Raw genomic sequence first — 72,089 nt, forward strand, 5'->3', positions numbered from 1 at the left:
TGAGATAATGTTAGTGCGGGAAGTGCTAATGAAACTATTGAAAGCCAAACTCTATACTAAATTAAGAACAATGGTGGTTAGAATGCAGTACTACAGGCTAACTCACTGTTCACTCCAGAAGTTCAGTTCTGAGCGACTCAAGGTTCACTCAGCCTTTCATTCTTCTGAGGTTGATAAAATGAGGAGTCAAATTGTTAGGGGCAATATGCTGATTCTGTAAACTGGTTGTCAACACTGAACTTAACCTGGCAGAAGTCATTCTCTGGATCAACATTTACATATTACGGAAAGGGGGAGGAAGTTGGAATATATTGCTAGACACAAACCGAGCTTTTTCACAAGAAGCAAGGTCATCATCTGGGCAACGGACGAAGGAGACAAATGCAGGAGAAGCCCACCAATTAATCTAATTGGCCAATGTGATTAATGACATGGGGTGGTGGTATCATTATTGGTTGTCTATCCAAATGTGACTTCCACAAAGCCAGTTTGGATTACTTGGGGTAGCACATATCCAGTGAGGGGATGGAGATGGACTCTGAAAAGGTGAAAGCCATACTACAGAAGGAAGCCCCCCCCCCCCCCAGACCAGAAGGCAACTACAGAATTTCTTGAGTTTTGCCAACCTCTACCATCAATTTATCCCCTCATCCTTACAGGTCTATCACTGAAAAAATGGGCAGGGAGGTTGAAACATTAGAAACATGTTCCTGGGCTACAGTGGGGCTTCTCCCCCATGGTAGTGGTTGCACCTCTTCTAAATGAAGCACTGGCATCACTCATGCATTTGGTGGGGTTAGTTCTTATGCAGTGGTGAAATCTAAAAATTTTCCCTACTGGTTTTGTGGGTGTGGCTTAGTGGGTTTGGCTTGGTGGTCATGGTCATGTGACTGGGTGAGCTCAAAAACCAACTTTTACACTTCACACACAAACAACATAAAAGCCACACAACTAACTCACACACAATGCAAAAGTACACAAAATCGCCTCTGCAACAACAAGCAGGAACCATAAAGAGCTCAAAAACCAACTTTCACACTTCACACACAAACAACACAAAAACCACACAACTAACTCACATACAATGCAGAAGCAGTTGGACTTTGCAGAAAAAGACTCTGCAACAAGCAGGAACCTCACAGAGTCACAGTTAGGGCTAATAGGCAGTAAATGCTTTAAAAAAAGAAAAAGGTTCTGACATCCCCCAGCACAGCTGATTGTTAAACAGCTGATAGTCGCAACTTTTTTTTTTTTTACATTTTAAAGCATTTTTAACTACCAGTTGGGCTAATAGGTAGTAAAAAATGCTTTTAAAAAGGTTTTTAAAAAAGGTTCATCAGCTGTGACCATCAACTGTGCCATGCAATCGTGGGAACCTTTTTTTTTTTACTTTTTAAAAGCAGTTTTTACTACCAGTTCAGGGAAATGGAAGCATTTGTTACTATCGATTCCAGTGAACCAGTCAGAACCGGTAGCATTTAACCCCTGTTCTTATGTACAACATGCTCCCAGTACTCCATCAGGTTGAGCTCCACATTTGTGGCTAACTGGTACTACACTCGAAGGTCATGGGGCGCCTCCCGGGACAGGCAGTTGTGATACAACTTTTTGTTCAGGCCCTCCTGAATAAAAGACTAGCAGGTAGACCACCACACACTTGGGCCAATCTCTCAGGTGAGCCACCAGGCTATGAAAATCTTGGATGTACTCTGTCACCATGTGCTTGCCCTGCTGCATGAAGCAGATACAGGTTTCTGCATGCCAGGATGCTGTGGGGTCTTCAAATCTGTCTCGCAACATCTGCATGAAAGCATCCAGGTTTTGCAGCTTTGGAGTCCCCTCATCATGAAGAAATACCAGCCATTCTTCTGCATCCCCATCCAGGTTTGATGTACAAGTATTGACTCAGGCATACTCATCTGGATGCATTGCTCCATGGTGTTCCATGTAGTTCCAGACTTGGATCAGGAAGTAAGCCAAGTTATTGGGTTGCCCATTGAACTGGATTGCTAAGGCAGATGGCAGTCTTCTCGCACTAAGACATATCCAGGCAGCAACCCCACTACAACCTGGGATGTTTGAATAAGAATACTGGTTGTCCCTGGGGCTATGTGTGCTGGTACCTGCCGCCAAATGGGGTGGCAGCTGGGATGGGACCTCCTATCCCTTGGTAGGGGGGGGACTCCCACTTGCCTGGGTGGGATTGGTACCTCCAGGCAACTGAACTTTTCCCTTAGTTGCTCCAGCCACAGACTGCAAACTGCGACTGGGAATATCCACTCAGTTGGGACATCCCATTTGGCTGCTCATCTAGCTTTCCACTTGCTCCTCTGGGTCACCATGACTCCAGGGAGATCAGTTGATCCTCTACTTCTGCCTTCTTCCCCACATGGTTAGCCCACTGGCTCTTATTTCCAGTGATGTGGCAGTAGGGGTAGTTTTATTCCAGAGAAACAAAAAGGAAAAGTTCCCACCATGTGCTACATGTTTCAAAGTTGTCTGATACTGAGAAGTAGTAGACCATCTGGAAGCTTACTCAGTCCAATAAGGTCTTCTCTTCTGGAGGCAGTTCTCAGAGGGAAGTAAGAGTTCATTTGAAGCATAGATGGACCACAAGAACCTGAAGACATTAAAGGCCCTGAGGAAGCTATCGCCTAAGCAGGTCCAATGGGTTTAATCTTTTAACCGCTTCAATTTTACCTTTGCTACTGGCCAGGTGGTAAGAATTTCTTAGCTGATGTCCTTTCTCTTATGCCCCAGTACAGAAGTACCTGAGAGTAGGTTTTTAACTACATCATCCCATCCATGCAACTTGCAGCGCCAGGGCTCACAAGGCAGCAGAGAACAGTCTCCACGCAGCTGGCTGGGGTCATAGTGATGAAACTGCTAAAAGATGCTTTGGAAATGGATGAATGGTTCCAGAGACATAAAGATGACTTGTTGAAGAAGGGTTTGGCATGGAAGGTGAGTAAAATGTATGTCACAGCCAGCCAAAGAATCTTGGCCCTGCAGAGGAGCCACAATGCAAAATCTGCAAAGTTCCTTCCACTTGGGTCTTAGCCAAGATGTTTGTGATCTTGCACTACAGTACTTTAGGCTTCTGTTCTAAGTGAACCAAGGCCTGCACCAGATCCTACTGAAGAGCGTTTATTTATTTAGATTTATGTTGCAGCCTATGGCAACTCAAAGTGGCTTACAAAAATATAAAAACATCATATAAAAACAATAAAACTAATAAAAGAATTATATATAATAAAATAAAATCACCCCCCAGCTCCTGCCCCGGCGACAGCACCTCATACTAGCCATTTAATAGGCTCCATCCCGCTCTGGGTTCACCAGGCCCACTGGCCGGACCAGGTCTTCAGCGCCTTCTGGAAGAGTGCTAGAGTGGGGGTCATTCTAATCTCTGTGGGGATGATGTTCCAGAGACAGGGGGCCACCATGGAGAAGGCCCTTCTTCTGGGTCTTTAAAGGTGACAACCAGCACCTTGAATTGCACCCGGAAGCAAATAGGCAGCCAATGTAGCTCCCGCAGGAGGTGATGCATGTGGACATCATGGTCTGCACAAAACCACGTGGGTCACTGCATTTTGCAGCAACTGGAGTTTCCAGATGCTCTTCAAGGGCAGACCCATGTATAGCACATTGCAGTAGTTAAAGTGGGAAGTGACTTAAGGCAGTTATGGCTAACCTTTTTGTTGTTGGGGCCAAAAATGTGAGCATGTGTGTGATGGTGTATGTACGTGCCTGCACCCATAATACAAAGTGCGCCCCCACATGCGCATGTGTGTACAAACGCTCCCCCCACATGCATCACACTGCTCACCTCCAAGCTGGGCTTGGTATTTCCTCTGGGGGTCTGGAGCCTGAGGAGGGTAAAAAACAGGCCCAACAGACCTACCAGAGCCTGGGGAGGGCAAAAATGGCCTCCCGCAGCCCCCCGGAGGTCCTCCAGAAATGATAATTTCTGAACTTCCAGTAGTCCCATTGGGCCTGTTTTCACCCTCCCCAGGCTATGGAGGCTTTCCTGAAGCCAGGAGAGGGTGAAAACAGTCTCCCCTGGCCCTCTGGAAAGCTGAAAATCAGCTGGCTGGCACGCATGCCTGCTGGAGCTGACAGCTTGCATGCCGGCAGATATGGCTCCATGTGCCACCTGTGGCATAGGTTGTCCGTCATGAGACTAGGGTATGAGTGACTGTAAATAGGGATTGTTGGTCCAGGAAAGGGCCTATCTGGCTCACAATCCACAGTTGCACAAAGATCCTGCTGGCCATGACCACAAACATGCTCTTTGAGCAGGAGTTGCAAGTGCAGGGTAACTTCCAGATTACGTACAGGGTTTGTTTGGGGTAGTGCCACCCCATCCAAGACCAAAGGTGGCAATTCTCTCTGAGGCAACAAACCCCAAACCCAAAGCCACTTGGTCTTGCCAGGGTTTAGTTTCAACCCATTGCTCCCCATCCAGCTCCGAACAGCCCCCAGGCACTGTGAGAGGGAGGACATGGCATTGCTTAACTTACCATGAGCCAAGACATATAGCTCAGTATCAGCAGCATATTATACCACCTCTGTCCATGGTGACAAATGATCTCACCCAGCAGCTTCATATAAATGTTGAACAGGAGCGGAGAGAGTACCGAGCCTTGTGCTATCCTGGTGCACTTCCTTCCTCTGCAGCCACTCTCAGTCAGTATTGATAGGAGGCGATAGATCCAGCCCTTACCCATTGGATCTCTCATCTCCTATCAATACTGACTGAGAATGGCCGAAGAGGAAGGAAGTGCACCAGGATAGCACAAGGCTTCTTACTCATCTCCTAAAGCCGCTCCAGAAGAATATCATGGTCAATGGTATTGAAAGCATTATTGTTGGATGATCAGAAAAAAGCTATGGAAGGCTATAATCAATTAATTGAAATATTAATTGATTACTGCAATGAGATTATTATATGCACAAATATGGAAAGATTCAGCACTACTCACTATGGAGAAAGGGCTGGTGAAATTGACACAACTTGCTGAGTTGGACAAACTAACTTCTTTGATCAGAAAAGGGATATCTGCATTTATTGGAGCCTGAAAACTCTGTGGAGTTTTTTTTCTCTTAAAAATGAAAAAAAAATGACATTGTTTTGAGCAGGTGTTCCCGCCCTTGGTCTATGCACTGGTACTGGCCCACAACCCATTGAGTACCAAGCCATGCAAGCTGCAAGCAAGTGCACGAAATTTCATTTGCACACATAGCACTTGCAAAACTATCTCCTCCCCTCCATCAACACCAGTCCATGGAACCAGAAAGGTTGGGCCTGCTGGTTTTGAGGATTAGAAAGGATGAGTCATGAGTCAATAAGAGAGTCATGATGTAAATTCAAAGAGAGAAGTTAAAATATAATTGTATATATATTGTAATTGCTGTGAAGATTATTGGAAGCTACTTCTTTATACATTTATATATTGCTTTATATATATTCTCTTTTTTCCTCTTATTTTATTGTGCTTTTAGCTTTTTCGGTTATTCGCTTTCATTTTCATTTTCTCTACCTAATTTAATGTTTATCAGCTGTTATTGCTTTTAAAACTTTTGGAAAATATTATATGTATATTAAAAATTACACTTGATTCTACAAGTAGTCCTCAACTTACAACCACAGTTGAACCCAAAATGTATATTGCTAAGTGAGAAATTTGCCTGATTTATGACTTTTCTTGCCACGTCAGTTATTAAATTAGTACGTCAGTTATTAAATTAGTAAGACACTGCAACCATCATAAATGTGAGTCAGTTGTCAAGCATACAAATGAAATTTGTGACCATTGGGATGCTGCAACAATCACAAGTGTGAAAAATGGTCATAAGTCATTTTTTCAGTGCTGTTGTAACTTTGAATGGTCACTAAGTGAACTGTTGTAAGTTGAGGACTACCTTTACTTCAAACACATTCATAAATATATTTGAACAGATTTTTAAAAATATTTTAAAGATGACGAAAAAGTAAAAAAAAATCCCATCCAAGAATGCACAATAAGATTTCAAATTAAACATAGGTAGGCATTGTTTTATGAAATATTGTATAATAATTTCAATACTGAATCTATTGTATCTCTAGCATATGAGAAATTGTAGCTCTGTATCAATAATATGTGTAAAAATCATGATCCATATTTGAAATTCATCTTTTGGTATTCACCTTTTGATATTCACATAAGAAGAGAAAATGTGTTATTGAAATCTGCATTAAAATAATGCAATATTTTCAATAATCTATTAATATAAAAATATTTAATAACATAATGAACATACCCTTCACAATTAATCTTTTTCATATCACTAATTGCAATAACATTTATCATTTAGACATTTTTTACACAAATGTTCTTTTATTATTATTAATTATCATTGTTTGACTTAGGAGACAGATTATTCATTGTTTTCTTTAACTGATCGTAGTTGCAATGTAGCTGCTCCACCTCAGCTTTATGTTTTAAATGCATTTCATTTAATTGTTTTAAGAGATGCTCATTGGTAGAAATCAATATTCTGCAAAAAATAAAAACAACAAGTTTGCTTCAACTGACATATTCCATTAGAAAATAAATTCAAGGCATGAAACCCACTGGGAAGAACAAGTCTTTGCAATTAAAATTTTGCAATAAACTTACTGTAGATCATAGAATTGTAGTGATATAAGGGCCTGTGAAGATATTTCAGTCTAACCACCTGTGCCGGACAGAAATCCTCAAATTTTCTTACACAAATGGCTGTTCAATTATTTTCAAAAACCTCCAGTGAGGGTGCATCACTGCTTCAGGAACCAAATTGTTCCACAGTTTCATAGTTCTACTATTAGGAAGTTCAAGTTTAAAATTTCTACTCATTGGTTCTTGTTCTATCTTCTGGCATTATAGAGAACAAATCCACACCATTCCTATGTGATGGTCCTGCAAGTATTGGAACGCTACTACTAAGCTTTCATTCTTAGACATAGAATCAAAGAATCATAGGGCTGGAAGAAACCTTGACAGTCTTCAAGTCCAACCCCCTGCCCAAGGCAGAAATCCTTATACCACCTCAGACAAATGGTTGTCCGCTCTTTTCTTGAAAGCCTCCAGCAATGGAGCATCTACAACTCCAGGACACAAACTGTTTGAATTATCCCAAGGTGCTTTTTCAAAAGGCAACTGGACTTTCTTTGTTTTTCCTTGAAGACATTTTCCTTCTTATGCAAGTTTGCAAGCCTTTGGCACATGACTTGAATGACTGAGATCTCCATTGACATGAGCTGCATGGATTCTGATTGAAATCACTAACAAGTTTGCATACAACATTAGCAAACCAAATGAATCAGGTTCTAAAAGCACCAGAAAGTGAAAAATGGCTAACAACCTTTTTGATTAGGAAGGATATAGAAAATTATGCCAACAACATACAAATTAATTACAGGCATTTTGCAAACCAAATTTATGGATATCTACAAAACAGCGATTTACTACCTGTACAGAAAGTTTGCTGCAGAAATTCAAGAGGAACTAAAGATCAACTGATGATTGATAAACTGGTTTTGAAGAATTAAAAGAAAAGATAAATAAATTTGTTCACTTCTTGGATAGATTATAAGAAAGCATTTGATTCTGTTCCACACAGCTGGGTTGAGAAATGCTTAGACATTTTTGGAATTAGCAGCAAATCCAGAAATTGCTGAAGATTTCTATGAAGCTACAGCAAACTAAGTTGATGGCCTGTGGAGAAGAACTTGGTGAAGTTGTAATCAAATGAGGAATCTTCCAAGGCAACTCCTTGTCACCTCTGTTATTTGTACTTTTGATAGCACCATCAACAAGCATTTTGAATCGATGTTCCAATATTTTTTAAAGATACGATACAATGGTTCCAGTGGTGGGTAGGATTCAAATAAGTTAACAACTGACTCTCTGCCCTAATGATCAGCTGGGAGGATGTGCCCATGGTGGCCATGGCCAGGGGGTGTGACAGGCAGCACTTAGCCTTCTGCCGCCCTGAGAGAAAAAACAGGGCCTGGGGGATCCATGCTGCACCCGCTCCCGCACACCATTTTGGGCCTAGTAGGCCTCCCTGTACTTACCTGGGAGCCAAAACGGGGCACCTGGGGACTCCTGGAAGGGGCAGGGCAGTTAGGGGAAGGGCCAGCCAGCAATTTAAAAACCAGTTCGCCCGAACCAGCCCAAACCAGCTAAATCCCACCACTGATGAGATGACATCTGCCAGCTCCTTTAGAACTCTGACATGTAATTCATCAGGTCCCAGTGATTTATATTAATCAAAGTCAGACAGGTGTTCTCTTGCCATTTTGTTTATTTTAATTTTTATTTATAGTCTGTCTTTCATAGTTATGTTTTTGGTAGATTGGGCTTTTTGTGTGAAGACTGATGCAAAGAATGAGTTAAGCAACTCTGCTTTCTCTCTAGTGTCTGTTACTTCCTTGCCATCTTCTCTCTTTAGTGTACCAACTGTTTCCTTGACTTTTTTCTTGTTATTTATATGTTGAAATAAAATTTGTTTTTATTATCTTTTCCTTTTGTTGCAAGTCTTTGTTCATTCTGAATCTTTGCTTTCCTGACTTCATCTTTGCAGATTCCGGCTGTTGATACTCTGCCATAGTTATGTGTCCCTCTTTCCATTTTTGTCACTTATCCTTTTTGTCTTTCAGTTTATCAGATCCTGGTTCTTCTTGGATTTCTTGTTTTTCTTTTTCAGCAGTATTGTGTTGGACTGGGTTTTTATGATCATATTTTTCAGTGTTTCCCACACTTTTGACTTGTTTTCCCCTTTAGGATTTTTATGCTTGTTTTCCCCTTTAGGATTTTTATGCATGAAATTTTGCTTAGACTCTGAGTTTGTTAAAATAAGCTATTTTAAAGTTTAAGGTACTGGTTGGATTATATTCTGCTTCTTGTGTTTACATTATATTGAATTCCAGTATGACCTGGTCACTGTTGTTCAAGATTCTGGCAACTTCTATCACTTCTTCTCTATTAGTAAGAATTAGAGCCATTGTACTTTTTCCTCTAGTTCCCTCCTCTATCTTTTGAATGACAAAGTTGTCAGCTCAGTTGGTTATGAATCTGTTCGATCTCGCACTTGCTGCAGAGTTTGTCTCCCAGTTAATATCAGAGTAGTTAAAGTCTCCCATTACTACTTGGTATGTTTCCTGCATACATTTGTTAATTGATTCCTCTATTTCTTCTGCTTGGTTGGTAGCATATGCCTATAGCAATGTCATTTTCCTCCCTTTTATATTGACCATATGGATTCTAGGTGGTTTTCATCCTTGATTTTGTATATTTCTGTAGAGATATAGCGATCTTTTATATATACTGCAACTCCACCTTCTCTTTTGTTAAGTCTGTTTGTTTTGAATAGTTTGTATCCTTCCATCAGTACATTCCAGTCATGTGTTTTATCCCACCAAGTTTCAGTAATGATTACTATATCATATCTGCTTTCATGTACTAATACTTCAAGTTAACCCTGTTTGTTCCCTAAACTTTGAGTGTAAGTATATGGGCATTTGAATTATTTATGGGTCTTGGGTATGTTTCTTATATTTCTCTGTAACTGGAATTTCCATTCTTTCCATCACTCTCTACTTCATTATGTTTTTCTTTTTTTACTTCTTTTTTCTCTTTACTCCCTTCCTCCTTATGTGATTGGTAAGCTAGTGGTTTTTGCTTGGAATTAGGTTCTCAAGGTCATGAAGACTGGCCCCTTCCCTCATTTTAGTTTAAAGCCCTTTTGATAAGATGAGCCAATTGTTTTCCAAATATATTCTTTCCAGTTCTTGTGAGATTCACTCCATCCCTTGACGGTAGTCCTTTGTGTAGACCATGGTCTAGGAAGCTGAAATTCTATTGACAATACACTTTTTAAGTCAGTGGTTTGTTTCTAAAACCCTTTGCTCCCTCATTGTATGTTGGCCTTTTGTTGGAAGTATAGATGAAAACGCCACTTGTGCTTCTAGTTATTTAACTTTCTTCCCCAGCTGTTCATAATCTCTTGTTATTGTTTTTAAATTCATTGTTGGGTCATTGGTCCTCACGTGTAGAAGAAAGGGGCAGTAATCCATGGGGTTTATTGTTTCAATAAGGTACTCAATTACATCTTTCATTTTTTGCTCCAAGGATTCTGTGATGCCACTCCATTTTTGGCAGTGCTTGTCTTCAAAGCTGATGTTTGAATATAGAGGTACTCCTAACTGAATGGAATAGGAACAGGTAAGAATAGAAAGAGTGGATTTTTCAGCTTCTTTATTGTTATATTATATATTTATCCATTTGACTGCATTGTGATGCTTTCCTTTTAAGCTATGAAAAGTTCAAAGTCAATTGGAAATGACTGACAGTTAAGTTGAATAAAGTAAATTTTGGCTAGATGGAACTGAAGATTTCTGGGATGTAAAATTACTGTTAAATATTAGCATGTAAGAGCAAAATTTGGGATTCTTTACCTATGGTTTTCCTGTAACATCTCTGTCATTTCTCGCATCTTGTTAAAATTTTGGAGATGTTTCTTCATACTAGCATTCTCGTCAATTAAAAGTTGATGGTGGTCTTCAAAATCTAATGCAAGAGTAAAAAAAAAAAGAACTAGAGTTACAAACACACAAATACCACACATGGAATAATTGGAAACTATAAAGGAAAAGAAACATGAGAAAGATTATGAGTTTGTTTATGAATTTCCAGTTTTTATTTTTCTCCAAATCATTTTACACAGGTAGCCATTTGAGTTTGTACAAGACTAGCTAGTGGTATATCTGACCTTTATTAGAATCAACTGTATCATATAAGATAGTACCTTTTTCACAGATCATTTATTTTGATCTTGACAGAATTAAATTCTGGTCACCAGAATAAAAAAAATTGAGACCATAGAAAGAGTGCAGAGAAGAACAACACATATCATAAGTGGTCTGGAAGTTAAACCATATGATCAACAATTGAGAGAAATAGATTCCTCTAGCCTAAAAAGGGAAGGACTATGAGTTATATCATAACACATAGTCCTGTCCAGTACTTCAGGGCCTGACAGAGAGAAGAGAAGGGTCAACTTATTTTCCAAAACATCTGAGGGGAGGACAAGAAGTAATAGATGGAAGTTCATTAAATCTTTTGTGAAGTTATTGAAGGGTACTAGCCCTAAAACAGAACACTGGAGTATTCACTGCTTACTTTCCTCCATGTAGAAGTTGTTCCATTAAGTACTACATGTTGAGTGTCGTTTGTCAGCCAGTTGCAAATACATCTGGTGGTGATGCTTATTGAAATCCAACTATACTATGTCCATTGCATTTCACTGGTCCACTAATTTAGTCACTTTGTCAAAGAATGAAGTAAGATTTGTTTGACATGATCTATTTTGGACAAACTCATGTTGGCTTCTAGTTATAAATCTGCTTACTCACATACCTGCTACTTGATCACTACATGACAAATTTCAATTTAGTTTTTGTTCCTGGGTACAAAGAATGTTTTCCTAACCCTTTGTGCCTAAAATAAATAGAAAATAACCATTGTTCCACAAAACTTTTGCTTATGTGATCAGGGCACTGATATTTTGAAATTTATCTCTTTTCAAGAACATTTTTGATTCACATTCAATGCTGATTAGACTTCTAGAATATTTTTGAACTGTGAGGACTGTCCAGAATGTTCTAGAATTGGCTAGAATGTTCTAGAACTGTGATGGCGAACTTTTTGGCTCGCTTTTGTGCCAAAAGCGGGGGAAGCGCACCCATAATGCTAGGCACACGACCCCAGCGCGCATGCACACAAGACCAGCATTCCCCCTCATTTTTGGCGTGCTTTTTTCACCCTCCCCAGGCTCCAGAGGCTTTATAGGCACCTGCGGAGGGTGAAAAGAGTTTCCCCTGCCCCCACAGAGGCCCTCCAGAGGCTTCAGGAACTTCCCTGAAGCCTCCAGAGAGTGAAAAACTGGCCCTATGGGCAAGCCAGAAGTTTGGGAATGGACTTCCGTTTGCTTGTAGAACTGGTTTTAGTCCTTCGGAGCCTTCAAGGGCTTTCATAAGGCTCCGGAGGGCAAAAAATGACCTTACGAGCAAACCGGAGTGACTCCCGGTTTGTTAGGGTCTTTTTTTTACCCTCCAGAGCCTTCAAAGAAGCCTGCTGAAGGCCTCTGAAACCGTAAGTCTGTTTCTGAACTTCCGGTTTGCCCGTAGGTCCAGTTTTTCGCGCTCCAGAGGCTTCAGGAAAGCCTCTGGAGGGCAAAAAATGGCTTCAAAAGAAAGCCGAAGCTGACAAGGCAATGCATTGTGTGCCATGACAAATGGCTCCGCGTGTCACCTGTGGTACACGTGCCATAAATTCACCATCATGGTTCTAGAATGTTTGGAATTTTCTAGAAGTTTTGAATACTTTCTAGGAGTAGTCATAGAAATATATAAGTACAAGTGTTACACCAACATTTTTATTTGTCTAATTGCTGAGTAACAGAATACTTAATAGTAACATTTGATTTAGATGGCATCAAGAAGTTGCTTGCATCCAGCATTTTGGATTTTGGATTTTGCTATGTATGTGGACAATTTATCAAGACTCTTTGAAAACATCTGGCAAGATGTGTGAGGCCTACAAAGTACATTTTGGTGTGCCTGCCAGGGAATGAGGCACCTCATTTCACATGCAAACACTGCAAAAAAATTTTTTGAAGGTGAAGAATTGCTGTTCTCTAGATTAAATTTCAGTGCTTCATTACTATTTTTAAAAGTTGCAATTAAGACAATTTCCCCTATTTTCAATGTTCTAGGAAAATACAGACTGTGATACATGTTTTTTACCCTATGGTAATATCTTGCACATTAGGTAATGTGTAAAATATCAATTTTAAAAAATTGATATAATTCTGCCATGTTTACAGGCTTCTACAGGGGAAAAAAAGGAGCATGAAGTTTGTTATTTGAAGAATTAGATGGGAACCAACTAATCACTCAAGCAACTAATACTTCTATATGGTGAACCCTTCCAATCATTGAACTGGCAAGTTCCTATCATGTATCCATCCATTGCCCCAGTACCACACTGTCCTGAGCTTCCCAGTACCATCCCTCTAGAGAGGGATCAGTCATACTCAGGAGAAAGAAGCAACTCAGATAGCAAGAAAAATATGGCAGATACAGATTATAATTTCACAGATGCAGCTGAGGAAAGCAAGTCATACTTCCCCAACCAGAAAGGCCTCCACAATTTGATTAGCTTCTGACATCTACGCTCAAGGAGTGGAAGTTATTGGATGAAAGTATGCAAGTCACAGAGAAAGCATCACCAATGTTTTCCCAACATCTTCAGTTGGCAAGATGAGCTATTCTTTTGCAACACTGGCCTATTCGAAGCTATAGGAATTGCCTGTAACCCGAGTGAATGGTGCTATTCATAGAATTCAGGAACCTCAAAACTATTTGGCTTCATACTGGAAACAAGTACCCATCTCTACCCATGGCTCAGTCTGTATACCTCAAAGAGGACTATACCAGTGTCGGAAGAAGGCGGGGCTTAGCAGTGAGAAGACAGAGTTTCAGGCTATTCCTGAAATTCCCCTATTTCGAAGGAATTTTTGGACGGGTCGAAGACCCTAGCTGTCCCATAGAGACAGTGAAAGGTGAGGGGAGATCCAGTGACCTCAGAGACGATCGCAAAGTCTCTGGGGGGGCGTGGAATTAACCCCTCCTGCCAACTCCTTTCTGGATTAGCTGTATGCTAACCGAAACTGCAGGTTGCCCCTAAGAATGGTATGAGTGGATTCAACTGGTAAGCTGATTTTATTACTCAAAGAGAGATGGTCCGCACTAAAATTTAAGCTAATTGGAACCAAAGAACAGAAGAATCTAGCGGCGAATTGTTTTTTTTTTTAATGGATTTATGGCTGGTGGTTACCCTATTTCTTAAACGCTTTAAGGAATTCTTCAACATTTCCCCCTGACTCTTTCTAAGTGGGTTGTAAAACTAACGATCTGACACTTTTATTGCTTGGCTGTGTTGGTCTAAGATCAGATAAGATCGCACAGCTCCCAGCGTGTTTTTACTTGCAAATATATTAGAGTCTCTAACTACGACACAACATGGGCTCATAAACCAAGGGCTCGCTTCATACACTTTTTTCTGCATTTCGAAAACTGTTTGATTCTTATCAAAGATTTGAAAAAAAAAATGGATTATTTGACATTAAAACTTGAAGGAAAAGGTGAGAATGCTGAATGTTTGAATGTTCCTGAAATACAAATGAAAAATGTGAGAAATGACGTCTGTTCTATCTCGGAGAAAGGAAGAAATGCTATGCTGGAAAGGAGGGGAGCTAAAGAAACTACACTTTATGAAACATCATTGGCAGATTCCATAATTCCACCTTCGAGAATTAAAGTCAATTTGAAAAGTTTAACAAGCCTGGGACAACATTATTATCTCATCAGAGACATTCTGAGCAAAAAGGTGTGAAGATATCCCTGTTTGGACTTGCTTATAAAAACATTTGGTAAATCTATTCAACGAATGGCAATAGGACTGAGAAGGTTTTGTTATTGGAGAGACATAGGCTGACAGATGGAAGAATACAACTTAAAATTAGCTAAATCTAATTACTCTTATTTGTAATAGATATAGCTGAATAATAACTGATATTGATAGTAATGTATATAATGTGGAGTTGATATGATAAATAATAATTGGATATGAGAAAGGAAGGTTAGAAATACTTTTGGACTATATATAAAGGTTATTAATTACAATAATTACCACTATTAAAAAATAAAATAAAATATATACAGTCAAATATTAATTAATATGGGGAAAATGTTATGATATATGATATAACTACATAAAAAAGGGAGAATGATAATAAACTATACTGCATGGAAAATGGACTTTTTGGTATTAAATATTATGGATGCTCAGCTAAAATAGAATATGAGGATTTGATGTTAATAGAGGATTTTACAAATAAGTAAATGAAATGTCAGCATGTGGTTATGGACTAAACCTTTGGCATAGTTAAGGTTGAAGGATGTTTGAATAATTGTAGTTAACTAAAAGTGGAGGTATAATGATGTCAATATGGTAAACATTTGAGTTAAGATATTTGAATTAATATGAATTAATGGAAGAGATGCACCAAAACATGTTGTAACCAGCTGATATACTTTTTTAAAATATAATATATACCTGTGGTTTTTTTTTTCTTCCCTGCCTTGTCTTTTGTTCTTTTTGTCTTTTTTGGTTTTTTTTGTTGGTTTTTTTTTCTTTTCCCACTGGTGTGGGCATGTATTGTTTAAGAGTATTATTATTATTAATATTTTAAAATAATAATTACAGTCAAATGAAAATGGATATATGACGATGGTGATATGTATGAATATCTGAGTTAAAATGCTTGAGTTAACATGAGTTATGTTTGTTGACTGTGGAGGAGATGTACGAAAGTTTATTTGTGACCGACTGATACACTTTCTATAGCATGTAAAGAAAGATGTACTTGTTTTAAATTAAAATTTAAAAAAAATTTAATAATATAAAAAAAGAAGACTATACCAGTGTCAAGATGTTACTGAGTGATTTGAAGTATGGTGACTATGGCTGGGAGGTCATTGGAGACTTCAAAATGGTGTCATTCCTGATGAGCCTGCAAGGCAGTTTCAATAAGTTTTCTTGGGTTTCTTTGCCTCTGGGACAGCCAGGTCACTAAAGTGCATTATCACAGAAGGAACTGGCCACAGTGAACCAAGTTCTCCATAGGGAAGAACAGCATAAAGTGGGAGCCACTGATAAACCCTTGGAAGGTGCTGATGCCACAATTGCATATCAAATTAGGTCTCATCAAATAATTTGTCATGTTTCTAAAAACAGAGTCGGCACCTTTCAAGTACCTCCAAGATCTCTTTCCATAGCTGTCAGAGACAAAGGTAAAGCTGGTATCTTTATCAGACCACAGATAAAGAAAGTCATGGAGTGTGATGAATTTGCCAAGAAGCTGAACAGGATGGAGAAAGTGGTTTGGAATAGTTTTGTTGCAGTAGTTCATAATTTTCTGGGCAATCACAAAGCTGAAAACTATAAGTTGTAACCAGTTATAAAGAATTAAGCGAAAATGGGATGCAGAATGTCCCTCAAAGTCTGTATCTTTGATGGTCATCTTCACAAATTCAAGGAGAACATAGGTACTAAGCATAGTATAAAGGAAATGACCATTGGCTTACCTGAAGGGTCATTCTCTATGCGCTGCAGGAGAGTCCAAGCATTGATTAGTCTGGTTGCCCAAGGACTGAGTTCAAATTCTTTAGCCACACCTCCTGTTCCTCCTTAAGGCCAGTTTTTTAACGATTCCTGGAATCAGAAGGTGCGATGAGATGGTGTGGAGATCGTCTGGTGTTCCCAAACCTTGGACCCACACGATATTTGGGTGGGGTTGGACTCTTCCGCAGCACACAGAGAACGACCCTTCAGATAAGCCAATGGTCATTCTCCTCTGCGCTGCTTGGAGAGTCCAAGCATGGGACATACCCAAGTTAATTGTCCCCAGGGCGGGTAGAAGAAGAGGCCAACAGTTCGGCTACAGAATGCACTTGCTGCAGCACCCATCTGCCAAATGAAGCCTCAGCTGTATCCAATTTATAGTTCCGGACAAATGAAGAGGGGGGACAACCACGTCACTGCTCTGCAAATGTCCTCTGTTGTTGCCTGTGTCGCCCAGGCCGTGTCATGGAAGCATTCCTCGTGGAGTGGAGGGTGATGTTGTGTGGAACTGCTCTGGACTGATGTTCATATGCCAGGGCGATGCATGCCCTCAGCCATCAGCCTATAGTGGATGATGTCACCTTGTGCCCCATTGAGCCTGGTTGGAAAGATATGAAAAATGGCTCAGACCTACGGAACTCCATGTTCTCTTCACGTAGCTACGTACAGCTCATCGCACATCCAGTGTATGTGAGGTATGTTCCCTGGGATGTCTGGGTTGCAGGCAAAAGTCCAGTAGAATAACCTCCTGCGACCTGTGAAACCAAGTGTTAATTTTGGGAATGAACGTGGCCCAAATCGAATCATAAATTCTGGTGGTTGAGAGCCTCCTGGCCGCTTGGATCACCTTGTTTGAAAAATTATCCCTCCTCAGGAGGTCCCCCTCAAGTGCCAGACAGACAACTGAAGCCACTGGGAGTCTGGGTGGACAATGGCCCCCTGGCTGAAGGAGACCTGATCCTGAGAGATGAGCCAGGGATTCGCCACTGAAAGATGGATGAGATCGGTATACCAGACCTCCTGGGCCAATGAGGGGGCACCAAGAGAACCTCTGCCCCTTTGGCGATGATCTTATGAACTACTTGTGGAAGCAGAGGCAGAGGTGGGAAGGTGTATAGAAATCTGGGCGGCCACCTGCAGCGGAGGCCATCCATCCCCTCCGCCTGAGGAGAGTGGAAATGGGAGAAGGGGGGAAGCTGTGTGTTCTTCTGGCTGGCAAAAAGGTCAACTGTTGGAACTGCAAACCTCAGTGTTAGCTGGTGAAAGAGGTCCAGATGCAGGCCACTCTGAATTGTCTATGATGGTCCTGCTCAGTCAGCCCACTTAAGTGTTCTCCACTCCTGAGATGTGGTCCAAATTGACTGAAGATGTTGTTCCACCCACTTGCTCAAGGCCTCTGCCTCCGTCATGAGGGACTGGAAGCGTGTCCCCCTTGGCGGCTGATATGGGCCTTGGTGGCCACATTGTCTGTCATAAACAAGATGAGGTTGTGTTGAATATCCCATCTGAAATGGCAAAGGGCGAGTCTCACTGCTCTCAGCTCCAGCCAGTAGATGTTGCGGTCTGATTCTAGAGACCACCTGCCCTGCATCACTTGATTGCCTGGGTGAGTGCCCCAGCTGAATAGGCTGGCATCTGTAGTCACTACCAGCTGTTCTGATTCCTTGAACAGGTGGCCTTTCTTCCTGACCGGAGACAGCCACCATCAGAGGGAGCGCCTCATCTTCAGGGAAAGTCGGACTGATGTCAGGGAACTGCTCTTGTTGGCTTTTTGTAGTGGTAACAAGATCCACTGGAGTGCCCTTGCATGGAGCCTTGCCCAGGGGACCACTGTTATGCAGGAAATCATCTTGCCCAATTATTGGGACAGATGAATGACTGGCACCTGCCTTTCCCCCTGCACCTTGAGAACTAGGGCTCTTAGGCTGTCTAATCTCTCCTGTGATAGGTGAACCCTGCAAGCTAGGGTACCGATTTCCGTGCCTAAGTGAATGAGCCAAGTGGTCAGATCCAAGTGGCTTTTCTCCAGGTTTACAGAGAACCCATGGCCTGGAGGCTTCTCATGGTGTCACAGAAGTCGCGAACTGTCTGTTCCCTTGACGATGATTAATGAGGATGTCATCCAGGTAACATACTAGTCTCACCGACCTCCTTCTGAGGTCTGCTGCCACCACTGAGAGAATTTTACTGAAGGTCCTGGGTGCTGACGACAGGCTGAAGGACATGATCCTGTATTGGTAGTGTCAGCCCGCGTAGAAGAACCTCAGGAACCTTCGATGATGAGGCCAAATTGGTATGTGCAAATATGCCTCCTTTAGATCTACCGATATGAGTAAATCCCTGTGCCTTATCCCTTCAAGGATGGTTTGCAGGGACTGCATTTTGAACCTCCTGTACATTACATGGTAATTGAGGTTCTTCAGATCTTTGGTACCAGGAATAGGATGGAGTAAAATCCCCTCTGTTCCTGATCTACTGGCACTGGTTCTATGGCGTTGATTTCCAGGAGATGTTGAATCTCCTTGTGCATCAGCTCCCTCTTGGTTGGGCAAGAGGGAGTGGTACAGTGAATGAAGTTCCTCAGGGGAAGGGAAATGAACTCGAAGGTGAGGCCCTGTCTCACCATCTGTAGAACCCAAGAGTCCAATGTGGTAAGTTGCCATTGGTCAGCGAACTGTTGGAGTCACCCCCTGATGGGAGACAGACCATGCTGGTCACTTGGTCTTACGGAAGGGCATCTGGGAGGCTCCTCTTTGGTTAGTCCTATGGTAGGGATACTGTTGCCTGCCTCTATCTCGAAAGGACTGCCTGCCCTGAGACCCTTCGGAAGGCTGGGAATATGGCCTGTGGAATGTTGAGGCGTTGAAGGAGGAATCAGATGCCCAAAAGAACTGCCTCCTAAAATAAGATTGGTTCTTCCTCTCCTGTTTTTGCTACTGATGGGAAAAACCTTCCTCTTATCTTTGGATTCGACCAGCATAGAATCAAAGGCCTCCCCAAATAGCTTGTCACCCTTAAAGGGGGCAACGCCCAATTTCCATTTTGATTTCATATCTAGTTGCCAATGGCAAAACCAGAGGAGGTGTTGAGATGTTACGTTAGATGCCAGTGCCCTGGAAGCAAATTTTGCTGCATTTAAGGAGGCATCAGTCAAATACTGGGCCACTGCAATAATTTTAATTATGTCTTGTCTGAGACATGTGTCCTCTGCTGGTAATTTATACTGCAGGTGCTTTAACCAAAGGATAGAAGCCCTATTAAAGAAGGAGGCAGAGGTAGAGGCCTTAATTGCCCAGGCTGCCGCTTGGTGCGTTTTGTGGCAAGCCTTTTCTGCCTTCCTATCCTCTGATTTGAGACCCTCCATAAGGTCTGCCGAAAGAACCGAATTAGATGTCAGAGTCCACTGGAGGATCTACAGGGGGTAATTTGAGGACATTTTCCAAATTCACCTCCACTGAATAGAGTCTCTTGTCCTCCCTGCTAGGAGTGGCCAGGGAACCTGGCTGGGACCATTGGCGTTGCACCACTTCCATAAACAGTTCAGGCACAAGGACAACTTCCTGGACCAGAGCCTGTGTTTTGAACATGCTGTTCCTGGGATTGGGAGGACCCACCAAGTTGCGTGATGGCTTTTGCCTCATGCAAAATGGACTTGAATGTAGTGGGTTTGAACAACTCTAGAAGGCAGGGGTGTCTGGAGGAAGATCTTCATCCTCAGACAGTTCCTGGTCATCCTGATCCTGCTCATCTCCTACAGAAACCTCGCTGATGGCAGAAGATTCCAGGGATGAGTGCCCCACCCTGCGCATGGAAGCCCCAGGGTTCTTCCTGCGCTTGCCTTCTGATTGGCCATACTTGTGCTGAAGTCCTTCAGCTATCACCTGTGAAATGGCACGTGCAATCACCTCCTGCACTTCAGAAGAAAGCACTAGGCCCCTATCCTCCCTGGAGCGATGTCTAGCCCAAGGAAGTGAGGAAGAAGGTTCTGGGCCTGAAAGCCTAGGAGGAGACTTAGAAGGCAAGTCTGGCTCCAACTGAAATGAATGGCCTGGAGAGCTGGGCCCCACCACTGAATTATCAGGAGATAAATCTAAAGCCTCGCCCTCCTCCTCCAACTCCTGCCGGGGGTCTGGGCGATTAATGGGGAAGAGATCTCTCGCCTCCTGAAGCCCCACAAATCTGCCTTGCCCCTAGGACTTTCGGATTGCTTCCCCTAAGGCCTTGCCCTTGCCTGCCATCCTGCTCCTCCCCTTGGCCTTGTCCCTGGTGTTGGCCCAGGCAGGCCAGAACTAATGTGTCCCGAAGCCCCGGATACTCCGATGCGGTGGTAGGCATTCCAGCATCTGGCCAGCCGATGCAGGCTCGGATGGATTAGCCGGTTGCAGCCCTCTCACAGGAACCAAGGGAGAAAGGTGCTTGTGCTGAGAAACACCGGCCAAGCACACCAAGGAGAAACAAACACAGCTGCATGGTTCCTGCAGCCTCGGTAGCCACGTGGTCTCTCTTCACCTCACTGGCGCTGCTACAGAAGGCGAAGTCTGCAGGGCAATTTCTGGTGGTGAAATGGAGGATCTGTAGAATGACCACGTGGTGGCCAAAACAGCACGGCCACCCAGAATAAAAAACTAAAGGCTTGGGTGGTAGCAGTGTTGCCAGCAACCCGGACAACACCCACACACCACCCAGCGGTGATCCTCCAGGAGATGAGCAGCACAGACCAGCATCGCCAACAAAAGCGCACGAAGTGGAGGCTTGCAATTGACTGCCACGCGCAGAGGGAGGGTGAATTCAAAATGGTGGCTGCAGCCGTGCTCACCGCAAAAAAACCTCCCAAGTTGACAACTTTAAAAAATATGGTCTGGGGAAACTGTCCACAGCGCCAGACACCTGCAGCTTCCCCTAAGCAGTCAAGCCTCTGACCAGAAAGCATGGAAGACAACCACCCCTCAATAGTTTGCTCCTCGCTCTCTCACTTAGGTAGACAATCCAATTCAAAAGCAAAAGAAAAATACACACAAACTAAAACAATAAATCTGTGTTCAATTTGGAGAGTCCAAGCCAAATTAACTAATACAGCTGGAGCTCACTTAAGTGCATCCTGAGCGGGCCAGACTGAGTTTAAAAACTGGCCTTAAGGAGGAACAGGAGGCGTGGCTAAAGAATTTGAACTCAGTCCTTGGGCAACCAGACTAATTTAACCCATGCTTGGAGTCTCCAAGCAGCGCATAGGAGAACATGATGAGGGGCTATATTTAGGAGCTTCTTCAAGAAAGTGGTTTGCAGTATAATAATTTCTGAACCCTTTTGAATATTTAACAATATTTGCCATATATTCTTTCTCTAATTGCTTAAAAAGTTAAAAAATTCTCCTGTTTTATCTCTATAAATATGAAACTTTTGTAGGTTATAGTCACAAAATCATTTTTTGTAATGAATAGAGCTGTTTTTGCATAGCTCTTTACACATAAGCAATTGAAATATAATACTGGTAAGCTGGAAACAAAAAATGTGTTCCACAATGTTATATTTTCTAGGATCTTCCTGCATATTGATGTTAGACTGATTGGTCTGTAGTTTCCTGGATCTGTCTTTTTTTCTTTTTTGAAGATGGAAACCACATCAGCAGTTTTCCAATCCTCTGATAGTTCTCCAGTGCTCTGGGATCTTTGAACGATTCAATGTTTCTGAGATCACCTCTGCCAGCTCCTTCAAAACTCTGGGATGCATTAATATATTGCCTTGATAATAAATTATTGTTAACGTTGATATTGAAAACATATATAATCAATTTTGATAAGAATTGTCAATGAAAAATGAGATTCGGTAAGAATCTCCTTAGATGAAGGGATTCTATGAGATCACAACACTAGATCCCATCTTTCAAGAGGCTCAGAGTAAAAGCAAAGTTTCAGCAAACTAAACTTGTTAATTAGAATCTGACTTTTTAAACAAAGAACTACTATCTACTTATTTCTATTTCTACAATACATTCAATATTAGTAAAATTAGCAATGATGATTTGTATTTTAGTATATATAGTTAAAGATTATAATTAAAGTTACCTATAATCTGACAATGAAAAGGTAATTGGAACAAAATTTTCCCAGAATTTACCAGTAATCTGTAATGATGTTGTATCAGCGGTGTCTGAAAACTGAATGCTTTCTTCCACTTTGAATTTATGAACCTTTAAGCCATCTTTTTCTTTCAGTAACTTATTTAAATAGAGTTTCAGTGCATCCTAAATTTAGAAGAGTAAAGAAAACATATGAACACAATTAAATTAAAATCAAATTTTAAATTTTGTGACTAGTTAGAAAAATAAGCAAAAAATGAAAGAATCAAGTTTAATAGAAATAAATGAAAAAGTCTTCACTTTAGGAAATAAAATTAAAATAAATGTATTGGGCCTGCTTTGTAGTTCAGTCCGATGAGACAAAGGAAACAAGTTTCATGTTGATTGGCTGTGGCTACTGCCTCCGTGTCCCAATCCCTGAAACCACTCATTCAAACCAGCAGCAAGCAGAAGACATCCATGGTGCCATCCAGGTTGGGACCAAATGAGGCCTACAGGGAGAAAAGTGGCTGTCTTTTACTCAGACACTGCAAAGCTGTTTTTCTTAGTTCTTATATTCTTATAGCTTTACTAGCATTTAAATAAAAGATGGCCCTTTTCTGCACATGGGTCAGCCTCTTCTGGAACACTGGAGATCTTTGAGAAGATAAATGAGTGATTGGAGCAGGATGGGAAAGGCAATTGGAATCTGGGAGGTTAGCAAAGCAGGCCCAGTGCCTTTGGAAACCTGGCAGGTCAGGATAGGGGAAGAGGAAGTAACTATGGGGACCCCAAGGAATTGTAAATTGAGCATGAGATATCTCAGTGGATGGGGGGAGGTCTTGGGTAATTGGAAGGGTAATTCCACCACTAGCTCCCCCCTCTCCATGGTCTTCCCTACCCTGAGATACCTCATGTGCACATAACGACCTATGCATTTGGTTAATGAATGCATTGAAGAAAGCAGGGAGATACCACATTCATTTAGCATGATCCAATTGATTAATCCTCCTGTTATGAATATAATTGGCAGATTCTATTACATTCATAACTTGAGGGTTACCTGTATAAATTTAGTCCTAGTTTGATAGGGAGCCAGCAGAAAAGTGTCAAAGACAATGAAATTCCCAGGCTAGTTTAGCAACTGAATAAGGACATTAGGCTGATCACCTTCTGGAAGGTCCTTTAAGGAAAAAGAGAAGCTCTTGATTTATGAATTCCCAAAAGTTACTTATGACCCAATTTTAAAGTCATGGCTATTACAGTGCTCCTGCTGTCATGTGCATACAATTCAGACAGACTTGCCCCAATGACTAACTGCAGAGGCCCTGCAGTGCCCCTATTTATCTGCTTACCAATCCTGCCCTGTGGACAGGAATGGTATACACTTACCTTCTCTACTGGTTCATAAATGTGAGTGCACACACTATTAAATTCCTGCCCTAGCATAGGATTATTAGGAGCCGAGTTGGCGCAGTGGTTAGGGTGCAGTACTGCAGGCCACTTCAGCTGACTGTTATCTGCAGTTCAGCAGTTCAAATCTCACTGGCTCAAGGTTGACTCAGCCTTCCATCCTTCCGAGGTGGGTGAAATGAGGACCCGGATTGTTGGGGGCAATATGCTGACTCTGTAAACCGCTTAGAGAGGGATGAAAGTTCTATGAAGCGGTATATAAGTCTAACTGCTATTGCTAACTGCTATTGCTATTATTAGTAACTAGTTATAGTATAGTTAAGATTGAATACATATCTATTCTCACACAAAAAAAGTTTTAAAGTATTAAAGAAAACCTATATTCTACTCACCATATCTTTCTTATTTTTGCTCAACTCTGACTTTAGATTATTAATCCTGATGCTATATTGTTTCTCTTGTTGAGATAGACACTGTTGTAAGGCTTCTTTCTCTAAGAGAAGTTTATTCACCTCTTGATTCTCTGTGGAATAATGTTTCTGTTGACCTGCTGGCAAAGATTTCTGAACTGCAGACAAAACCATTTCCGCTTGATCTGGGATGTAAAGAAATTTATCTGTCTATAATTAGTGAGAACAGAAAATTAAACAAAACAAGTGCCTTCATAAAATACTGGATGATAGAAAATTCATTTTATGATTCTGTTGGATTGTTATAGATAGCGTGTCTTGTAGACATGTTTACATTCCACTGTATATTATTCCAGCATATAATAGGTCTGAGTTTTGATCACTTTAAAACCAGTAAGCTAAAGTTAAGGATTGCAAGATCAATTAAGATCATTTGATAATAAAAGTTAGTATTGATACTATTATTTTCCAGGAAAAGGTTGGGTACTCTTATTAGCATTCTGCACTTGCATATCTGAAGAAATAAATGTAGGCAAAGAAAAACATTTACACTACAAAAAAAAACCCATAGGCAATTAAGGCTACCTAGGTCCAGACCGAGTAATGAGCCACTAGTTCCACAGACCTGGTCTTGAGAAATAGAAGGGGTGCTGAATCATGGTCCTTGGCTACAGAAGGAGTTTTGTTGATAGAGGACAGCAGCAATTTAAAGAACACTGTACGGGATGCAGCCAACAAGCCAGAGAGAGTCTGGTAAAAAGCCCATCCCAGATCAACTGGATTAGAAGGCAAAAGGACTGAGCCTTCCAGCAGGATACTATGTCTTTGATTAGGGTACAAGACCAGCACTTCTCCAATATGGCTGCTGCACGGTAAGAGACTTTCTTCTCCCTGGCGGACAATGCTGATGTTCTTTGGCAGCGCTCCTCCCTGGATTTGAATGGGAGCACTTAGGAATGACCCAAAGCAGGTGTGGACCCACCTGGGAAGGGGAATCTTGAAGATTCCAGATCCCCATGGGAAGGGTTAGAAAGTCCCTGGGCAAATCCATCCTCCTTGTCAGCAGTTTGTTTACTAAGGAAGTCTGAGTATTAACTTTCACTTTTTGAATGTATTGTTTTATTTTCCTTTTTGCCCTTAAAAGTTCTAACTGTTCTTTTTTTGTTTCCCTTTATGTTGCTGCTTTGAATAACTTCTGCTTCCACATAATGAAACATGGCATGTTTTGGGATGGTGAAGTGCTTTCACTTTATTTACATTAATATTGGACTTTCACTACAAGACTTTTGTATTTTTTATATTTGCAAAATATTCAGAGTTTATTTCTTTAGAAATTTTTTTTCAATCTTGGGTTGAAATATCTAGAAATTTTTCTGCTTCAGTGTTCTTTTTCTTTGTTCCCTGATCAAGTTACATAGAGCAACAAGGTATCACATTACAGACAAGCAGTAGTAGCTGAAATATGAAAAAAGACTTTCTGGTAACATGCAATTTTTAGTTGAGAGCTTTTTTAAAAAGTTTGATGAGATGATAATGGTTGTGGAAAACACAGAGTCATGTAGCTCTGAATAAGTTAGATTCACAAAAGGACACTGATATGAAAGTTGCAGACCAAAGGGATAGGGACCCCTTGACTGAAGGGAGAAGTGACAAATTGTTCTTTCCTAGGAGGACTGAAGGAAATTGGAGAATGAATTTATTACCCTTAATTGGAAACCACTTCTATTTGGACTTTGTTTGCAAGATAGGCCTACTGTGAATATTGAATTTAATTAGACAATAATTGATAATAGTGCCATTAAGAAACAAACATGGATATTTGATCCAGGATGAATTACTCTTAATTTTGGGATGGTTTGGGGTAGATAGGATATAGTGACAAATTTTCAATGAATCAATTATGATAACAGCTGGTTAACAAAGGGTTTTGATATTTTAATCTTGTTTTAATTATTATTATTATTGCTATTAACTATTTTGTCCTCAATATAGCATATAGATGACAAATCAATATTTTGCAAATAGATTTACTAATTCACTAATTTGGGAGGAGGATTATTTCGCAAGGGATGGGAACCAATATTTTAGTAATGTATAAATCAGTATTTAACTAGGGGGATAATATCTGTTGTGTACTGTATATGTTGGTTTATTTTTCAATGCATTTTTCAATGTCATGATTATTTTGTGTTTTTGTGGTTAGTGATTTTTATTTTTTTATTTTTTAGGAGTTTTATATTTTAACTTCCTTTTGAATATTTTTTTTAAACAGAAAAAAGGATACCAGTCCCTGTGGAACGATCTGCCTGCAGAGATCCGGACCCTTACCACTCTCCCGGCCTTCTGTAAAGCCATCAAGACCTGGCTGTTCTGGCAGGCCTGGGGCTGTTGATTGATATCCAGCCCCGTTTAGATGGAATGGGTGATATGCATTTTAATACTGTATTTTTATTTTTTATCTCTATTTTTTTTAATTAAATGTTTCTTGTCTGTTGTGAGCTGCCCAGAGTCCCTATGGGAGTGGGCGGCATACAAATTCTAATAAACTTGAAACTTGAAATTCTGAATTGGTCAGCTATTGATTACTTTCAAGAAGACCTACAAAGTGCAAAAAGGCAATGATACCTGCTCATGACTGTTGTGGGCTACCTCTCTGATATTAAAATATGTTGGAGATGGAGAAGTTACAAAGTCCCAGTCTCTTTGTATGTGCTGAAGCAAAAGTTTCTGTAATCAGGCTCTGTGAAAAACCCTCAGGCTGAGGGCTCCTGCCCCTAAAGTTTTAGTGTACTTCCACCATCTTCTCCCCTGCCAGGCCTGCTCTTTGTTATTTTTTTTGCCTGCATAGACTTTGGTACAACAGTTATGAAAGACTCAGGGACACCAATAACCGTGGCTAATTATGTCCCACAGATTGCAGATATGTCAACATAGGTTCTGGCCTATTGCACTTACTGTCCACAGAATAACAGAATTGGAAGCAACCTTGGAGGTCTTTTAGGTAGACTTTGACTAATAAAAGTTCATTTAGCATTAAAAGTTACAACAGCACTAAAAAAATTGTCTCATGACAATTTTTCATACTTATGCCCGTTATCATATCCCCATGGTCATGTGATCAAAATTCAAATGCTTGGCAACTGACTCATATTTATGACAGTTGAAGTGTCCTGGGATCAAATAATCATTTTTTGCGACCTTCTGACAAACAAAGTTGGGAAGCTGGATACATTTAACAACTGAAGATTCACTTAATAACTGTGGCAAGAAAGGTTGTAAAATGAGGTAATATACATTTAAGAACTGTCTCACTTAGCAACAGAAGTTCTGGACTCAATTGTGATCATACAATTATGCAGGAGGTTGGAGTAGGAGAACCTATACCATTCTGGACAAATTGCTGTCCAATTTCTTCTTAAAACCTTCCAGTGATAAGAGCACCCACAAATTCTGAAAGCAAGCCATTCAACTGATTAATAGTTCTCACTGTCAGGAATTTACTTCTTAGTTCATTAGTTCTCCTTAGTTCTCTCCTTGATAAGTTTCCCTCCATTGCTTCTTGTCCTGCCTTCTGGTGGCACTCTCTTTTTTGTAACAGCCCTTCGAATATCGGAACACTGCTATCATGTCATCCCTAGTTGTTGTTGTTGATTGGTCTTGTATGCCGCCCACTCCCGAAGGACTCCGGGCGGCTTACAATAAACAAGGGAAGGGGATAAATAGACAAAACAACACTTTAAAATACACAACATTCACAGTTACCGTGGGGCTGGGTATTTCAAAAGCCCCCTGGCCCGCTGGAGCAGCCAGGACTTAGTGGCTTTGCGGAAGGTCAGGAGGGTAGCAAGGGTCCGGATCTCCACGGGGAGGTCGTTCCAAAGGGCTGGAGCTGCAACAGAGAAGGCTCTCCCCCAGGGAGTCGCCAGCCGACATTGGCTGGCAGATGGAATCTGGAGAAGACCTAGCCTGTGAGATCTGATCGGTCTATGGGAGGTAATCGGCAGGAGGCGGTCTCTCAAGTACCCAGGTCCAATGCCATGTAGGGCTTTATAGGTAACGACCAGCACCTTGAAGCAGGTCCGGAGACTAATGGGTAGCCAGTGCAGCTCGCGGAGAATAGGTGTAATGTGGGTGTACCTGGGTGCACCCACAATCGCTCGCATGGCTGTGTTCTGGACTAGCTGAAGTCTTCGAACACTCTTCAAGGGCAGCCCCATGTAGAGCGCGTTACAGTAATCCAGTCTTGAGGTCACAAGGGCGTGAGTGACTATCTGAAGGGCCTTCCAATCCAGGTAGGGTCGCAATTGGTGCACCAGGCGAACCTGGGCAAATGTCCCCCTGGTCACAGCCGACAAATGATGTTCTAAAGTCAGCTGTGGATCCAGGAGGACTCCCAAATTGCGAACCCTGTCTGAGGGGCGTATAATTTCACCCTTTCGTATAAGTTCTTTTCAGTAGCCTAGATGTAACCAATTCCTGCAGTTGTCTTTCATCCATGCAGCAGTGTTGGCAGACCCTTATTTACCAAAGAGTATATGTAGGCCTGGAATATTCCCAGTATACCAAACAATTGAAGAAGAAAAAGGGGCATTGGAAGAACATGTACACGAAAAGACTGGCTGATGCTGGCATACCTTAATGACACATACACACATATATGTGCATATATGTCTGTGCACATACATACACACACACACACACATACATACACTATATGTCATTACTCTCCCCCCCCCAAAAAATCCCATTAAGTCCAAATTGTGACTCCCACTGTGAGCTTGTCAGAGATAGCTAATCAGGTTCTTGGTTACCATGCTGGCTTTCCACTAATAAACAGACTGGAATGGAGAATTAAAGACCCATGTAATCCCATAAACCCAGGGAACGCTACTGTCAATCCACCCACGGACTCAAACAGAGAGACTATTATGAAGTAGAGAGACTGTATACTAGCCTCAGTTCTGATCCTCAGCCCACTTTCACAAACATGGAATCATAATTGGCTAGCTACTGAACAGCAGTCCTATAAGACATTTTTTTTTTATTATTATTAAAAAAATTTATTTTGTTACATAAACAACACATGCCCACACCAGTGGGAAAAGAAAAAATCAAAACACAAAAAAGACAAAAAAACAGAAAACAAGGCAGGGGGAAAAGAAAAAAGAAAAAAAAAAGAAAAAAAACAACACAAGTATATATTATAAAAAAGTATATCAGCTGGTTACAACATGTTTTTGTGCATCTCTTCCATTAATTCATATTAATTCAAATATCTTAACTCAAATGTTTACCATATTGATATCATCATACCTCCACTTTTAGTTGACTACAGTTATTTAAACATCTTTCATCCTTAACTATGCCAAAGATTTAATCCATAACCACATGCTAGCATTTCATTTACTTGTTTATAAAATCCTCCATTAACATCAAATCCTCATATCCTGTTTTAGCTAAACATCCATAATATTTAATACCAAAAATTCCATCCTCCATGTATATAGTTTATTATCATTCTCCTTTCTTTATGTAATTGTATCGTATATCATAACATTTTCCCCATATTAGTTAACATTTAACTGTATAGTTTTATTTTATTTTTTAATAGTGATAATTATTGTGATTAATAACCTTTGTATATGGTCCAAAAATATTTCTAACCTTCCCTTCTCATATCCAATTATTATTTATCATATCAACTCCACATTATATACATTACTATCATTATCAATTATTATTCAACTATGTCTATTACAAATAAAATTAATTAGGTTTAGCTAATTTTGAATTGTATTCTTCCATCTATCAGCCTGTGTCTCTCCAATAACAAAACCTCCTTAATCCTGTTGCCATTCGTGGATCAAGTTCTCCAAACGTCTTTATGAGCAAGAAGATCTTCGCACCTTTTGGTTGAGGTGCCTCTCATATAATGTCGTTGTCCTACGTTTATTCCACTTTTCAGCTTGTCTTTAATTCTCAGTGGTGGTATCAAAAGTTTTGCAAATGATGTTTCATAAAGTATAAATTCTTTAATGCTTCTCATTCCTCCTGCGCTCTGTCTTTCGAAGTAAATCTTCTGTGTGGCTGCCCCCCCTTCAAACGTTCCATCTTTTTCTTCCTCAGAGGTAAACCAGATGCCCGGAATGTCAGCAAATTGAAAATCTTCATCTCTGACATCCTTCGTTTGTATTTCAGGAACATTCAAACATTCAACATTCTCACTTTTTTCTTCATATTTTGATGTTAAAAACAGCAAATAATCCAGCTTTTTTTCAAATCTGTCGTACGTGTCAGTTATCTTTTATAGTGTGGAAAAGATCATTTGAAATGAATCATTTGAAATTTGAACAGACGCCATCTTTGCATGCAGTTAGTATTTTCCCTTTAGAGGCTTTAAGGTATTTGCAAGTACAATCTTATCTGATCTTAGACCAACCCAGCCAAGCAATAAAAGTGTCAAGTTGTAGGGAGCCAAATTATAGTAAATTGGTTTACAGCCCACTTACAGAGAGTCAGAGGAGATGTTGGAGTAATCTTTTCTTTGTCCATGTAAGTAGCATTTAAAACATTTAAGAAATAGGGTAACCACCGTCCATAAACCCATAAAGAGATCCAAGTCGCCGCTAGATTCTTCTGTTCTTTGGTTTCAATTAGCTTAAATTTTTATGCGGACCGTGTCTCTCTGAGTAATAAAATCACCTTACCAGCTGGAAACACTCACGCCATTCTTAGGGGCAACCTGCAGTTTCGGTTAGTTTACGGCTAATCCAGAAGTCACTGGCAAAGGAGGTTAAATTCCAAGCCCCCCAGGTACTTTGCGAACGTCTCTGGGGTCACTGGATCTCCTCCAACCTTTCACTGTCTCTCCGGGACAGCTTGGGTTCAAAAATGAACCATCCAATTCCTTCGGAATAGAGGAATTTCAGGAATAGCCTGAAAATCCGTCTTCTCACTGCTAAGCCCCGCCTTCTTCCTGCAGTCCTATAAGACATTTGGAATATTTGATAAAAATAGCTACACTTCTGCATAGGCATCCAGGTTGGATGTCTCAACATTATGAATAGAAATTGCCTAAAGAATGACTGTAAACTGATAAGTGATATTCAACTTGCTGTTATTTGTGGGCGCTCTTGCCTTGAGGGTGATAATCTCAATTAACTTAGTTGTTAAAAACAGAAGTAACCAAATCATCAGAGAAAATTAGTCAAATCATCAGAGAGGATAATTGAATTATAACATTCATTCTTACCTAAAAAAATCTCATTGTAATGGAGTGATTTGGAACCATTCCAGTATTTGTCAACCAAGTCAAGTAAACATTGCATGGGTGTTGCTTCACATAAATTTTTATTCATCGTGTGGATTGTTCCTTGGGGTAGTACCTTAAATAAACAAATACGTATATTACAATTTATCTAGTATGAACCTTCTTATGTGCTGAAAGCAGATTAAAATAAAAATATGTTGGTAATTAATTACAGTGCATGTAAAAAATTAAGTTGCAACTTTCTCCTTCACTTTTTCTGAAAAAAACTAAATCTGAAAAAGATGGACATAACTTATGATGATGAGGCTCACATAAAATGCACTATAGATTCTATATTCCTTCCACTCCATTTTAGGTGTAATATATTTGACTAAAGACTATTTTAGATACTTGCACATAAATGTGGACCATCATCAGATTTACAAAACCTAGTTCTTAATTCAATAAAGAACAGCTTTTTCAATAAACAATATTGTAGTCTATTCATTGACACTTTGCATACTATTTAAAACCTCAGCTTCAAATGATTAAGAATTAAAGCACTGTATGGTCTAACTCAATGGTATCAAACTCAAGGCCAGGGGACTAGATCTGGCCTGTGGGATGCTTAGATCCAGCCCCCGGAGTCACCCTAGAAACAGCAAAGGACCAGCAATTGTTCTTTTTTGCGTAGTTTGTCTGAATTCTATATGTCTCACCGATCTCACTTGCCATCTCATCCTTTCCTATTCCCAAAGCCTTTGCCATAAGGTCTGCCATTGTGTCTGGTAAATCCTCGCCTTTTTCTTCCTTTATATTCTGAAACTGTAGAAATTGGGCTGCTTTCTCCGATTCTAATGTGAAGACCGTTAACTCAAGTTCTTTATTTGCCTGGATCAGCCTAGATAGAACTCAGCTGCTCCATTTTTTCCCCTTACTCTCCAACCTTCCTTCTATTACATTTATTATTTGTTCGTGTTTATTGATCTGTTCCTGGAACTTCTCAAATTTATCATCCATCTTCTGCATCTTCTCCTTTAGTTCTTCAGTATCATTTCTTATTTCTCCAATATCCTTTTTTAATTCTTCATAATTTTTATCCATTACTTCCTGCATAGTCTATAATATCATCTGAAGCTCCTTAGTTGAGTTGGATCTTTCTCTCTGTAATATATCCTCAGAAGATCTTTGGTTTGAAGGGCTGGCGGCCGCTAGAGACGGCTGGGATGCTGGCTTCCTCCCCATGCCAATTTTCGTTAGATTCGTAGTGCTTGTCATTTTTTGGAAGAATTGGATCCCTAATTTAGTTATTTTCCAAAACTCCCACTTTCTTCTCTCCCTCGTAACTTTCTCCAGTCCTTCCTTCCTTCCTTCCTTCCTTCCTTCCTTCTTTCTGTCTTCCTTTCTTCCTTTCTGCCTTCTTACCTCTCCCTCTCCTCCCTTTCCCTCTCCTCTTCCCTCTTCCTCTACTCAATTATCAATTTTAAGTAGTATTAAGGGGTGGTATACTCTATATATCAATAGATTTGTATATTATATGAAAACAACTAACATAGGATAGAAAGAGAATGAGAGAGACTGATCTATTTATCTATCTATCTATCTATATACATACACATACATACATACATACATACATACATACATACACACACACACATATGTATATATGTATCACACTTATAATATTCCTATATTTCTATTAATCTATTCTATTAACCTAAGAGTAAATTCTAAGAATGAATTGCTTATAGTTATTGATTAAATTGTAATCAAACCATCTCCTTGATTAATCAATACAAATGCCAATAATATCAAAAGTTGGTGGAATTAATAATCTTATAGCAATACCAATACCAATGGCAATAACAATATATTCCCTTGATAGTAGTATTATAATATTAATTCCAATTCTTTACGTTCAACCTTATATGTGACCCTCCTGAGTTAAGTAATTATATGAAAATGTTCTGGGTCCCCTTGGTCCAGTAAATCTTCTTTCTTTCTCTCTGGTTGTTTCTTTTAGTAATGTCCAAAGATTAACATCAGAATTCTCCAATAGTCAGCTCTCTTGTTATCCAAGGGGTATCACGTCACCCCCAAAAAAATTTCTGTTTTCTCTTAAGGTATACCATGGGGGGGGATTCCAGGTTTCGCCAATAGATATCACTCTTCCACAAGCTAACCAGATGCAGACTAACCAGAAACAGATGTGGCAAGAAACACTGCCATAAATCAGCTTTTATATCTTCTTCAAATCTTCAGTAGTTAACTCATGTCCCCCTAAAGGCATCCATGTAGTCAGAGTTATTTACAGCCGGACTTTGTTATGTTAACTGATTAAGTTTAGATTCAGCTTCTCAGACAGTTCAGAGAAAAAGAAGAAATAGCCTCCAGCCTTCACTCAGCATATTCCTCTCGCCACTACAAAGGGGGGGTGAAAAAAACCAACTACCCCACTCCTTCTTTGAGCCCTTAAACTCTTGAGCTGTTTTGGAATAAAAATACCTTCCACCAAGATCAGGAACTGTTAAACCGCTTGCGACTCCAGCAGCTTCTCTGTAATAAATCCTCGCTTACTTTGAACTGCTGTCAGCACTCTGGGACGGCCTTTTCAGATCACCCTCTTCCACACCCGGGGTTATGAAGGAAATTTCAAGCACAGACCATGAACTGCCATCCTATGGTCGTGCCAAACCAACCTTCTCTTGAGTCTTCCCTACAGGAAACCTTCGGTTTACAAAAATCTTTCCAGAAACCCCTCCGGATGCCAGATCCAGATTCACAGAGCTCTCTGTTCAAGCAGCCATTCGGCTGGCAGCTAGCCCCGCCTCCGAAACATTTCCTGTGTAGCATGTGTTTCAATAATTCATCTTCAAAGTCTTATTTTGCATTTGTATTAGCACTTAAAATTCTTTCAGAAGCATTTGACCTGGGTCTTTTGCTTCATAGGACAATTAGCACCAGCAATTGAGTACTGGGTGGGGCAGTGGGCAATCAGCAGTGGGTGCGGCAATCGCAGGGGCTGTGGAGCCCAGCAGCTCTCATGGCAACTCTCACAACTGCTTTTTACTCGCAGGGGTGTAATGGGGATTGGTAGCAGTGTGCAGCCAGAATCATGGAGGCGTGCAACCGAACTGCCCACTTGACATTCAGGCCAGAGCCAAGGCACAGAGGCAATGATGTCGGGTGTCAAAATGGAAAGCAAACCATTTCAGAAACCATTTTAAAGCCACTGTCTATTATGAAAAATTGCAAAAAAAAAGAATTTACAAAGCTGAAAGGACATAATTTTCAATCTTTTTACATAGATTAAAAGGAAATTCATTGAGTGATAGGTAAGCTTGTGATAGATTTCTAAATCTAGGGTTTAAATTTTAAATTCTTAAAAAACGAAACTAAAAAACAAAACAAAATAAAACTCCAAAGTGATTAATAAAAATGAAGTTTGGTTGAACCTGGAGTGCATGAAGGGTTGCATATATGGTCCAGGGCACAGTGAAACCTCTGATTCCCAACTGATTGCAACTGACTGTAAAAATGTTGGTTTATATGCTATCTACTCACAAAAATATCAGCTGCTCTGAGTATGTATGGTTAATCTCTAGGTCTCTCTTAGTAATAGAGAGGATTTCATCAGTTTGGATTGCATACCAGCTGTTTTTTTGTCTATAATGCCCCCACATCTGCAGAGCAAAAAAAACTGCAGATGTTAGAAACCCAGACTAGGAATATACATGATCATTTTTTTGGTTGCTAGCATATAATTTTGCATTTAACCATATAGGCATTTAATCACTAACTGATTGACCTAACCCTACAGTTAAGAATTTATATCAAATTTATTGTGGATATTTTTACACGCACATGCACATAAGTACATAAGTACACACGACACATAAAACATTCTGTGAGATTCAATAAGTAAGGAAGGATTTACATTATATCTCAAATTTGTACATTTATTTTAAAAAATAGGACTGATAACTTACACCTCTGCCATTAAATCTCTGTTCTTTGAATTTAGATGCTTTTTGAACTGGTCCAACCAATTTTCGTGAAATGAGTAATGATTCATTCACTTCTGATGGGACATAAAATAGAAGAAACACACAGCTATTTAAACATTGCTTTAAGTGGAACATCTGAAATACAGTAGTTAAGTTATTCAAATTTATTGGATTAAGAGTGACTAGAATTAGGAGATGAAACATTCAAGACAGATTATTTTCATAAAAAATACTTGCCCAAAGCATCCAATTTATTTTGAAGATACATAAAAAATTAATTAAAGAAACAAATAACTACAGTGTACTTTAGATTTCTAACAAAGCATCAGCAGTTTCCTATATCCAGAATGGGACAATTGGCTGCAGCCACATGGCCATGCCCACTTCACTCCATCCCTAGACCACTACCACGGGAACCTCTCCCCATCCCCTCTGTCCCAAATGCTTAACCCCAGCCCTTTTCCTAGACCAGTGTTTTTCAACCTTTTTTGTGCAAAGGCACACTTTTTTCATGAAAAAATTCACGAGGCACACCACCATTAGAAAATGTTAAAAAAATTTAACTCTGTGCCTATATTGACTATATATAAAGTAATTCTCCCACGGCACACCTTACACTATGTCACGGCACACTAGTGTGCCGCGGCACAGTGGTTGAAAAACACTGTCCTAGACAATTCACTGAGGGAATTTGTACCCTTCTACAGCTGTGCTCCTCCCCCAACAATCTTGCCCCAATATTTTTCCCTGCTGCCTGGTCACAGGCGATGCACAACTACACCAAGTACCATACGTGATTCCCCATATGGGACAATTAGCCACACAAATCAGATGGGTGCACTGCCTGCCTGCTACCCTGGTTTTGTTGCCAGCCCAGAATTCATCCTGTGATGCCTTGCCTCTGGCCATATACAGATTGCTTCCATTTGCCAGGGAGTGAGCAGTTGCAACAATGTGAAAGGTGCAGAGGGGGACAGTGGATGGAGAGAGACACTTGCATAACCACTTCTGAAACATCTTGCCAAGATTACTGTAGAGAATATTCCAGGTAATTGCCAGGCATCAGTCCAGTATCAAAGGCACTAAAACAAAAAGTATGTGCGTGTGTGTGTGTGCACGTGCGCTTTTAAAAATTGGAAAAATGGTGGGGTTGAAAATAAATAAAAAGTGACAATATTGGCAAAGATGAGAGTAAAAATAAAACAGGATTTAAAGTTGTGAAAAAGTAATGTACTTGGGAATGACTCTTAGTAAAAACATTCTAAGTTATATAAACTTAGTTACGTTAAAATGTGGAATGAGATAAAGATGGACATATTCAGATTAGAAAAAGTGCTGTTATTAAAATGAATGTATTACCTAAAATGTTATTTCTTTTTCAGACTATACTGATATTGATCAAAGACCTTCCTCTGAAATAGTGGCAGAAAAATATATCCAAATTTATTTAAGCGAAAAAACCCTCTAAGAATTAAATATAATGGGAAAGAAAGTGGTGGCCTGTCAAACCTCAGACTATATTACAAAGTCTATCGTTTGATATGCTTGAAAACTTAAAAAACTTTTAAAAACTCAAAGGTATTAGATCTTAGGTTTTGATTTGAGATTTGGGTGACATGCTTACTTATGGCATGATAAGGTAAAGCTTAAACCTGATTTTAAGGTTCATTCTATTAGGCAATCAATTGGGCACATATGGATGAAATACAATAGAAGATTGGCTATTAAGATACCACAGGAAGCACTACATAAATTATTATCACAGCATATCTTTACATTGAAAGGAGATGCTACTGGAATTTAAATCAATGATGTTTACTAATACTTTTACTCAACAAATATTGAAAACTAATTCTAGATTCAGATTAGCCTTAAGCATGTCATTTTTGATATTAAAGATCAAAATTCAAATAATGATAATATATGTTATTAATTTGAATTTTTTTGCATTGAACATTGAAATGAAATACACCAAGTGTACTTGCATAATCTACCTTTATCAGTTGTTGTTCCTTTCAGTCTTTTCCTGTCTTCTGACACGGTATTCTAAGGGGGAAAAGTATATAAACATAATGTTTTGAACTGGAAGAAAAATATATGGTTTGGTGGAGCCTGAACTACAATCCCAAGAAACTCACTATTAGTCACACTGAGCTGGAGCTGTTCAAAGTTTTAATTCAGCCACATCTAGAGCACACATCAATTTTAGGAATTTTTAAACCTTTAATATCTATCTAATCTATATGTATGCTACATTTAGATAGATAGATTTTCTATACATCTTTCCATTATTTATGGTGTTAGTAAAATACATGTGCATTACATTAACAGTTAAATAACAGTGCTGTTTGTCTTAGAAAATAAATGCATTTATGAGACAAAGAAAAAATGGAGCTATATACCTTCACTAATGATAGAAAAATTGCCACACACTGAAAACATTTAAAAAAAAACTTGTAAAAGTGTATTTTATAGACAAGTAACATCTAATTAAAGCCTTCTTGAAAAATAAACTATAATCACATACTTCAGACAAAGTAATATCTGACCCCCCCCCTTTTTTTTGTTTGAAAGAAAGAGCCTAAATTCCAATCTCATGCTAAGAATAATAGGCTCTCTTATCTTCTTTCCTGTATCTTTGCACCCTCATCAGTTTGAATCTTTAATTTATATTCTCCTTGTCTATGGAGTTTGCACAAACATTTTAGCTAAATTAGAAACCAAGCTTGATTCCACCAAAATATGTTATTTTAAAACTAGTAAACAGCAGCTTTTTGTTGCCTTAGGAATACAAATAGTTTGTTAATGAGTCAAAATCATGGAAAATACTTTAAAATTATGGACATTTTGCAGCACTATTGACTGTTTTCAGTATCATGAAATAAAACATATTTCTGCAGAAATTGCATAATAGTTTAAAATATTTCATATAGAAAGCAAGTACAACACCAGACTTTTATTTATTTTCCTTACCTGAAATGAACATTTCTTTTGTAATAGGAAAAATTGGGGTAGGGAGAATTCTGATTTCCACTTCTTAGGATTCTCTTTCATTTCATAAATACCTTAGGAAGTAATGGGCTAAAATAGTAAATTGATCTACAAAAACACATAATATACTACATCATGGAAGATAGTAATAATACTATATTCAACACTTGACAGTCTGAGATTTCCCATCTCAGATATGTTGATTCCATTTCAGAATAAAAGCAATGAAACTAGGTATTTGGTTTACTGTGAGGAGTTGCTCCCATCATCAAACAATGAACCCAACAAAAATGAACTCATTTTCTTTCTGACAGAAAGTCAGGCTGAACATTTGGAACTCAAAGGAGCTACCAAAAATGGTTTATATCCATCTTTACTTACTACTTTATATTTGTATCTGGATAAAAATCCATTTTCAAATGAACAAATGACACTTGACAATTAATCAACTGTCATTCTCTGTTACTTGGCTTTCTTCCCTTTGGAAAGTATTATGAGTTTTTGTCCCATCAATACTCAGACAACTTATAATGTTCAAAATGGAATTATCTGATAATAGGACATATAAATAAGATGAGATACTCATTAAGAGTTTTTATCACAAAATATGAGAAGAATACAGTTGAAATGTGTATTGTTGAGTGATTGTATGCAAGATGTAAAGATATATAATAATATATGCAGATAAATAAATATAAGAAGGAATAGGCCCAGTTAAGTGAATCAAGCATTCATATGCCTCTGTACAACATGTTAAACTTTCTATTCATTCTTAATAAATTCTCAAAATATGCCATCAATGAATCAAAATTCTACAGTCATTCAATCTAGTATTTATCCAGTATACTGCAGAGAATAATGAAAAAGAGATATTATTTTAAAAACTGCAAACTTTTTAAATTGTGAAGCTCTACTTCAGGATCCTTTTTAGATGATAAACTTATTTCTGCATGTTTTCTTAAATCCCATTCACATTTTGCTAAAAGACGTAAGGCTGTTTCATCATCTTCATCCACTGCCAGATACTTTTTTGACATAGAATTAATATATTCAACTCTTGGATGAATAAACCTGGAATGAGAAAATATGGCACAACAGCCTAATCAAAGAACTATCAAGACCACTCCCAGCACCGACAGGGCATACCACATATATAAAATGAGAACCTTAGTCCTTTCTAACACATTAATTGACAAAAAAAGACAGAGGGGCTCATTCTGGCTTCACTTGACCGAGCCTTAAGTACAAAACCAGAATTGAGAAGACAGCAACAGACAGTAGATGTCCTGGGTTATGGACAGACCAAACTGCAAAATTTTTGCATGCACACAAAACGCCCTCTCTCAGTGAATCAGTAGTAAACCGGTTGGGAACCCACTACTGAATAGCAACATTGATTGGAATATCTGCTGAATGGCAGGGAGGCACGCCAGCACTTTAAAGTGCATGCTGCAGCCCCAGCCATTCAGCGGGACCTGCTGAATGGCCGGGAGGCGTGCTGGTACTCTAAAGTGCATGCCGCTGCACCGGGCCCAGCCATACAGCCCGCTGTATGACCAGGGCGGCGGCATGCACTTCAAAGTTCCAGCACGCCTTCCGGCCACTCAGCGGGACCTGCTGTATGGCCGGGGCGGTGGCATGTACTTTAAAGTGCTGCGTGCCGGGCTGGGCAGGTGGGAGATGGCGCAGGCAGCCGGAGCCCCTTCTGTCATCGTCCCTGAGGAGCCACCGAGAGGTGACAGTGGCGGCCATGTCTCGCAGAGTCACAGCAGCGTCTCCGGCATCGGTAGCTGCCGACCATGCCTCCTACCTGCTCCCTTCTCACTGCTTCTCGCCACCGCCGCGCTCTGCCGCCTCGCTCCCCCACCTCCTCCGTCCCCACCGCTGTGTCCAACAGAGGCGTCTCGCATCTATGGCGGACATAGACGCGAGACGCCTGTCGGACACAGCGGTGGGGACGTTGCTTCTCGCCGCTGCCACGCTCTTGCCTCACCAACCGTAATCCTCACTGCACGTCATGATAACAATATAATAGTATAATAGTTTTATATAAAGTATTGTATATTATTTATTTTATGTACAATATATGCAATATTATAATAAAGCAAAATAATATAATAATAATGTTAATAATATTATCTGGCAAAATTGGCTAATTACTGAAAGTTTAGAATCAAGACCTGAAGCTTAAGAATGCATCTAGTGCAGCCCAGATAGAACAGTACCGGAACTTCCACTTTTTATTTATATTTTATCTAGATGTAAGGTTTATCGTACTATTTTTAAATCTCATTCCAAAAGGTTTTCTAGCTTTTGTAACCATGGCTTGGGAAACAAAAATAGAAAAACAATTTCATTGCAATAACATGAATTTCATTAGAATTTTAATAATGGTTTCCAACATTTTCAAAACTGTGCTATTGTCATTTCTCCAGTTTATTTTTTTAATACCTGCTAGGTTTAATTCTTTTGGTTAAAACTGCAGATTTCTTGAATGTATAGGCCTGATCTGAGGTAAAATACAAAAGTGATGCTTTTCGGTCACTTTCTGTTACGGGACAATCATCTAAAAAAATCCAATATGACAATCACTTATACAGATATTTTGAAAACAATATATAAATCCAAACTAGCAATTTTAATAAAATATTATTAAATATATTATTAATAAAATATTAAATAAGATTAAACATTATCTAAGAATTTTAGAATGTGTATTTAAAAAAATAAATGACAAAAAGTGATTTTTTAAAAATATCTACATAAAAATAAAGGTGCTATTAAAGAATTAACCCATATATATGCATACACACACATACATATACATACACAATACACTGCCTTTTATCATTTTTACAAATAACAGTGAAGTTAACATATCCAACATACCTTCCTCTTCCTATTTTCCCCACAATAACCGAGTTGGGCTGAGAGAAAGTGAATGGCCTGACACACACACACACACCAAGCTGGTTTTCATGAGTATGGCAGGACTTGAATTTACCATCTCTGCTTTCTATCCTGATGCATCAACTATGAAACCAAATCTTCTAAATATCTTCAATTCATGAAAGTCTCCTTATTTAGGCATTTGCAGTCTCATGTTACCTTGAAACATTTTAAATGGGAACTAGAAAATAATTAACCACAAAAGTTGACTCATACTGACCTCTATTTTTTATTATGCTTATCTCTCTATAAACAGAAAATCTTAACTCATCTTAACAGAATAACCCAATATCAGAGTTGGAAGGAACCTCAGAGCTCTTCTAGTATAACTCCCTCCTCAAACAAGTGACTCTATACTAGGAGTGTCAAACTCGATTTCATTGATTGCCACATCAAGGTTGTGTTTGACCTCGAAAGAGATAGTGTGGGCATGGCCAGAGCAGGCGTGGCCAGCTCAACATCACTTGTGTCAGGGGTGCCTGTGGTACCCCAGGAAATCTGCCAGCGAAAATGGGCTCCCGAGCTCTGTTTTCGGCTGTGACGGCCTCCTGCAACCCTCTGACAGCAAAACAAAGCTCTGTTTTTGCTGGCAGAGGCACTACAGCCAATCCTTCGCTGTTTCCACAATCTAGTCCCCAGACATTGAGTTTGATACCCCTGTTCTATACCACTGGAGACAGATAGCTGTCCAGTCTCTTAAAACCTCCAGTGATCAAGCACTCACAACTTCTGGAGGCAAGGCATTTCACGATTGTTCTTACTATCAGGAAATTAGTTCTAGGTTGGATTGCTCTTTAACAAGTTTCCATCCATTATCATCCACTCTTGGAGAATAGGTCAGTCCCTTTTCTTTGTGACAGCCACTTAAATATTGGGAAATTGCTTTAAGGTCACCCATAGACCTTGCCTCCATTAGACTACATATTTCCTGCAAATGTTCTTCATATATATTTAGCCTACAGTCCCTGATTCATCTTTGTTGCTCTTCTCTGAACATTTTCTAGGATCTCAATAGCTTTTTTGGATTTTGTGACCAAAACTGGATGAAGTATTCCAAATGTGGTCTCACTAGTGCAGTATAAAGCAGCACTAACCCCTCATATTAGATTAGATTAGATTAGATTGCTTTTATTTATAGGCCGCCCTTTTCCCTGAGGGGACTCAGGGCGGCTTACAACCTATAGGGAGGGGATACACGTAATGACATATACAGACAATGCACAATTAAAAATAGAAGCAACATTCATTCATCATTCGGGTGGGGACGGATCCCAATCTTTAACCCCAGGCCTGGCGGGATAGCCAGATCTTAAGGGCTGTGCGGAAGGTCTGGAGGGTGGTGAGGGTACGAATCTCCACGGGGAGGTCGTTCCAAAGGGTCGGAGCTACTACTGAAAAGGCTCTCCTCCGCGTAGTTGCCAGTCGGCACTGGCTGGCAGATGGAACTCGGAGGAGGCCTAATCTGTGTGATCTAATCGTCGCGAGGAGGTAATTGGCAGGAGGCGGTCTCTCAAGTACCCAGATCCACTACCATGAAGGGCTTTATGGGTGGTAAGTAGCACCTTGAAGCGCACCCGGAGATCAACAGGTAGCCAGCGCAGCTCGCGGAGGATAGGTGTTATGTGGGCGAACCGAGGAGCACCCACAATCACTCGCGCGGCCGCATTCTGGACTAGCTGAAGTCGCCGGATGCTCTTCAAGGGCAGCCCCATGTAGAGCACGTTGCAGTATTCCAGCCTAGAGGTCACAAGGGCACGAGTGACTGTTGTGAGAGCCTCCCGGTTCAGGTAGGGTCGCAACTGGTGCACCAGGCGAACCTGGGCAAATGCCCCCCTGGTCACAGCCGACAGATGGTGATCGAAGGTCAGCTGTGGGTCCAGGAGGACTCCCAAGTTGCGAACCCTGTCTGAGGGGTATAATATTTGGCCCCCCAGCCTGAGTGATGGAACACTAGCCAAATTATTGGGAGGGAAACACAACAGCCACTCGGTCTTCTCCGGGTTGAGTACAAGCTTGTTAGTCCTCATCCAGTCTAGATAATATTATCTTGATATTATCCCTCTATTGATGGAGCCAAGGCTTTTGGCTTTTTTGACAACCGCAGCACACTGCTGGCTCATACTTTGTTGTCTACTAGGACTCCTAGAGCTGTATCACATTTACTACTAATGAGCAAGTTACCACCTATCCTATATCTGTATTTTCTTGCCTAAGTGTACAACCTTACTTTTCCCACTGAAATGCATTTTGTTGGACCGGGCCCAGTGCCAAAATGTCAAAATCCTTTTGGATCTTGAGCCTATCTTCTAAAGCAAAGGTGTAAAACTTGCATCATCATGGCAGGGTCACGTGACATATCAGAAAACTTTCCCCCCTTCACTAAACCGTACATGGGCATCGCCAGCGCATGACATATCCAACCCAAGGGCCACAGGTTTGACAGCCCTGCTCTAAAGTGTTGGCTATTCCTCCCAGCTTGGTGTCATCTGCAAATTTTATGAATTCCCTTTCTATCCCATCATCTCAACCATTTATGAAGAGTACTGTGCCTAAGACAGATCCTTGAGGTACCCACTGCATGTCTTCCTCCACATAGATGTAACTCCATTAAAGATTATATGTTGAATGCAGCTGTCAGCCAGTTATGAATCTACCAGGTAGTAATGCTGTCTAACCTACATTTTTCTACTTCAGCAAATAGTACAGATAGTCTTCAACTTACAAACATTTGTTTTGTGTCTGTTCAAAATTACAATTAAAATGACAAAAGTGACCTATGACCATTTTTCACACTTATAACTATTGCAGCATCCACATTCAGGTGATCAAAATTCAAATGCTTGGCAACTGACTCATATTTATGACTATTGTAGTGTCCCAGGATCATTTTGATAAGCAAAGTCATTGGGGGAGCCAGATTCATTTAACAAGCTTGTGACTAACTTAACAACTGCAGTGATTTTCTTAATAACTGTGGAAAGAAAGGTTGTAAAATGGGGCAAAACTCACTTACAATTGTCTCATTTAACAATGGAAAATTTGGGATCAATTCTGGTCATAAGTACAAGACTATCTGTATGTTTGTTGTGGTCTACGTTGCCTTGATGAAGCATTTTGCTTACCCTTTAATTTAGTAACTTTGTTTTTGACAAACTCATGTTGGCTTCTAGTAATGACTTTGCTTGCTTCTAGATGTTTGCAGATCTGTTGCTGATTGGTCTTTAGTTTCCTGGATCCATTTCCCCCTTTTTTCTGAAGAATGGGAACTACATCAGCTATTTTCCAGTCCTCTGGTAGTTCCTCAGTGGTCCTGGATCTTGGAAAGATATGGATCAGTTGGTTCAAAAATCATATTTGCCAGCTTCTTCCGAACTCTTGGATGTTAACCACCTGATTCTGCTGATTCAAATTCATCTAGAGTGGATAGGTATTGTCTTACTATTTTGTTACCTCTTCTAACTTGTATTTCTTATCCATTTTTTCTGATACTACTTTTGATAAGTTGGACTCCCCCCCCCCTTTGTGTGTAGACAGATACAAAGAATGAATTAAGCAGTTCCACTTTCTATCTACTGCCCATCATCTTCTTGTTATCTTCTCCCATTAGTGGACCTCCATGACTTTTTATTTACATGTTGCAAGAAGATTTTTTATTATTCTTATTATTGACATTTATTGTAATCTATTCTGAGCCTTAGTTTTCCTGACTTCATCTTTGCAGATTCGGGCTACTTGCTGATATTCTGTCTCAGTTATGTGCTCCTATTTCCACTATTGCACATGTGCAAGACGGGAATGGCCGCCAGCCTTCTTCGCTCTGGCTTGGGTAGGCGAAAAACGCTGAAAATATCATCGAACTAGCTTGGAGACCATGCAGGTAGGGGCCCCAGTGGTGGAGCGCGATTTAGGGGACCCGAGCAAGTGGTCATCTAGGGGGTTGCCGCTTTCGGGTCCTGGTTGGCTCGGGACAGCGCTGGATGAGATCGGGCAGCTGGCTTGTTTGCGGCCGCTGCGGCCCTCCTAGGCCCCCCCCCCGCCCTGTCGGCTTGCAGCGTTCATGGCGCCTTCTGGCGTTTTCTGGCCTCGTTTTTGTGACTGGGAGGAGCCCTTGGATTTCATCGGATTGTCATCGTTCCAGAGAGGGGGTGGTTGGCCTGGCATGGCGCTGGACGAGATCAGGCAGCTGGTTTTGTTGCCGCCGCCGCGGCCCCTTCGGGTGCCCCCCCACCCTATTCGACTCGGCCTCCCCTGCGGCGTGGCCCTTCCTCTGCTTGCCCTCGTGCCTACGGGGCCTCCTCTTCTTGTCATCTGGCTCTCTCGGTTTGCGGTCGCTGGGCTTCCGGACTTACGATCTTGGTCTCATTTGTTGCGACCACTGCCGCCCGCCGATGCCCCGGGGATGCCACCTCAGCCACTCCAGACTTTTGGACCCCTTTGTTACACCGTTCCAGTGCATAAGAAAGGAAGGAAGATGAATCACTCTCCCTCTACACTACCGCTGATCTCCATCTACTCAAACTTATGAATCCGCCTTATGAACTTTATGAATTCGCTTGCACAATACTAATATTAACATCTGCACAAACTTTCTGTATGTGGAATGTGTGTGATATGCATGTAGTTGAATGATCCCCTGTTTTTAAATTAATTTAATTTTATTCTCTATTTTATTGTACTATTGCAGGTTTTTAATGTTATAGTGGGGTATGTATGTGGAGAATGCCTGGCCGGTATATAAGGGGATTGAGAGTGCGACCTGGAGCCCTGTCCACTGAGTGCAGAAGCAGAAGTGGATGGGGGCCTGGATCTGCCTCTCATCCTAAAGTGCATGGTATGAATGGCCTGCCGAGAAGAACGGGGGCCGTGGGAGGGGGGGTCTATGGGGATGGGCTGGGCCGGAGCATCGCGGTTACGACTGGGAGGGGCAGGTACGATGGGAGCTACAAGGCTAGCCATTACCGGAGAAGGAGGGTTCGCTACGTCACAGCGATCCCTTGTTCCGGCCCTGACAGCTCAACTCAAGGACCAGGTGACAAGATAAGTCAGGGCCCTGGTCTCAGGTTGCTGTTGCTAAATGCCAGGTCTGTGATTCATAAAGCTCCCCTCGCCCGGGACTTAATATTAGATGAGGGGGCAGACCTGGCATGTATTACTGAAACCTGGCTGGGCCATGAAGGAGGAGTCCCCCTCTCAGAAATGTGCCCAGAAGGGTTTCAGGTGCTCCACCAACCACGACAGAAGGGGTGGGGGAGTGGCAGCTATTATCGGGAGTCATTAGTCCCTCGCAGGATCCCTGCTCCAGAGACTGTCGGGTGTGAGTCCCTCCTTGTGAAGTTGGACCTGGGGGGTCAAGTGGGCTTGTTTTTGACATACCTACCTCCCAGCTGCGTCACAACAGCCCTGCCTGCACTCCTAGAGTCAGTAGCCGGACTGGCGGTTGAGTTCCCCAGACTTATAGTACTGGGGGACTTCAACCTGCCATCTCTTGGTGAACGCTCAGATGGGGCCCAGGAGTTCATGGCTTCCATGACAACCATGGACTTGACCCAGGTAATTCAGGGTCCAACTCATACAGCGGGACACACACTCGACCTTGTGTTTCTCTCAGGGCAGTGGAGACGTGATCTGAAACTAAAGGGGATAGAGATCTCGCTCTTGTCATGGTCGGATCACTTCCTGCTGAGACTTGATTTTTGGAAGCTACTCCCCCACTGCAGGGAGGTGGAACCGATTAAATGGTTCTGCCCCAGGCGCCTGTGGACCCATTGGGATTTCAGACGGAGCTCGGAGAGATACCTGACCCCCTTGCCCACAATCCGACTGAGTCCTTGGTCGCTGCTTGGAATACAGCGGCGGCTGAGGCATTAGATCAGATTGCGCCTTTGCGGCCTCTCCTTGGTTTACCAAAGAACTCCGGGAGAAGAAGCACCAAAAGAGACGCCTAGAGCGATGCTGGAGGGCTAGTAACTCCGAATCCGACGAAACACAACTAAGAGCCTTTATTAGGACTTATTTAGTGGCGATACGGGTGGCAAAAAGTACTCATTTTTCTGCTCTTATTGCGTCCGCAGAATCTCGCCAGGCTGCCTGTTTAGGATAACCCGCTCCCTCCTGAAAGGGAGGGATGCGGGGGAATCTCTACAGGGAAGAGCTGAGAAATTTGCCCAGTTTCTGTCGGACAAAGTCAGTCAGTTTCAGATGGACCTGGACTCCATTTGGACAGTGCCACAGAGATGCCGAGGGAGGGCCTTTATCAAATTTTGTGGAGTGAGTTCCAGCCTGTCACTCCTGAGGAAGTGGACAAGGCCATGGGAGTGATGAGTACCGCCACCTGTTTGCTGGACCCGTGTCTCTCCTGGTTGGTCTCAACCAGCAGGGAGGTAACATGCGGTTGGCTCCAGAGGATCGTGAACACCTCTCTTCAGGAGGGATCTTTCCCGCAACCTTTGAAGGAAGCGGTGGTGAGACCCCTCCTCAAGAAGCCTTCTCTGGACCCAGCTGTTCTTAAAAACTATCGTCCAGTCTCCAACCTCCCTTTCTTAGGGAAGGTTGTTGAGAAGGTGGTGGCCTTCTAACTCCGGCGAACCTTGGATGAAGCGGATTATCTACATCCCTTTCAGTCTGGTTTCAGGCCTGGTTACAGCACTGAAACCGCTTTGGTTGCGCTGACCGATGATCTCTGGCAGGCCAGGGATAGAGGACACTCCTCTATCCTGGTGCTCCTTGACCTCTCAGCGGCCTTCGATACCATCGACCATGGTATCCTTCTGCGACGGCTGGAAGAGGTGGGAGTGGGAGGCACCGTTTTACGGTGGTTCTCCTCTTACCTCTCTGGCAGGTCACAGTCGGTGTTGGTCGGAGGACAGAGGTCGACCCCTAGGCCCCTTAAATATGGGGTGCCACAGGGCTCGGTCTTGTCCACCCTCCTATTTAATATCTACATGAAGCCGCTGGGTGAGATCATTCACCGGCACGGGATTAAATACCATCAATATGCGGATGATACCCAGCTGTATTTCTCCGCCCCGTGCCAACTCAGTGAAGCGGTGGAAGTGATGTGCCAGTGCCTGGAAGCTGTCAGGGTCTGGATGGGAGTGAACAAGCTTGCACTCAACCCTGACAAGACTGAGTGGCTATGGATGTTGCCCCCCAAGGATAGTCCAGATATTCCATCTTTAAGCCTGGGGGGTGAAACCTTATACCCCTCAGAGAGGGCCTGCAACTTGGGTGTCCTCCTGGACCACAGCTGACACTAGAACACCATTTGTCAGCTGTGACCAGGGGAGCTTTTGCCCAGGTTCGCCTAGTGCACCAGTTGCAGCCCTACCTGGACCGGGAGGCACTTCAAATGGTCACTCACGCCCTCATCACCTCAAGACTTGACTACTGTAACGCGCTCTACATGGGGCCCTGAAAAGTGTTCAGAGACTACAATTGGTCCAGAATGCAGCCATGCAAGCGATACTGGGTGTACCGAGATACACCCATGTTACATCCATCCTCCGCGAGGTGCACTGGCTCCCTATTGGTCTCTCAACGCGCTTCAAGGTACTGGTTATCACCTTTAAAGCCCTGCATGGCTTAGGACCCGGATATCTACGAGACTGTCTTCTGCCACATATCTCCCAGCGTCCGATAAGATCACACAGGATGGGCCTTCTCCAGGTGCCGTCGACTAGACAATGTCATCTAGCGGCTCCTCGGGGAAGGTCCTTCTCTGTAGCTGCCCCGGCCCTATGGAACGATCTACCCCCAGAGATCCGGACCCTCCCCACTCTCTCGGCCTTCCGAAAGTCTACTAAGACCTGGCTATTCCGGCAGGCCTGGGGCTGTTGACCTCATGAATGAGGTCCAGCCCCACTAAGATTGAGTGCACGATGTGTCTTTTTAACTTGCTTTCCCTCTCTATTTTAAGTTTTTTTCTTAGTATTCTTTTTAGAGCTGTTTTTATGTAAGCCGCCCGGAGTCCTTCGGGATTGGGCGTATAAATTCATTAAACTTTGACCTTTTTATATTTGCCCTTTTTGTCTTTCAGTTCATCACAGTTATTTATGCAGCCATCTCTTGTAGGATCTCTTATTTTTCCTTTTTATTGGTACTGTGCTAGATTGGGCTTCTATAAACTGCTTTTCAGAATTTCCCAAACTTCTTGGATTGCTTTTCTATTAAGAATTTCTATTTGTATAATTTTTTCCAGATTTTCTCTAAGTTTGTTGAAATCAGCTCTTTTACGGTCCAAGTCACTAGTTTGACTTTGTTCTTCCATGTTTGTCCTTCCATTATGTTGAATATCAATAACAAATGATTACTCTTGGCAAAGTTCCTGTAACCAACTCCTTCCCTAATTTCAGTTGGTGAAAATTAAGTCCAGTATAACTGACCCTGTAGTTCTCTTCTCTACTTGTTGAGAGGCACAGATGTCTCCTAGGTTCCTCAGGAACCTGTTTGATCTCCCACTAGTGCAGAATTTGTCTCCCAGTTGATGTCAGGATAGTTACCGATGTCATTACTATTGTGCTGTGCTTTCTGCATATCTTTAACTTGTTAGCTAAAAATCAATCTATTTTCTCTGATTGGTTGGGTGATCTGTAACATATACCAATGGCAATGTCATTTCTTTTTCCTTTTATATTAATCCAAATGCATTCAAGAAGGTTTTCATCATTGTTTTGTTGAATTTCTATAGAGGTGTAATTGTTTTATATATTGCGCAACTCCACGTATTCTATTATTTTTATTTTATTTCATTTTTTAACAATTTGAATCCTTCTATCTGTATTATGGTAATCAAGCTGTAGTCATGGGTTTCAAACTGCCAAATTTTGATAATGGCAACAATGTCATATTTGCCCTCAGGTACCTGGGACTTCAAGTTCATCTGGTTTGTTCCTCATACGTCTCCTAAAATAGGATATTGAGGAGGCAAATACAGGGAAACTAAAAAAGATTCAAATGCCTATACACTAACACTCAAAGTGTTATTGTATAGGCATTTGAGTCCTATTTAGTGACCCTATTTTACTTCCTCTATCTCCTATTTTATATTTAAGTTCCCCTTCTTTCTTATTACACAGGTCTGCAAAAAAATTTTTCCCGAACGCTGTTTTAGTTATTCCACATAATCTTTATGTTTTTTTGGTGTGCTGAATCTGAAAATGACCTCCATTTTTTCATAGGACATCACGTTTCCTGACAATTTAGGTAACTATGTTAAATAAGGCAATACCTCAAAATAAATGGAAATAGACTTATAAAATTAAAGTTTTATTACAATATTTTCATGAAAATCCTTTTTTGAACTGAAATGAGCTCACCTACACACACTAAACTCGATTCTTCTTCCTTGTGAGGCTCCTCTTGGTGCATTTACGCTTGTGAGTAGCATCTGGAATGTCTCTCTGAAACATCCAACAATAGTCTGCCATCATTGTAATGCTCCATTTTCCCTGGTATCTCCTCTTTAATGTCTTGGTGGAATCGTTCACCTTGTTCCTCATTCACAGCTCCCAAATTTTCAAGAAAGTAGTCAAGGTGGGACTGGAGGAAATGCACTTTCAAACTCATCAGGCAACCTAAAGCTTGAAATGCTTTCAGCATTCTTCCGATGATCTTTTTGTAGTGAGGATCTTTGTTATTGCCTAAAAATTTCTGTACGACTTCTTTAAATGCAATCCACTCTTCTTTTTGAGGATCCATCATGGTATTGACAAACTCTTGATCAACTATAAGCCTTCTAATGTCTGGTCCAATGAACCCACCTTCCTTCAATTTTGCCTCCGACAGGCATGGAAATTTGATGACCAAGTATTTGAGGCATTCTCCATCTCTTGCAAATGATTTTATGAATTGCTTCATCAATCCCAATTTTATGTGGAGAGGTGGTAGAAGAACTTTATGGGAAGGTACCAAAGTTTCTCGGAGGACATTTTTTTCACCGTTAGCAGCCTCTTCTTGGTCCAGTGATTTTGTCGGTCTCGATTGTCTCATACACACAGAAAACAAGGGTATTTGATATACCCAGCTTGTTGCCTGAGCAGCATGCACAAGACCTTCAAGTCCCCACACACTTGCCAACCATGGTCTTCATATTTAAGTTTACAAAGAACCAATTCCAAATTCTTGTAAGTTTCCTTCAAGTGTACGGAATGATCTACAGGTATGGAAGCGTAAAAACCATTGTGGAGTAAAACTGCTTTGAGACTTCTTTTTGAAGAATCTATAAAGATTCCATTGCTCTGAATCATATTGGATTTTAAATTGACCCATCAGACCTTCGACGTCGATGCAATAAACCAACTTGTCTTCCTGGGTGAAGTAAGGAACGAACTCCCTTTCACGATGTCTGCACCATGAAGATGCAGACAACATCCTGGCAACAATAAATTCCTGCTTTTCAGCCTTGATCTGAGTAACTCAGTGGCATCTTTGGGAAGATTCAATCTCTTACCAAATCATTCATCTCCTCCTGAGAAAACAATTTTGGTCTTGTATCATCTTCCAAGTCAGAACTTTATTCATCATCTGGTTCAGATATGACTTCACTAGGTATCTCTTCCAAGGGAGCAGCGGGCTTGGGTACTGGTATATCTGTGCCATGGGGGATGGGACGAATTGCTGAGTGAAGATTGGGGTATGAAATGGAATGCTTCCATTTGGAATTAAACCCTTTCACATCGCATGAACAAAAGTAACAGTCATCACTATGGTTCTTTTGCTCTCACCATACCATAGGGATCCCATTACAGAAATATTTTTTCTTACCCTTGAACCGGTTTCGGAGGTCCTCAACACACCGTTTGCACACTTTATGAGGCGTCCAAACTTTATCTTGATCTCCAATTTTTATTCCAAAGTATGCAAAATATACTTTTTTCACAAAGTCTGTAATATTCTGCTGTTGCTTCAACACTGTATATTCACCACAGATGAAACAGAAACTGTCTGGCGAATTAATACACTTTCGCAGAGCCATAACGGTTGAAGAATGACGAGCTAACATAAATTGCAATGAAAAAGTGTGAACAGCCTAGAAATAAGAACCTGATTATGATTCGTGCACAAGTGTGGCACGAATGTCCACTAAGTGTGTGCAGGAGAGAGCAGCTCTGCATATGTACACGAGATGTCACAGTGCTGGTCATGCCCTCTGCACTGACTGGAGATGCTGCTATCTGCCTTGGGTCTCCCTCCCACTGAATTCTTCAGGAAAGATTAACCCCTTCTACCATTAGAAGCACAAACTTAAAACTTGCTTAACATGTATATATTGCTGACTATCAGATTTACAGTGCTATAATTTTTTTTACATAACTCGGACAAACTCTTTAAGGTTTTTTTGGCATTTTATATCTTAAATGCACTTATGTGAATTAATTAATAGTAATTTGGACTTTAAATTTGGTTAAAAACCCATAATATAAAAGAAAATACCAAAAAATTTAAAAAATTGATAAATTTGAAGATAATTTTGCATGTTGTGGCAAATCATGATATCTAGGAGTTTTTTCAATATTTTATTTGTTTTCAGCACATCAAAATACATGGAAATTAGATGAAAATAATCAAATAGCTTTTTAGTCGCAGACCTGTGATTGGTTGATTGCCCTTTCGATTTATACTAGGAATTAGCTTCTGAAAATTTGTCTCCCTCCCCCTCCAGTTTTAGTTTAACGCTCTTTGGATATGACTAGCCACTTGGTTTCCAAAGACATTCTTCAGAGTTCTTATAAGTAAAACCCATCCCCTGACAAAAGCACCTTGTGTAGGTATTGAAGATTTACACCTTCAACTAAATCACACAATTTTCCATGATAGTTTTTCCCCCATAAGGGGCTATATAGTTGTAGTATACACTGGCCAACAAGGAAAGGTACAAAGCATTCTACTGGAGGTCAACATTTCAAACCAATATTTCCTATTTCATTTTGATTAACACATCTAGAAGAACAATCTGTTAAGCTATAGAATATTTGGTTCTTCTGCTTTATTTTAGACATATGACACCAATACTGAAACAAATAGACAATGGATTCCCCCAACTATTCTACAATGGCTTTGAAAGTTAGTTTTTTCCAAGAAAAACATCTTAATTTAAGAAAATCCCATAAAGAGATGGTGTATGTCTATGGTGGATTGTGAGTATCAGGCAAATCATTCCTACATCTATTCTTCCTCTACTGCAATCTTCTCCAACAACTAGATAGAATTATATATTTTACATCTACCAATATTACATGCAAATATAACACACCAGAAGAAGAAATGAGGTCACTATAGTTATCTCCTGCAATCACTTGAAACCAGCAAATAAATTTTATGTGCTGGAATCATCCAAACTATAGATAAATTATTAAAATTTCAAGTTTAATTAGTCCATAATCTGACCAACAGTAAAATTTGTGCAAGCCTACTTACCTAACTTTTTGAGATTAGGAAGCATATGTACAACAAAAAGGCGATAATCTGATTCATTTTTAACAACAGGATTCAGTCGGAAATCCACAACTTGAAGTGCAGTTAAATTGTGGAGTCGTAGCACTTCTGATAAAGAGGAGATGTGATTGAAGTAGAGATTGAGCTTTTCTAAGTACGTGAGATGTTTAAGGCCCTGTTTTAAAATATGAATAAACTTAGTGAACTTACTCTTGTAAAATGACTAAAATGACTAAGACTAAGATTCTCTTTTTCATACATATGTTTTATAATACCTGTGCAAAAAGGGGGGAAATTTAAATCATGCAATTTGCTCCCCTTGGCACTTTATCACCTTCTACATATAGTGGATGCCTCTGTAAAGAGGATATCTCAGATGAGAACTGAAATAATGATTATTTCTCAGTATCTCACCCTTGTCAAGATATTTCAGATGTGTAGGCTGCTAAATTATAGATCAATTTACAATTATGCATAAAAGTTGGTGAACTCTATTGAATTTTCAATGTTTCTGCATAAATATACTCTAAAATATGATTTATTTTGCACACAAGTGCCAAAACTAAACAAAGAGAACTATGTTAAACAAATTAGTCCAAAAACGTTATATTTCTTCATTTATTCATTGAAGAAAATTGCTCACCTGAACTAAAATAAATACTTTAACACATAGGGAATGCCTTTTATTTTCCACATTTTAAACATTTGCCTCAATAGTCCCTTTACTACTTGTTACAAAGTAGTAAATAACAAGTAGTACTTGTTATTCTGCACATATGGAAAATCTCTACACATGTGCTTTATTATATCAGGATATTTTCATGCCAGGACCATTTCAATTGTTAGGTAGTAAACAGATATATTTAATAAATCCAAAAATAAAATCCCCAAATATACAATGGAAAATATGCAAACTCCCAAAACTTTTTACCTCCAATGTAATCAGTGCATTGCGTGAGAGGTCAAGAGATTTCAGATAAACAAATTTTTTCAAGGAATTTCCTAAATGAGTGATCTTTTCATATATTCCAGGAAGAGACAATGATCGGATATCAGCTGAAATGGAAACATTGCTGGCAATTTAATATGACTTACTTTTGATAATACTTATAAAAAGGAAGCGGGGAATCAGACATGTACAGCAAGTTGGGGGGGGGGTTTAAAAGAAAGAATTACCATTAGAGGAGAATATTTGTAGCTCTGAGTTGAACTATGTAACATCATCATAATTCCTTGATTGGTGTGCTGTTTATGGCAAGAACTACTAACTCAAATAATTGTAACGTAAACAATGGGCTAATAAGAACCATGGAGAACACTCCCTCCAGCACTAACAGGGCAAGCCACACAACTGCATATAGGCACAGAGAACAAATCCCACTACATTTTAGCATTCATTATATATTATCTAGTTGTGTAACTAAGCTTAAAGAGTACCAAGGACCTCACAATCAAAAGAATTGTAAGGCATGATTTTGGCCATTGCCTCTAATTTCAAAAATGTAAATTAAAACATTCCATGTAAATGGCTACCTACTCTCTGTTTGCATATATTTATTGAAGAGAAGCCTATCATTTGCTTAGATTATTGATTCTATTGCAAAGTGATTTATTGACTATTAATTTTTTTATAATAAATTCTGCCTATCCTTCCCAGAAATCCATTACAGGTAATGCTCAACTTACAACCATTCATTTAGCCGTTCAATAGCACTGAAAAAAAGTGACTGACTGCTTGCACTTACAATCATTGCAGCATCCCTATGGTTATTTGATCATAATTCAGACATTTCACAACCTGCATATATTTAGAAAGGTGGCAGCATGCTGAGGTTATGTGATGGCAACCTTCCTACCCAGCTTCCAACAAGCAAAGTAAATGGCAGAATTCACTTCATGACCATACAATTCACTTAAAACTCCAATTATTTGGTTAACAACTGTGACCAAAAAGGTCATAAGATTGGGTACAACTCATTTAAATAACCACCTTGTTTAGCAATGGGTATAGGGACGTGGTGGCTCAGTGGCTAAGACACTGAGCTTGTCAATCAGAAAGGTCAGCAGTTCAAATCCCAAGTGCTGTGTAACAGATTGAGCTCCTGTTACTTGTTCCAGCTTCTGCCAACCTAGCAGTTCAAAAGCACGTAAAAATGCAAATAGAAAAATAGGGACCACTTTGTGGGAAGGTAACAGTGTTCCATGCACCTTCAGTGTTTAGTCATGCTGGCCACATGACCACGAAGATGTCTTCGGACAGCGCTGGCTCTTCAACTTTGAAACAGAGATGAGCACCGCCTCTTAGTCAGGAACAACTAGCATAAATGTACGAGAGGAACCTTTACCTTTATCTTTTTAGAAATGGATATTCTGGTCTCAAATTGAGAATTACCTATATGCTTTCTACTTGCATAGACATCCTCACACATCCAAATATACACGAGACACATATACACAATCATACAACTTTTTTACAACTATAGTACCCATAACTGATATTTAGTTTGTAATCTCTTATTCTAGATTCATTTCCTCATGCACCAACCTAGCTATTTCCCATCTTATGTAACTGCTTCTGCTTTTTAAATGAAGACCATATATTTGTCTCTAGTGTTTTTTTAGCCAAATGAAAAATATGATAATAAAAGGCCAGTCCAGCACAATACCACTGAAAAAGAAAAATAAGAAATTGAAGAAGAAACCAGCATGGTTGCACAAAGATCTCGCTGATAAACTGAATGACAAAACAGGATAAATACAAAAAATGAAAGAGGGACACCTAACTGAGACAGAATATCAGCAGATAGCCAAGTTCTGCAAAGATGAAGTCAGGAAAGCAAAGGCTCAGAATCAACAAAGTCTTGCAACAAAAGTCAAAGATGATTTTTAAAAGTTTCTTTTAACATATAAATAACAATAAAAATAAATAAAGGAAACAGTCTGTCCACTAAAGAGAGAAGATGGCAAGAGAATAACAGGCAGTACAGAGAAAGCAAAGCTGATTAGCTAATTATCTGCATCAGTCTTCAAGAGAAAAGAAACTATAGCCTTACCTACAAAAAATATAACTGCAAAAAAACACTAGAAATAAAAGTTAGAATAAGCCAAAAAAAAAAAGAAGGGGGTTAGAGAACATCTGTCTGATCTTGATGAATATAACTCACCAGGACAGATTTAACCCAAAGTTCTAAAGGAACTGGCAGAAGTCATCTCAGAACTATTATACTATATCTTTCAGAACTATTGTCAGGTACTTCAGCATGGAAGTACCTGACAATTGGAAAATGGCTCATGTGGTTCCCATCTTCAAAAAAAAAAAGGAAAACAACAGACTCAGGAAATACAGATCAATCAGCCTAACATCAATACCTGGGAAGATATTGAAAAAGATAAAAAACCAGATCTGCAAACATCTAGAAACAAATAAAGTAATAACTAGACATCAGCATGGGTTTGTTAAAAACAGATCATGCCAAACCAATTTTATTTAATCCTTTGACAAAGTGACTAAATTAGTAACTCAGCAAAATGCTGTGGACATAATAGACTTAGATTTCAGCAAGGCATACAACAAAGTAGATCATAACCTACTTCTTGGTAAGCTAGAAAAAGTAGGTAGATAGCATCACCACCACATGGATTTGTAACTGGCTGACAAATAATACTCAACAGTCCTTAATGGTATGTCTACAGGGAAGGAAGGAAGCAGTGGGGTACCACAAGGTTCCGTCTTAGGCCCAGTACTCTTCAATATCTTTACAAACAATTTAGAAGAGGGAACAGAACAGGAACTTATTAAATTTGCAGATGATAATAAGCTGGCAAGAATTGCCAACTGCCTAGATGATAGGCTCAAGTTACAGATGGATCTTAGCAGACTAGAACACTGGGCCCTATCTAACAAAATGAAATTCAATGTAGAGAAAAGTAAAGTATTACACTTTGACAAGAAAAAACAAACATGCACATATAGATTGGCTTAATAGCAGCAACTGTGAAGGGAACTTGGAATCTTAGTGGACAATCAATTAAATATGAGCTAGGAGAGTGTGGTGGCAGCCAAAAAAGCTAATGCAATCCCTTCGGGGAATAGGGCTGCTTACAAATCGAATAAATACCAATACCAATCCTAAATTGCATTGATTGATTGATTATGGAAGGTAATCAATCAAGATTACATAATGTATTAATACCACTCTATAAATCCTTAGTAAGACCACATCTAGAACACCTAGAGGTAGGTTGTTTCCGATTCGGCCCAGATCGGTCGAACCAGTAGGGGTGGTGGTAGGAGGTTCCACCCACCCAGCCCGGATGCTTCTGCACATGCACAGAAGTGTCATGTGCATGAGTGCTCACGCTCGCAAACCAGTAGCCCTCTACCAATTCTCTGCACTCTAGAAAAAATGCAGAGAAGAGCAACAAAGATGATTAGGGGAATGGGGCTAAAACATGAAGAACTGTTGCAGGAACTGAACATGGCTATTCTAGTGAAGAGAAGGACCAGGGATGAGATGATAGAAGTGTTCTAATATTTGAAGGCTTGTCACAGAGAAGGGGGGGGTCAACCTATTTTCTAAAGCACCTGAAGGCCAAACAAGGAATAATGGATGGAAACTAAACAAGGAGAGATTCAACCTAGAAATAAGGAGAAATTTTCTGATAGTGAGAACAATCAACCAATGGAACAGCTCGCCTTCAGAAGTTGTGGGTGCTTCATCACTGGAAGCTTTCAAGAGTTTGGACATCCATCTGTCAGAAATGGTACAGGGTCTCCTGCTGGATCAGAGGATTGGAGGTGGACTACAAGATGCCTTCCAACTCTGTTATTCTATTCCTATTCACTTTATAATAGTAACTAGAAGCTTGAATTGTACCTGGAAGCATTCACTCATGAGGATGGAAAATTGTAACAGGACATCATAATGCCTATTGTTCAATTTAAGTACTTATGTCAGATGTGATACAAGTAATAAATTGTATTCTTTGTGTGATAATGCTATAATTTTGATATCAAATGGGAAACCTTAAAACACAATACACATATAGCATTTCTATTATCTATTTTAAAATATTCCTAGACAGAATTGCCCTGTAGCTTTGGATCCTCCCACCCCCACCTACAATCCATCGAAAATACAATACGTATTGCTCTCCTACAGGACAATTGATTCATATTAAAATGAGCCCAATTCTTCTAATTCTTAAAAGAATTGATAAATACTAAAGGAACGTTTTCCTGAAAGATCATTCTTCCCCCTATTAGGAAGTGATCTAGCAAATAATACAATCGAACATCTTCATTTAATTTCTCTATTTCCTCTGCCCGTCTTTTGCCATCTCTTCCTACTACGAGGCAAAACGGCGACTAAAAAAGCCTTTTTCTCTCGCAGCCATGTTCCAACTTCCCACGCCCAAAAGCTGGATGATCACCGAGATTTTGGCGCCTCAGGTTAACTCTCTCTCGAACATCTTCCTCAGTCAATAAGATTCCGAGGGCAGCCGTGGTTTTCAAATAGTTAGATACATACATAACAAACTCTAACTCCGCATAGCAGACAAATCAAAACTAACGCCGCGAGTTGATGCAGCAGCCTTCAAAACAAAAGAAAGTGCGCGTGCGCCCGATCGAACTGAAGAACCAATTAAAATATGTATGAGTTTGAACTGCCCTATGGAAGTGCTCAGGTACTCAGGTAGATTCTCTCCAGTTCCTAGGCAACGGTACGCAGGTAAACCCGCTATTCCGTAGATATGGAGGGGTGGTTGCATAGATCTAACTATACAGAACATCCAAAATGATGAAGATTGGGATTCTGCATAGTCTATGCCCAGATTCACAAACTGAAATCATTTTAATCTGCTGTAAACCATATTAAGCAACTGATATGACAGTACTATTTTAAAAATATTTTAAAAATGGAACTGCCAGTCCATCTTGCTCTTTCAAATCTTGTATAATCTTGAATTTAATTTTTGTCTTTCATTGGACCACGTATAAATTGTTATTTGTTTATGCCAATTATTTAATAGCAGTATTTTAATGGAATCATCAGGAACAGAAAATATTTGTAAAATATTCATTTTAATGGCTTGCAATTATTTTTAACCAATCCTTGTCCAAATTCAACTTGTGATACAGAATTTCATGTGAATTTTTTTGTTAAATGAGGTCACCTTAAGAACTGCTTTATTGATAAAAAAAAGCAAAGATTTCAGATATTTGTGGATTTAGATTCTTTCCTAAAATTTGCATTTAGATGCTGTATTTAATCTCGTTGATACTTGGACTTCTAACTATCCCTAGTAAAATGTTATATTTTAGAGTTTGGATATGTAAGTCCAAGAATTTTTTAAAAGTGTGTGTGTGTGTGTGTGTGTGTGTGTGTGTGTGTGTGTGTGTGTATGCATGTATGCTTGTGTATAGGTATATTACATTTGTCTGTGTGTGTGTGTGTGTGTGTGTGTGTGTGTGTATCCAATTCTACAATTCTATGTAGTAGGAGAATTTAACTTCATAATTAACATTCTTCAAAAATATGGGACAAAAAAGATGACTTTGAATTCTTAATCAGGAAGAAAAATAAGATTTTATGATTATTACTGGCAATTTAGCATGTAATTTCCAACATGGAATATAGCAAATGAAGTATAGAAATCATTCAAAAGAAGTAAAGTGCAGTAGAAAAATAGGAATTGAATACAATTACATGGATGAATAGTCTTATTCAATTTCAAGTGATCAAAATCCATATGTTTTTTAGTTTAATAGATTTAATTTAATGTAATAATTTAATAAGTGGCCTATAAGAGCTGCAAGGCCTAGGCCTCATTCATTGGATGAGTGTCAGCAGCATCAGTGGTGGTAGGAGAAGGAGGATGGACAGCAGTGGCAAAAAGAAAGAGGGTGGAAATCTCAGCGGCCTTCCCAGGGAGCCATATCTAGAACCCAACAGCATCAGTCAGGACTGGCAAACTAGCTAAGGAACTGTGCCTAAACCAGGGGTGTCAAACTCATGCCATCATGTGACATATCATGACTTTTTCCCCCTTCGCTAAACCGGAGGTGGATGTGGCACTCCAGGCCTAGACTCTTGCTTGCTGATCAGGAGCAGCAGCATTGGTGGTGGCAACAGCCTGGGTGGACCTGAAGGCCATTGTGGCATTTCTAAGAGACAGGGGATACAGGTGATAATATTCAAGAAGAGAACTAGAACCAGAAGGAACTGTGACTTTGCTCCTATGATGAGAACCTAAGAATGGCTAATGCATCTATATGAATGTTGGTAACCCTCCACCCAGATGAGAGTTGGGTGGAGGGTTTTGAATGAGTCAGTCCTCCTTCTTGCTGGTCAATAAGAAAGACTGGACAGAGGAAAGTATGGCATATTCAGTCTTCCTTAGCTCAAGTTAAGAGCCTGGACAACATTCACTTGGAAGCCCAGAGATTTAGCTGCTGCTGCTGCTGAATGCCCTGCTGAATGTTGGTCAACAACAAAGTTCTCTCATTCTAGGCCTTATTGAAGAGGAGTATTCTGACCTGGCAAATTGAGGGTTTGGCACCAGCCGAGACCTCAGGACGAGAGGTGGGGTGGCAGTAGTCATAAGAGAATCTCTTTCTACCTTCCCCACATTTCTGGCTGTGAGATCCTGTTTCTGAAACTGGGGTTAGATGGGATTGTTGCTAATGCCTCCCTGCTGTACAGGGCTGAACGATGACATGTACAATGCCAGTGTTTTGAGGGGAGCCCCTACAACTCCTCATGACTTGTACGTCTTGGCTGAGGAGGGGCAATCAATCAAGCATGCAACCAGTACCATTCAACCCAGTTGTGGAAGAAACTGGCCCTGGGGGAAGAGAGAGGCGGCAAAACCACAAAACCCACAGCCAACATTCCACTGCCTGCTTCCATTGTGGCCAGGAGGGACACCGAGTGGTAGACTGTACGGCCCACTGTCTGGCCAAGAAAACCTCTCCTGGGGCCCCCGGGAAAGCCACCAAGACCTGTAGCAAGCCAGAGAAATGGCAAGTTAAGGGAATGGAGGTCATCAAGTTCACCTCATCACCAAAATGGAACGAGGGAACTCCAACCCCACCAGCTGACAGCTAGGGTCTAACCAACACTGACAACAATCCCCTTGTAAGTGACCAGGTCATACCAGTGACACTCCCCATTAAGCTAAGTTTCCAGACCTCAGGGTTGAAGGCCACTTTATGAGCCCTGCTAGACACAAGCTGCACCAGTTGCCTGGTTAATCCAGACTTAGTTGAAAAATTAATAATCCACTTGAGGTGGTTTAAAGTATCCATCATATTTTGCCAACTGGATGGATCAGTAGCAGAGGGCATCCCAGCAATGTTTGCCCCAAACCCATAGAAATATGAATAGGGAGCCATGTAGAGACTTTAAGCTTCATAGTGGCCCCAGGGACGGAATGGCCCCTAGTTCTAGGCTTGGCTTGGCTAAAAAAGTGGGACCCATATATGAATTGAAGAAGAAGACTGTTGAAAATCTGAACAATTCACCCTCCCTGGGAGCAAGATGGAGTTTGGAAAGCCACCTCTCCATGGTGAGAAATCAGGGCAGTAGTGCAAGGACAGGAGAAAGGCCTCCCTGCTATCCCCAAAGAATCCCAGGACCAAAGAGGTGTTCAGCAAAAAGCCTTTGTACAAACTCCCCTCTCACCAACCAGCAGATTGTGCCATAGAAATCCTTCCCAGGGCAAAATTGCCTGAGCTGAAACTGTATTCAATGACCATTTGGGATTTAGATGAACTGTGATTGTTTATTGACAAAAACCTTGCCCATAGATTTATTTAACCGCCCAACTCCAGGTAGCAGCCTTGATTCTATTCCACAAAATGAAAGATAGGATGCTTTGTCTATGTATGGATTATTGGAGGTTAAATATGGTTTGCGTGTACCCCTTGCCCCTGATGAAAGACACGGTAGCCCATTTACCCATGGGAAAAATATTCACCAAGCTGGACTTGCGAGAGACCTACTACTACATGAGAATCAAGGAGAGGTATGATTGGAAGACCACATTCAACTGTTGGGCTGTTTCCAGTTCAAAGTATTCCCATTTGGCCTCTAGTGGGCTCTCAGCAATGTTCATGCAATTGATAAATGAGGTCTTACATGAGCACCTGTATAAGGGGACACTGGTGTATCTAGATCACATTTTAATCTACACTGAACTGAAGCTGGAACATGTGAAACTACTGAGGGCCATACTCAAAAAAACTGCAGGCCACCAAACTGTGTGCCAGATTTTCCAAATGTGAGTTTTACCAGAGTAAGATAGACCACCTGGGTTACTACACAAAGGCATTGAGATGGACCCCCAGAAAGTCCAAATGATGTTGGACTGAACTCTGCCCTGAAGCAGAAAGCAGCTACAGAGCTTCTTGGGCTTCACCAACTTTTACCACCAATTCATCCATCATTTGCGCATTCCCCATCATGAATGTACATAAGACAAATTTAGGTAAACCTAAATCCATCCAGCCTCTTAAATGGACTTTGGAATGTCATGCAGCATTTGAGAAGCTCAAACGGCTGTTTGCATCCAAACTGGCCCTGAAGCACTCCAACCCAAATGTCCCCTTTGTCATCCAGCCTGATGTTAGTGATATGGCTGTGGGGGCTGTGTTGCTTCAAAGGAATGAGGATAGAACCTTGCACTTACACTTCCAGCAAATTGTCAGCAATCAAGCAAAGATGGGCAATATGGGAAACGGAGATTTACACCATGTGTAGGGCACTACTAACATGGGGGCACTTCCTTGAAGAGAGCAAAGTGTCTTTCAAAATATGGGCTGACTACAAGAACTTAGAGGCAGTAAAAAAAACCATTCTAATCAGGTGCAATGGGTGCAGTACTTTAAGTGCTTCAATTTAACATTGAGCTACTTTCCTGGGTGGGGTGGGGGACTTCTGGCTGATGCATTATCCCAAATGCCTCAATTCAATTGCCCTAAAACAGTAGTCAAACCTCTACTCCCATCCCCAAATGTACCCATATGTACTGCCCAGAAGGTCCAAGTTATCATAGACTGGCAAATCTTTCTCACAGCCAATGCTTCCTGAGCTTTGCTAATTTCTTAGACTCTAGGAAAAAAGGCAAAGGCATTCAGTATTTGATTCATTGAAAAGGCTATCCTATTTCAGATCACTCCTCAGGAAATGCATGGTGTGCTTATGCCCTTGATTTGTTTGTCAATTTTATCAGCACTTACCTGACAAGCAATGGCTGACGAAGCTCCCAGCCTCCCACCCAAGTTCTCCTAAGGAATCTGTCAAGGATGAGTTTAACCAGCCTCTTTGGATTTCTCCAAGAGCATTCCACATCTGGCCTTCAGTTCCCAGAAAGCAGAGGAGAGGAAACCTGGAAAGATACTTTTGTGTTATAACAACCACTACTGGCTCACCAGATTGCAGGAGTGCAGATTTTGTTGAGACTGTTTCCCTTCCGCCTTTGCCAAGTTCCCATGAGAACTCAAACTTAGAAGACACAATGCAGGAAGGAAAAAGCAACATCATAGAACCCATGAAAGGTGGGGGGGGGGAAACCAGAGTGAAGAGGTGAGTGATGTAGGAGATGAGCTGGTTGATCCTGAGGGTGGGAGGTCAAATGCATCATCAGACTAGAGGCCCTTCAGGCCTAAAAGTCCAGCCTACCTTGAATTTCATTAACTTTTATCTATTGTTTATTTGCTTTGACTGTTAGTAGTTCAGATTCTTGTAGAGAGCACAAGAATGTAATAAACCTTTAATAAAGTATATTTGCATTGCCTGGACTTCCTGATTTTCTTGCACTTGACAGGATTTCTTAAAAATCCTTATTTTATGTGTTAATAATTCATCACTGTTATATAATATTAAGAAATTAGAGGAGAGCATTAGAAGTTTAAATTAACCTCACATGACACCTCAATAGAAATTTACCATGTAACCACTGTACTGTCACTTCTTCAGGTGATAAATATACATTGGTGGTAATAAGGAAGAGACCGGAAAAGAGAGGATAATTGAGTTTACATGGGAAAATAAAATTTATTTAAAATATATTTAAATCAGAAAGTATAGTGGAAGCTAAAATTTAAGTTATGCAAATTACTATTTTCTCTCATATATACACTCTTATTTATGTATCAAGATTTTTGGAACAAAGCTAATTTGAATATTGTCTCATAGAACCTTAATGATAATAGATTAACTGGAACAGAAACTCTAAAAAAGAATCTAGATATTTTGATGTTACAAGAAGCACATACAAGAAAAAATGACATTGTCTTAAAAATCCCCACATACTTTCTTCATGAAGAATGGTTTTTAAGGAATGGCACCTTTTAAGGTCAGAGGAACAACAGCTTGAAATGAAAAATTTCCAGGTTTTACAGCTACTAATTCAACAATGCGGATAAATTGTGGTTATAAAATGGAATTACAATTATAATTACAAACCTACAGCAATGAGAGAGGACAAAGCAGATATTTTCTCAGAAAGGAGCACTACCATTTCTGAGCCACTTATCTTGAAAAACTGGTTTTTAGTAAAAGAAAAGATCAAGTGATCTGAGTGTGGTAGAATTTCAAACAGGTAAATAATGAAAAATAAACCACGAGGTGGGATCTGTCAAATGATGTTATTGAATTACTTAGTAATTGAGAAAGAATGAAGTCTTACAAAAGGATCTTAAGAAAGTGGGAAATAAAGAATCTTATCTGTAATGTGATGATTCAGCAATGCTTTAAAAAATAAAAATCAGAAGATTAATTTTTAAAGAAATATTTTATAATGTTTTATTTTATTTTTATTTATTTTCTAGAGACTTTTTGGCACATTTATTAAAAAAAAAACCTTGAAGTTAAAATATTTTTTCTAGCTTTAACAGCTTTTTTTTTTACAAAACAGCTGTTTTTTTTATCTGAAAAAAACCAACACGGAAGAAGGCGGGGCTTACCAGTGAGAAGACAGAGTTTCAGGCCATTCCTGAAATTCCCCTATTCCGGAGGAATTGGACGGGTCGTTTTTGATCCTAGCTGTCCCGAAGAGACAGTGAAGGTTTGGGGAGATCCAGTGACTTCAGAGACGTCTCAGGGGGGCTCGGAATTCAACCCCTTTCGCACATCTGTCCTACAAATATATCCTTTGTTCTCCCTACCCAAAAGGATCATCTTAAACAGAAACATTATTTGCAGTGAGTGAAAAAATAATTACAATAATTATTATACTGTAATGCAATAATAATTTTTAATATAGGCTCAATTGGATCTTCTCTTCATTTCGCATTCTAAGATGTTTCATCTCCTAGAGTGATAATCCTACAGGAACACTCACAATTATGACAAAAAGAGTCCACACACATGCCATCACATTCCCCTCTTTGGAGAGCATTGAAACTTCAGTCAACCCATAAAAATCTTTCACAATCCATAACCATACAGTAAGTGCTGGGGCAGACTTATCAAAATAGTTCTTACTTCCTCACAGCAAGGAACACATATACAGGGATCCCCAACATCCAGGTCACAGACCACTACTGGGCCTTGACCTTTTCAGAATCGAGCCATGGAAATGGTGGGTGCGTGCATGCGCACATGCATCCCCGTTCATGTAAGCAGCAGGCGACCCAGTGCATGTGTGCCCCTTTTTAGATGAAAGGCAGTCGCATGTGCCCATCGCTTCCACAAATGGAGTTGGGCCCATGCATGCTTGGTCATCCTGTGTGCGGAACCATCCCCCCTCCCCTCTGCCAGTCCACAAAGCTGAAAAGATTGGGGAACTCTGACCTACAGAGAACTTCAACGCTAATAGAAAGTTATCTTACCTTGGGATTCCAGGGGAGGGGCTTGCCGCCGACGGTAGCTTAACGAAGCTGCTCTCAGAGTTTTGGTTCGTATATCTATTTAAAATCTTAGATATCTCTTTTTCCAGGCAAGGGAAAAAGCAGGGAGGGACCCCAGCTAGTTAGAGTCCTCTTTGATGTTCACAGTCTTTATTTTTTTTTGCTGTGAATGAAAGAGAGTGATTCAACGGAAAGCTGAGTCATTACTCCGGCCAAAGCTTCTCAGCTGTCTTTTTTCAGCTCAAGGCGAGTTACCCCCCCTCTCAGTACAAGATTTTGTAATTAACTTGTTAAAGATAAATCTGAGCAGCGACCATACAGGTGAACCTTTTTTTTTCTATTTAAAATCCCAGCTTCAATTTTACAAAAAGCTCCTTTGTTTAATTGTTTTTCAAAATGGCGATTTACAGCCTTCGTAGTCGATATATGATATATTTAACCAACCCTGTTCTCCTGAAGATCTCTCTTTATTAACTGCCAAAGTTTACTGAAAGTATTTTATTTCAAATCAAGGTGCGCAGAGGCTTTGTTTGTTCTCTTTTTCTTTCTTATCATGGCTGCCACATCAAAGCAATCGAAACGTTTTTTTAACAATGCTTCCCAAGTAATCGCTATAAAGCCACAGTCTTTGTCTTCTACGCCCTCTACTGGAGATTTGTTAACGAAAGAATTTCTTTTTGAAACTCTCAGAGAATTTAAAGAGGAAATGATGCAATTTATTTCGGAATTATGTGACAAACTTGATGCCAAGATTGCTCAAACAAAGGAGGATACCATCGGGGTTATAAATGTGATGACAGATTATATTGCAGGAATGGAGGATAAACTGGAAGTTTTGGAAGAAGCCAACTCTAATCTGACATCTAAAATTGAAAAGTTGCAACAGGAATTTGACAAGGCAGAGAGACAACTTGTTATGACAAACTATAAAAAAACTGTGTTTGCAATAAGAGTTAGGGGATTGCGTGAAAATGTTCAGGAGAATTTGAAGCTGACCTTTTCTGAGGCTCTCAATCGTTTGGTGGGAAGTCCGGGACTCAACTTTGATTGGCAGATCCAAAAAATTTACCGCCATAATTTGTGGACAGCAAAACAGAAACAGCTCCCGAGAGATGTAGTTATATACTTTGCTACAAAAGAATCCAGAAACATGATACTACAAGAGCTTTACAATAATAGGCTGCGAATTGATGGACAGGACCTGATTGTCTTTAAAGAATTGCCACCCCAGATGTTAAGAGCCAGGAGAGACTATGTCTTTTTAACTAAAGAACTTAGAAATAATCAGATACAATACAGATGGGAGGTGCCGTTTGGTATTACAGTTACACTTGATGATCAAAAACATCGCCTTAATTCACCTTGCGAAGCTCGAGACTTTTACAATAAGATCTTAAAGGCGGGACCTCTTGAATTACCCGGACTTGTACAAAGACAAGGAGAAGTAGAAGAGAGACAACCAATCATACAGCTACAAGGCGGGAGGTGTTGTTTTTCCCCTCCGGAGGGGCGGAGGAACAGAGAATAAGTACTTAGCTATGCTTCCAAAACATTTGCTTAATTTTAACTTGAATAACTTTGTGACTCTGTCTTGTATAAAATGGTATAGTGGTATACCGGTGAAGAGACATTAAGGCTGAAAGAAACGATGCTGATCTCCTCGGAAATTATATTGTATGGGACTTAAAAAAAAAGATTTGATGGACAACTTTGAATTTTCATATAAAATGTTTTATTCTCTAGGGTGAGGAAGGCGGAGATTGTGATGCTTTTGGATTGTGGTTTTGGTCGAATTGAGATGGGAAGGGAGGCGTAGACGGGAGGGTAGTGAAGGTTTAATTAGAGTTTATTTTGAGCCAGAAAGCAAGTTGATCTTTATAGAAATTTTTATTTGAATATAATGTTTGGAAGGATATACTCAGGGGGTTTGAAGGAAGGTGGAGCAAATATGAGAGGAGTATGGATGATAATAAAATACATATATGGACACGGGTAGAGGCAGGATGAGAGGAGCTGGAACAGAAACCGAGAGGAATATTTGAGATGTTTAAGTTGCTTTATAAGGGACAAATTAAAAGTTTGGACATTTAGATAAAGAGACAAGGCCCCTAGTTAGAGAATTCCATTTGATTAACCTACTTGGTTTCAACATAGTTTGAAATCCTGCAAGTAATAAATGAAATGAAATTAGGAATGATGTACACTGTTTAAGTTTTAATAATGATGGGAAGCTGAGCTTAATGTAGAGAGTTTATTGATTTTTTCCTGTTTTCCTTTTTTTTGTTTTTTTCCTTATTCTTTTTTTTTCCTTTATTTTTTATTTTTTAATTTTTAATCTATTTGGTTTTAATATACTCCAGACTGTGTTTGATAAAGAGTTATGCCGGGTATGGGACCTGGGAAGTCGGAAGGGGATTAGGGAGGGGAGTTTATGGGGGGGAGGGGGGGAGGGTGGAAATATAGTTTCAACTTATAGAATAAGAAGAATGCACTCGTATACTGTTGCTCTTTTTTCTTTCTTTTTTCTTTTTTCTTTTTATTTTTCCCCTTTTTTTCATTTTTTTAATTTTAGTGTAAGATATAAATTGAATAGATTAATGAATAGAGAAATACACCGAAGGGAGAAGTAGAGGGAAAGAAGAGGGAGAAGTAAAGAGGGAGAGAGAGGGGAATGTAAGGAGGGTGAGATGGAGGGAAGGGGAGAAAGGGATGTTTGAGGGGGAAGGGAAGTAGAAGAGGGGAAAGTTGGAAGGGAGAAATGAAAGTTGGAGGGGGAGAAGAAAGGGTGTATGGAGGATGGAAGTGCTATGCTGGTTTTCCATGGTGGAAGATGAGTTGTGTTTACTGCTTCTTCTTTTTTTTGCAAATGCACAGTATATAAGTGATTGTATAAAATGAAAATGAAAATGAATAAAATATTCAAATATGAAGAAAGTTATCTTACCTTAACAAAGATGCTAATAGCAATATTCCCAAACTTCAAATCATGTTCTAGGTGCCTTGAGACAAAAAACAGGTCTAACAGGTAACTACCCCTCTAAGTTAAGCCTTCAATAATCTTCAATATCATTTGTCCCAGTATGAATAAGAAGAAAGAAATAGTTTTCCACATATTTTTGTTTTCATTGTTATGTGCTGTGAAGACAAGCACTTTTTAAAAATTAAACTGCATTAGGAACTCAACAATTTCCTCACTGAAATGCCAGAAGGAACATGAATTTATTGTTCATTGCTCTGGGTCCCATGTTAGTCATTTGGACCAAACTAATCCATTTTACAGTGATCACTAAAACAAAGTTAGTAAAGTATATATTAATAGTATTATAAACTCTATGGAATCTATTCAGGTAGCATAGAGGCAAGATTATCTTTCATGTTAATTTGTCAAGAATTGCTGCACAGCAGGTTTGTTAACATCACCTTTACAATACATTCAGTAAATAAACCTCTAGAGAAAGGATATGGAAAGAGACAAGAGGTACCTTAGATACTATGCATATGCCTTTTTTAAGAAGAAAAAGAAGTTTGCTGCAGGGAATAGAGATATCTGTCCTTTATTTAAGCTCCCATTCAAATTTCATCAACAATTGGAAAAGGATTCAAGGCTGATGGTCAAGCCTGATTTCTCATGCCCCATTTCAGATAGCTTCTACAATTTACAATTTACTGATTATACTGGATAAGAAATATCATTCCCACTTCACATGTCTATATGCTGCTGCCTGCAATTTTTGTGACTTTTAATTGTTTTAAGAAGTACTCTTAACAAAATTGACAAAAGGAAGATTTATTCAGATTTTAAAAGTATAGCATAGGAAGAAGGCGGGGCTTAGCAGTGAGAAGATGGAGTTTCAGGCCATTCCTGAAATTTCCCTATTCCGGAGGAATTGGATGGGTCGTTTTCGATCCTAGCTGTCCCGAAGAGACAGTGAAGGTTTGGGGAGATCCAGTGACCTCAGTGACGTTCGCAGGTCTTGGGGGCGCTCGGAATTCAACCCCTTTTGCCAACCCTTCTGGATTAACTGTATGCTAACTGAAACTGCAGGTAGCCCCTAAGAATGGTAGAAGTGATTTCAACTGGTAAGCTGATTTTATTACTCAAAGAGAGACGGTCCGCATTAAAATCTAAGCTAATTGAAACCAAAGAACAGAAGAATCTAGCGGCGAATTGGTTTTTTTTTAATGGATTTATGGCTGATGGTTACCCTATTTTTTAAATGTTTTGAATGCTGTTTACGTGGATAAAGGAAAGTTTACTTTACTTCAACACTCCCTCAAGCTCTCCTTAAGTGGGCTGTAAACCAATTTACTATAATTTGGCTTCTTATAACTTGACACTTTTACTGCTTGGCTGTGTTGGTCTAAGATCAGATAAGATTGCATAGCTCCCAGCGTGTCCTTACTTGCAAATATCTTCTGCGTCACATCATGGCGTCTATACTTGCTTCAAGTGATTCGTTTCAAATGATTTTTTCCGCTCTATCTGTTGTTTTTAACATTAAAATATGAAGGAAAGAGTGAGAACGTTGAATGTTTGAGTGCTCCTGAAATTCAAATGAAGAATGTCAGAAAGGAAGTCTCTCAACTTGCTGACACATCGGGCGTCTGGTCTACTTCGGAGGCAGAAAGAGAAAGAGATGCAACACTTGAAAGAGGGGGAGCCATACAGAAGATTTATCTCAAAAGACAGATTGCAGGAGGAATGAAAAGCATTAAAGAATCTATACTTTATGAAACATTATTTGCAGAATTTTCGATACCACCCTTGAAAATCAAAGACAAATTGAGTGGAACAAGCCAAGGACAACGTTATTACACCAGAGGCACCCTAAGCAAAAAGGTGCAAAGATATTTCTGTTTGGACTTGCTTATAAAAACATTTGGGGAACTTGTTTTAAGAATGGCAATAGGACTAAGGAAGTTTTGCTATTGGAGAGACATAGGCTGATAGATTGAAGAATACAATTGAAAATTAGCTAAATCTAATTACTCTTATTTGTAATAGATATAGCTGAATAATAATTGATATTGATAGTAATGTATATAATGTGGAGTTGATATGATAAATAATAATTGGATATGAGAAAGGAAGGTTGGAAATATTTTTGGATTATATACAAAGGTTATTAATCACAATAATTATCGCTATTAAAAATAAAATAAAATATATACAGTTAAATGTTAATTAATATGGGGAAAATGTTATGATATATGATATAACTACATAAAGAAGGGAGAATGATAATAAACTATACTGCATGGAAGATGGAATTTTTGGTATTAAATATTATGGATGTTCAGCTAAAATAGGATATGAGGATTTGATGTTAATAGAGGATTTTACAAACAAGTAAATGAAATGTCAGCAGGTGTTAGGGATTAATTCCTTGGCATAGTTAAGGATGAAGGATGTTTAAATAACTGTAGTCAACTAAAAGTGCTGGTATAAT

General features: G+C 40.1%; 1 protein-coding gene across 1 annotated transcript; it reads right to left on the bottom strand.

Annotated features, from left to right (window-relative positions):
* Positions 1-6,373: 6,373 nt before the first annotated feature.
* Positions 6,374-59,364, bottom strand: CEP72 (centrosomal protein 72). The gene is made up of 14 exons (XM_087714412.1): positions 59,217-59,364; positions 54,715-54,839; positions 53,766-53,958; positions 40,854-40,968; positions 39,295-39,473; positions 38,385-38,476; positions 37,406-37,457; positions 32,340-32,486; positions 32,134-32,255; positions 31,405-31,537; positions 24,135-24,337; positions 22,389-22,515; positions 10,484-10,595; positions 6,374-6,540 (listed from the first exon to the last, which is right to left on the bottom strand). Exons 1-14 carry the CDS (start codon positions 59,314-59,316, stop codon positions 6,390-6,392), a joined length of 1,851 nt encoding a protein of 616 aa, XP_087570538.1. The 5' UTR covers positions 59,317-59,364; the 3' UTR covers positions 6,374-6,389.
* Between the last annotated feature and the right edge of the window lie 12,725 nt (positions 59,365-72,089).

This window comes from Thamnophis sirtalis, unplaced genomic scaffold (assembly GCF_051295495.1).
Source record: "Thamnophis sirtalis isolate CommonGarterSnake01/CBP01778 unplaced genomic scaffold, rThaSir2_p1.2 scaffold_4, whole genome shotgun sequence".
Classification (NCBI taxonomy): Eukaryota; Metazoa; Chordata; class Lepidosauria; order Squamata; family Natricidae; genus Thamnophis; species Thamnophis sirtalis.

Excerpts from the sequence above, each read along its gene's own strand:
- CEP72 (XM_087714412.1), bottom strand. The coding sequence starts at position 59,316 with ATGTATGTATCTAACTATTTGAAAACCACGGCTGCCCTCGGAATCTTA. Across the intron at positions 38,477-39,294 it reads AGAGCTTCACAATTTAAAAA|GTATTTATGAAATGAAAGAG; the intron begins GTTTGCAGTTTT and ends TTACTTCCTAAG. Across the intron at positions 37,458-38,384 it reads AAAAGAAATGTTCATTTCAG|AATACCGTGTCAGAAGACAG; the intron begins GTAAGGAAAATA and ends TTTCCCCCTTAG.